Genomic DNA, 72089 nt, shown 5'->3' on the forward strand with positions numbered 1-72089 from the left:
TCTCTCTCTCTCTCTCTCTCTCGCTCTCTCGCTCTCTCTCTCTCTCTCTCTCTCTCCGCCCTCCGCGAGTTCATCATTTCCTTGTTCGGTGTGGCGCAGATTATCTTCTCCAGGTAAAGGTAGGCTATTGTAACAGTACTTTACTGACACTTTTACTCTAACTTGACTCTTTAATGAGACTGTCAACACTGTTAAAACTGTTAGCCTATTTGCTTATTTAGACTAAAAAGAGGAACTATCAGCTGTCAAAGTTTTCTCCGTGTAAAAAACTCTGATTCAAAACTAGACTTGTTTACCCTGAAGTTATGAGGCCGCCGCGCGCGCACCGTCATATCAAATGAACACACCTAGAACTGACAGAGGAGAATAAAGCAGTCTGTCTTCTCTCTCTCTCTCTCTCTCTCTCTCTCTCTCTCTCTCTCTCTCTCTAAAAGATAGACAACAAATGTTGGTTTTAGAATCAATCCTACTCTTGAGAAAAAAAAGTGTGGATGTATAAGAAACTCACATCTGATCATAGCATTACAGTGAACACATTAGAACAATGCGCGCGCGCTCACACTAAATTTTCAGCCAAATTCCCCCAAAATATAGGTATACAAAATTTCCAAAGGAAACTAGTTGATTGTGGTTCAAGCTCAGTCTGAAGTGACTGTTGATGGACTGTGAGTTTGCTGTCAGTTAGCCTCAATGCGTTGAGGCTATATCATCTCTGCTATAGTAAAATGGAAGAACTTCTTGTCACATGTCGCTCTTCAGTCAGACACCATTTTGATATTGCAGACTGTGACGTCAGACAGATTTTAGATGCACTCTCATAGACCCTTCTCACGGGGTCCATTTTGTGTGGAAAAGGCAGGGTAAACACAGGTGCAAGCAAAACACTAATGAGGGTTTCAAACTTCCATTGGAATTTGGAAACCCTCATTAGTGTTTTGCTTGCACCTGTGTTTATTCTGCCTTTTTCACACAAAATGGCCCACGTGAAAAGGGTCTATTCTCACTCGTCATTTAATTATATACTATATAATATAATGACCCCACAGTCTAAAAATTGGGGGCTTTAACAACATTTTGGGGGCACTTTAAAAATAGTAATTAATGCATAAAGTTGCTAAAGTGTAGTGAACAACAGCGCTGTTTGTGTGTGTGTTCTTCATCGTTGTCTTCTGGCATCCAGCTTACAGGTGCTGAGTGTCTGATACAGATGTGATTTAAATCTATTGAATGAAAATACAATTATCAAAATGTTGGGGGCAATTTTTGCCTCATGATCATGTTTTTTAGGGGAATTAATGTGAGATTTTGTGTGTGTGTGTGTGTGTGTGTGTGTGTGTGTGTGTGTGTGTGTGTGTGGCCCCTGGCTAAATTCCTACACTGGCAAACACTGGCCTTATAGGTTCTTTCACACACAGATCGCGCAAAAATTGCCGTTTAGGAGTCCCGTAAAGCCAGCCGCCTCGCCACAGAAATTGCTTTCACACGAGCCAAGCAGCACGGCCACATTACCGTGCTGCTGTGTACTTTCAGGTGAAATCCCCTGCTCCCGGATTGAAAGGCGAGCGGAGGGATTTCCTGCTCCTCCTAGCCCAAATGTATATTTTCATAGGTTAGTGTAGCCTAGGCTACTGTATGATGAACAAATTCATTCAACAAGACTTCCCTCCTAGTCCGCTGAGCAGGGAGGATAGTGCACTCGCATGGTGGGCGGGCAGATCGATATGGTGTCCTACTAAAATTGGAACGATACACGACCGCCCGCATATCAAACAGCTGCAGTCTGCATAACGTTCGTCGGGGGAATAGTATAGGCTATAAATGCACATGACTACTTCGTTAGTAGTTTTTGTAAGGGAATGCACAGAGCTGATTTCGAGAGGGAATAACCTCAGACCAACTCGCCACAGACAGCTATAGCCCTCTGAAGCTTATTATTATATCCGTTAATTGTAGCCTTCCTACTAATGTCAACATCGTTTGAGCATAAAGCCTAACCGCACGGAGCATTCCTCCTGGCGTCCCTGCAGTCATGATTGTATAGGCTACTTTTTTTTACTTTCACTCGTGCACTTTCTTGATACATGAGGTGATTTCCCCTGTAATTTTTTTTATGAATGAGCAGACCATTCACACCTTTTCCGGCTTGCTGTGACGACCTTTCAAGTGGAGGCGGGTTGCCAGGTAACCCGGCGCTGTTACTACCTCCCGTCACGGGACAAAAGGCGTAAAACAATTGTCCACCAAAGCGCGTTCACGACTTTCACATCGGAGGCGCTAATCCTATTTTCCCCGGCACCGACTACCCCAGTCCCCACTCCCCACTCCCACAAAGATATGAGAAGTGGAGCCCAGGCAGAGAAATACCCCCCCAACCCCACAACCCCCCAACCCCACAACCCCACAACCCCACGGCCACAAGAAAACCTTATAGCCCCTGGATTGCCTCACCTTAAAGGAGAGGAGGAACCTTGTGAGGGCCGATGCAGCTTAGAGGCCAAACATAGAGCCCAACTGGGGACCCTCCTCCAGGACAGGCTGAGATGTAATCGATGCTCGGCTAAACATTTGACTGTTGCAAATATGCAGATGAAATTGCCACAAAAAAGAGTTGGTTGGTAGTTGAAGGTAAATAAAAATAGTACAGTGGATAACCACAATAATTTTGCACTGTTTTTTTTTTAGAGAAGCATGACATTTCTCACATAGTTATTGAATACCATAATGCTTATTTTCAGATGTGGAGGGAAGGGAAGCAGGGCTCGACGTTAACTTTTAAAAGTGGTTGCCGGAGGGGCAACCTGGCAAGAGCTTTTGGTTGCCCGAATAAAAATATGGTTGCCCATTTTTAGTCGCTTTATATTTTGAGTAATTAAGATACTATGCAGTCATAAGCCGGCTTAATAATGACGATGTGACAGAAAAGTAAGTATAATAATCTATAGTATAGTATAATAGGCCTATTCAGTGTGCGCACCGGGTGTAGTAGTAGTAATAATGATAATAATAATAATAATAAATTTGTGTCATTTCGTTTTCTAAACAAATCTTATTTTTTGTTTTTATAATGCATTTGCACTAAAAGGATTTAACTAATATTTGTGAACTTTCATTTTCATATATTTTTCAACAGTTATTGTTCATATTGTGCTTAATTTATTAATTAAAAGCGTTATTGATAATTAAGTAGCCTACCCTCCTCCAGGCCCGGCTCCAGACCCAAGTTACAGAGGGGGCCTGCCCCTAGCTTGGGGGGGCCAAGCTACCCAAGGGGCATCCGGGGGGATTCTCCCCCGGAAGAAGATTTTGTACATTTTAAAGTAAAATTCGTCAACCTGGTGCATTTGAGAGCAAAATGAAGAGGCTAAATCTGTGAAGAACTACACACATCTCTAATGTGTTGTGACTTTACAAATAATTAGGCCTAAACAATCAATATTAAGTGTATTTACACATTGTGCACAAATTGCATTCATTGTGACAAATTTACAATAGTTAATATCCAGCCAGAATCATTGCAAATGGATGTTCAAAGTAACAGTTAGCAATAGCATTGAGTTAATCAATGCCTAATGACAGCCAGATTCCATGTTAAACTTTAAAACAGAAAAACGGAAAAACGTTTTTAGCAAAAAAAAAAAAAAAAAAAAAAAAAAAAATTGAATGGGGGGGCCAGTTTGTTAAATGGGGGGGCCCGGCCCGGTCAGGTCAGGCCCGCCCCTAACGCCGGGCCTGCCCTCCTCATGTTCATTCAGGGATACTATGATGACAGTGGTTTGGGGCCCCCACTCTGATGTTGCATAGGACCCCAAAAGGCCCAGAAGCGGCCCTGCAATCCCTCTCTCTCTCACCCCGTATGAGAGGCTGACAGGCCAGGGATGCAAATCATTTCTCAGCACATATACGCAGTGGTAAAACGTTTTTGAAGGATGTCCTGATCGAGGTGTATGTTGTAGGCTTGTTGTAGGCTACATGCTTTGCAGTATAGCGTTATGCTGGAATTATGCTTGAAGTTTGGGCTGTCGCACGGAAATGAGAGACACTGAATCTTGACGAGGAAACGTGTGGAGCGTTTATACACTGTGTGTGGGTTTCTGCTCGCGGAAGTGAGCTGGAGTCTTGAAAACTCCACTTTGTCCGCCCAGCCGCGTCCACGTAGTTACACAATTCGGGGTGTGCACAGCCAGGCGAAAACCGTCTGCACAGCAGCCTTGTGGAGGGGCGCGTCTGCTGATTTAACTCACTTTTCCGTGTGGACACTCGCCGATGCGGGAAGCATATGAGACCTAAGCGCTTGTTGTAGGCTACATGCTTTGCAGTATAGCATTCGTTTTCCGTCCCGTTCAAAGACCCACGGGTATTTCACCTCAATGACAATTTCCTCGTCCTTTGTTTCTGTGCGGGGCTGCGGGCGGACGAGGTTCTTCTTGCGTCTTGCAGCCGCTGTGATTGTGTGCGAGCAGCCCCACCTGTCCCAGTCAGTACTCGTTAAACATACCGCACGTGCAGCATGCATCACGTAGGTTCCGACTGGTAATTAGTAACATCGTTTCGATTGTAACAGCAATAAAATGTCACATATATGTCACTCACAACTAGGGATGGGCATTTCTAGCAAAAACACTATTCGAAATTCGCTGGCCAAATTCGAATTTAATTCGAATTTCGAAAATAAATAAAAAAATGTAAAAAAAAAAAAAAAAAAAAAAAAAAATTTTTTTTACATTTTTAATTTTTTTTACATTGACATTTTCGAAAATAAAAAACAGTTTTGACAATCATGAGTGGTTGTGGTTCATTAAATATTTAGTAGGCTCAGGTCTGAGTGCCAAAGGGGTGCCAAAGTCACCCCCTCTCCCTCTTCATGGGATTTCATCCGCCATTCATTTTTCCATAAACCTTGCTTAAAATGCTTATAGCGATTTGACTATACCGGTACTTAGAATCAGGGGAGACAATGCAACATTTCACTCAAAAAAAAAAAAAAAAAAAAAAAAAAAAAAAAAATTCGAATTTCGAATTTCAATAATAAAAGTCGACCTTGATAATAACAACGATTATTCGAAAATTCGAAGTTCGATGCCCATCCCTACTCACAACAAGTATTAAAACATTTATTTGGTGTATATTTTGCTGTTTGCTGCTGTACATATTTTGTTGCATGTTAAATCGTGGTTGCCCCTGGGGCAACCAAAGACCGAGAAATGGTTGCCCCATGTTTTTTTTGGTTGCCCGGGGCAACCGGGCAGCCGTTAATGTCGAGCCCTGGGGAAGTAAGATTTGACCTCAAATCCAAGATGGCCGCTGATCCCATGGGTCTAATGTTCAAATGTGCTCATAACAGTTGTGCAATTTTTGAGAAAAGCATGACATTTCTCACATAGTGAGTGAATATCCTACCATAAGGTTTATTTTCAGATGTGGAGGGAAGTCAGATTTGACCTCAAATCCAAGATGGCTGCCAATCCCCCGAGTCTAATACCGCATTCAAGACAACTTAGAACACTGGAAAAATTAGCTCTGACCTGAAATTCGGGTATCATTTCAGATCTCCAGTTTGTCTGAGTTGACATCATCAAAGCGTTTGTTGACCTAATTTGAGGTGCAATTATGCAATATGTGTTTATATTTCGCTCTGATTATAGCAATGTTGAATTCAACAGCTATTTTACCAATGAAATTAGCTAGATGAAGTTAGCTGTGTATGTTTTTGTAAATGTATCCTGTAATAAAAGCTTGTAGTAATGACTGAGTGCGGCTAACAGCATGTTGGTGTGTTTGTGTGAAGGTGTTGTTGGCTCCACTATGAGTCAGTGTGAGGAGAGAGAGGAGGGGCTCTCTCTGTCTGAGGAACATGACAGCCGGACCAAAGCTAAGAGGTAAGATGAGATAACTGTTCTCTATCTCACAGCTCAGCAGTGACATCATTACAGCACAGCAGTGACATCATTACAGCTCAGCAGTGACATCATTACAGCTCAGCAGTGACATCATTACAGCTTAGCAGTGACATCATTACAGCACAGCAGTGACATCATTACAGCTCAGCAGTGACATCATTACAGCTCAGCAGTGACATCATTATAGCTCAGCAGTGACATCATTACAGCTCAGCATTGACATCATTACAGCTCAGCAGTGACATCATTACAGCTCAGCAGTGACATCATTACAGCTCAGCAGTGACATCATTATAGCTCAGCAGTGACATCATTACAGCTCAGCATTGACATCATTACAGCTTAGCAGTGACATCATTACAACTCAGCAGTGACATCATTACAGCTCAGCAGTGACATCATTACATCTCAGCACTGACATTACATCTCAACAGTGACATCATTACAGATCAGCAGTGACATCATTACATCTCAGCAGTGACATCATTACAGCTCAGCAGTGACAGAATTACAGCTCAGCAGTGACTAGAGCTGGGTATTGGTTCAAATTTCAAGAATCGATTCGATTCCGATTCACAAGGTTGCGAATCGATTAATTTCGATTCGATTCGATTCGATTCCGATTCGATCAATTTCAATATTGATTTGGTCAGTGATACTAAAATGTGTTTTTTGAGCTGTACCCTGAATTACATGACTGTCCAGTTATGTAACACAGGGGTTCCCAAACAGCCAAGTAGATACATGGGAAAAAAAGTTGCAGACCTGTTGTCAATTTTAATGGTTTTAGTTACACATATATTTACTCACCAGGTGGTGACAAAGGGTAAATAACAGCCTTTTCATCTGTCAATAAAGACACTTTCACAATTATGCACAGTGATTTGATTTCAGCCTATATAATTTCTAAAAGTAGATATTAAGGATCAAACATTTCCATTCATGTAGCCTACAGTATTTATGTTTTTGTTTCAACTACAAACATAAATAAACGTCAACTTGAAACTATGTTTCAACTACCACACACAGCATAATATTTTAGCCTGTTTATTAATTTTTTTTTTTTTTTTTTACACGTTCACTGCCATTGACGAGATATCTCGTCTTAAAAAATCCAACGGTTGACTGCCAATGACGAGATATCTCGTCTTAAAAAAAAAAAAAAAATTTTTGACGGTGGGACGTGGATCAACGCCCCCAACGTCTCCTATAAAAATATTGGAGCCACCGAACGTGTACAACCCATTCCACCGACCCACTAAGTGGCGACAGTGCTCTCCAGACTAGAAAAAGCCGAGCCAAAACTGCAGGGGAACGCGCGAGGAAACCATTCTCTCATACTGTAAAATGGATTGGCGAAAACGCTTTCGCTTTCGCGCATTATCGCGCTGGGAGCTGGCGGTGGGGGATTGCAAATTTGCATAATAGATTATGCGTGCAACACACTTTGAAACACCGGCAGAAAGCCCACAATCGCACGCAGCTTCATTGCAGCTGAGCTCACAACCGAAACGACTCATGCAGACTCGCCCAAAGAGCAGCCGCCAGCAGCCAGGCAGCACAGACAGGCAGAGCCTCGCTTGTGACAAACGCTGCAAAGCCACCAGAGACACACCCACGGAGGGAGGAGTTTGAAGGAGAGGGGGGTTTCCTGCTGCTATGGAGGAAATTACTGTTCAAAACTATTGTTTAGATGTCTGACGTCTTACGCCAAAAATAAATAGTTAAAGTGACTGTTCTATCGAATTTCACAAAAAGCCATTTATCTCAGAATAAATTTTCAGACGCTGAAACCATGCTGTATTCTACTGCTAATGCCTACATAACTACTAACTCTACAAACTAACTCTTTTAGACAGAGAAAGCACACATTCTATTAGTTCTTTTGAGATCATTTGTGTTCACAAAATCTTAGCAGAAAAGAATCCTCGGCTCTTGAAAGATGAGCCAGAATCTAAAAAAAAAAACCTTGGCAGAACCTACCTACAGTATTGAAAAAACGGCTGGCAGTGAATGTGTTAATAAAAAAAAATCGATCTCTGGACATATGAATCGATAATCGAGGATTAAAATGAAAATCGATTAAAAATCGGAGAATCGATTTTTTGAACCCAGCCCTAGCAGTGACATCATTACAGATCAGCAGTGACATCATTACAGCTCAGCAGTGACATCATTACAGCTTAGCAGTGACATCATTACAGCTCAGCTGTGACATCATTACAGCTCAGCAGTGACATCATTAACCCTTCATTATCCAGAGTCAAAGCTCTGTCTGTCTCTGTTGTGTTGAAGGCCAGTCCAGCAGGAGAGAGCAGCCTCCCCTGTACCCAGCTGTGTGTCCATGAAGAGTGACTGGTCTATGGATCCTCCTCTTCAGTTCAAACATGGACAGCAGTCTACTGAGCAAAGGTAAGAATGGAAAGCAGATTAGTTTATTTGATTCTACTGAACAGAGGAAAGAAGTCATGATACTCTGTTGATTTAGTTTCTTCTTTTATTACAATTAACTATCCAGTTTCCAGAAGGGTTTTGCTGAACATATTTTCTTTTGCAGCATTGCTCTGCCTCACATCCATAGTTACATATATTCATACCAGAGCTCCTCAGTACAACAACAGCCTTCTGCTGTTGGTCACTGAGCAGCTACCAGAACAGTCTGGGGGTTGAGATCTTTGCTCAAGGTCTAATTGTTGGTAGTTTTTTAACAGGGTGGAGAAAGAGTTACATATTCAAAATTGACTTTCAAAGTTGGTACTGGGATTCAAACTGGCAACCTACTGGTCAAAACCCTGCTTCTCTAACATGTTCACTGCCACCACCCTGTTTTATCAATCCTTAGCAGCATCCAGCAGAAGAGAGCAGACTCCCCTGTACCCAGCTGTGTGTCCATGAAGAGTGACTGGTCTATGCATCATCCTCCTGATATCAAAGATGGACAGCAGCCTACTGAGCAAAGGTAAGAACTGAAAACAGACAAGTTTATTATTTTATTCTACTGAACAGACATAGTCTAGTCAAGTCAAGTTTATTTGTATAGCACATTTCATACACAGATGAAAATAGACATTTCACAACAGCTTTGTCTTTATACTGTAGTTTCTGTGTGCTTTATACTTGTGCAGAATCGTTTTATTTTGAAAATATCCGACTGGGCGTCGTATTGTTATTATCGCTAACTACCACAGGAGTGCAGCCGGTCAGTGCGGTCTGCGTCTCTGCTTCGTGAGCTGGATTAGCTCGCTGGCATAACCAGACGGACCAGACTCCAAAACAGATGGAATTAAAATGTGTCAGACAATGGTTTTGTATGCAGGAGACAAGGCTACAGCTGCAGGATCAAATGGACAAAAAGACTGCAACATCACAAACACGACCAGAGCTCAGACATCAACTAACCATAAAGCACTATCCAGTGGCAGTATGGCCACCTGTCACTCAACCGGGCCACGTCCTTAATTATGCATAACTTTAAACCTTTATTAAATGTAAACGGCTGAGTTATGCAAAAATTGACCCCCCTACAGTTGTTATGAAAAGGTGAAATTAGCTATATAGACCAAAACTGTGTTTCGGTCCAGGCTGTAAAGATGTTTAATTACTGTTGGGGCATTTTAACAGGAACGACGGGACTTCTGAGTCCTGCCTCAAGTGGCCATTCGAGGAATTACAGCTTAAACAAAGACTTCCGCATCTTCAGGGGAAAGGTGGTGGGCTTGCCCCTTGGTCAAACCCTGAGCTAGCCCCCTGGTGGTCACTGAGCAGCTACCAGATCCGTCTGGGGGTTGAGATCTTTGCTCAAGGTCGAGTGGTGGTAGTTGAACAGAGTGGAGAAAGAATCATTCACTCTGACTTTGAAAGTTGGTACTGGGATTCAAACCTGCAACCTACTGGTCAAAACCCTGCTTCTCTAACATGTTTACTGCCACCACCCTGTTTTATCAATCCTTAGCAGGATCCAGCAGAAGAGAGCAGACTCCCCTGTACCCAGCTGTGTGTCCATGAAGAGTGACTGGTCTATGGATCATCCTAATCATTTCAAAGATGGACAGCAGTCTACTGAGCAAAGGTAAGAACTGAAAACAGATGAGTTTATTTTATTCTACTGAACAGAGGAAAGAAGTCATGATACTCTGTTGATTTAGTTTCTTCTCTCAAAACATCACATCCAATAATCATAGCAGCATTTACAGTAGGAATGCACGATATTTAACGGACAGATACATTATCATCCAATATGGCCCTTTTGCATGAGCTCGTGACGTCACAGCTGCACCTGGTGCCAGGCGCACTAGAGCCAAACATGGCTGCCAGCAGTGTGGCTGTTCCACAGTTTCAGATGATAACAACTAGGGCTGTCAAACGATTAATTTTCTTAATCGCGATTAATCTTGCGATTAACTATAGTTAATCGCGATTAATCGCATGTTTAAAATGCCATTATTTTGCATTTCAAAGCATTTTTAATTAGATATTAATCATTCTTACCAGTGTGTCGTGATTGGGAATCAAATGAATGCAAATAAATGTACTTCGTGATCTTGAATTTTAGATTTATTTTCAATTCAATAGAAGTGCATTGTAGACAGGAGGTAACAACGTCTACAAAATATATATTGAATAGAAAATAAATTCACAATTGTAAACAGTGCAGTACACGCTCCAGAACCGATACCTCCGGCGACGGCGCTGTGGAGCAGTCGAAACCCAAAATGACACAGCCGAAGAAGGGTGTGTCTGAGCTAAAAACTTTGGCACTTCCATGTGAATAATGGCTCGGTATTGGAAACTGTGTATTGATAACGTGTATATCGCGTGAAGCCATTGGAGCCGACCTCCCAGTGGTTAGAGGACCCGCGCATCCGAGACTCTGAAGAACGAATGAGTGATGAGTCTCGCGCTAGCTAAGCTAAACTCGATGTACTTCGGTGATATTTTAATTCCGTTTTACACAAGTTGCAAACTACTGTTGACTTGTCCACTGTGCCATTTGGGAGTTTTTCAAAGTAAAACGAGCCATTTAGAAGCATATTGCTGTCTTTATCCTCCATGCCTGCACAGGCAGGAGACAGGAAATGGCTGCGACCAGCTTGACTACAAGTATGGGTGCGACGAAGGGACAAAATAGTGGCAGGCGATTAACGCAATTAAAAAAAGATAACGCGTTATGGTCGGCCCTTAATCGCATCGCGATTAACGCATTAACGCCGACAGCCCTAATAACAACACTATTGCACTATTGAGGGGAAACATCTGAGCTGGCATTACGTTAAACCAAAAAGTATTGGAGGCACATCCAAAAAACGTAAAGCAGGTGCAGGAACCAAAAAACAGTACAAAGTGAAACACTGGAGCTCCAATTACCTTTTTATTTAGCCATCCAACATTGACGTTTCAAGCTTCTGCTCTTCCTCAGACATAAAGATTGTTACAAAGACGCCATGTTTAAATACACCCGTCATGTGATAGTCACATGACTCCAGAAAAGATACATAAAAGTTACATAAAAGCCACAGATGCACAACAACAGACACACAGTAGACAAATATGTTTACATAACCATCAAGTATATATACAGGGTAAAAATACATATAGATCAGACACTTAGGTCCCTATCGTTGTACGGCGCTATCGTTTGCGCTGCCTTTACGCTGCGTTTGCGCGCCTCTTATTGCTATCTTCCCAGCGTCTGAAGCTATTGTCTGCCTCCACCGTCCAGTTTTGCGATGTGATGACACAGGTGTAGGCGTGGCCCAGGCGTGTCGGTGGGCCTCTAGCCTATCATGTGTCTCGCGCAAGTGTCATTTAGCGCTGTGGGGAAGATACCGTCGGTATGTGCCGAGCGCAAAAAGAGGTTTGGGAGTTGCCCGTTCCAAAATAGGCGTTACAGCGCAATGTGTTAGAAAGAAATCGCATTACATTACATTACATTACGTCATTTGGCAGACGCTTTTATCCAAAGCGACTTACAATAACACCTATAAGAAATAAGAAATCGCCTTGGGTGCTCTCAATTTTAACGCCAGGAAATAGCTGGTCTTAGCGCAAACGCAGACGTACGCCTGAGCGCAGACAGTCTCTACATCTCCGTGCAGTGCAGGAAGTCCTTGCTTGGATACATTTACTCACAGCATGGATGTCACTCTCCTCGCGCCTGCACACACTCTTCTCTCCTCGGAATGCCACGTTGAGTTTCAACTATAGCCTGCATTCCAGAAAAAACACACCTTGATTTAAAAATGAGAATTTGTTTGTCATGGTTTTATTAGGCTACATAATTCCCGACCATACAGGTCTGTGGTGTAACATTAGATTACTTTAGGTAGGAGACCACATGCCACAGGCATTACCACACCTCCACAATACTTTTGGGCATAAACACGCCTAATACTCATCCTCATCAAGCAAGCTGACAATGATGGAATCATCAGCGTACTTGATGATGAATCTGTCGGCATGACGACTAAAACAGTAATTTGTATACAGAATATACAAGAAGGCAGACAAGACACAACCCTGTGGTGAGCCGGTCGAGGATGTTAAGAAGCTGGACAGAGTTCCGTTTACTCTTACTTGTTGTGATCTATTTGTAAGAAAGTCTAGAATCCATCCAACAAGACCCGCGTCTAAACAAAAAAGGCGTACAAGTTTCTCAACCAAAATGTGAGGCTGGATCGTATTGAACGCTGAAGAAAAGTCTACAAAGAGCAGCCTGGCGTGGTTCCCACTGCCTTCTAAGTGCTTACAGACAAGGTTAAGTAGGGTAGCTGTATGCAGAACTGGACAGAGTCATCATCTGTTTGGAGACCAATAATAAGGAAAACAAACACACACATTACATTAAAAAAATCTGTCAACATCACATAGTGTAGATAAATAATCCTGTTCATTACTACTCCAGGAAGATAGAGGGCGCTGTGAACTGCAGACACAGTGTCTGGGCGGAGCCTAGACCAGAGGTTATAAAGAAGTAAGACATCCTTTGTTCTGGGTCATTTGCCATCTTAAGGAAGTAGTGTGAGCAGGCAGTGATCCGGATCCGTGTGTGGACTTTTGTTTTGTAAATAAACTATGTTACAATTTACTCTCTAGTAAATGGACTTATTTAAAGGTTAAAACGAAATATCTCACCACAGTTTGGTTGCCGAAACCCGTGTCGAGGGGGGAAGTATAGTGGTTAGTTGGGCAGGCTTTGGGCCTGTGTTTTGGGCCTTTGTTTCACGTCGGACTGGGACCTGTGTAGCGCGCAATTCAACAACAACACAGTCAGAGCAGGCCGGCGAGGAGCAAACGGGAAGCCAAGGTGAGTTGTAATTTGATTATTTAGAAATGCAAAAGTCTAAGTGTGTTGTGTGTTAATTGTGCCCAATAGATGATTGGTTACCGAATGATTAAAAGAGCATAAAGAATAGCGTGGAAGAAAGATCGCTATGTTGCTATTGGGAAATTTGATTAAGAGGCAAGTTGGAGCCTCAAGGATCCACTAGGTGGAAATCATTTAAACATTATAAGGTAACTGAGTTCGGTAACTAACCATATTATTGATGTAACAGATATTCTGCTGCGGATTGTGTAGGCCTACCATTGAGAGAGAATTAAGAACCTAGGTAAATAAATAAAATCCTTAGAGGCTGTGCGGGGGGGGACGATCCTTTGTTCAGTAGTCTCTTAAAACAGACTGTTTCATCTACTTCTGGCGAATGCAGCTATACACATATGGTGGAAGCATTTGACCGTTAGATGGTTTTTTTTATCAGAAGCAGAATCGTTCACAATGTGTGTGAATGAGACCTTAGAGGCCTGTAAAGTATATGCTCTAGATGGAGACCCAACTAGTCTGTTCTGGGAGACTATATGTTTAGTACAATAGTTAGCAGTGGCTAATGTGCTAACAAAGAAAGGGGAAGTCGCATTGGCGACCCATGAAAAGAGACCACAGTAAATCCTTAGAGGAAGCGGAGCATTAAGCTTTGAAGTCGCCGGATTTCCCCCGGTTGGAATATAATTAGCGCTATATAAATAAATAAGGAATAAAACGTACGTTAGTCATCCAGTGACTGAATTAGCTAGCAAATCTAAGTGTATGGTAAGGAATGTTGAAGGGAGTTTTATGTGAGAAACGGTAAGCTTAAAAGCTGGCCGCTCTGAGATAGTGGCGCTCAGAAGATTTTGCATATTACTGAAATGAAAGGAGACGCTTTACCAGTTGTGGTTGCACAAATTTAATAGGAAGATGCTTCTAAATGTAAGAGCTATTCAGTTGCTGGGATGAACAATGGCAGTAGAATCTGTTACAAATGAGGCTGTGTTGTTTACCGCGGTTGTTTGTTAAATCGGCTTGTATGAAAGAAAATCATTGACTATCACATCAATAGTTTCTATCCTCAGCTGGGGCTTAATAATTAGGGAATTAATTTATAAGCCAGCAGCTGATTTACGCCGGTTCGTTTATTGTGGGAGTTGGGAAGCACATGGCTGTCGGCCATTTTGAGTGTTGTTCACAAGGACAAAGGGACTTGTAGTCTTTGTGTGTGAATGAATGTACTGCATGTGTAAAACTACAAATATTTTACTCAAACGTGATTAGAAGTAAAGCACATGATTGTATAGTAAATAAGCAACTTGGTAAAATAAAGTAGAATTAGAGGAAACTTTGCTGTGTAATAACCTATTTGTGTAAATTTCAGAAATGGACGATCAAATCCTGCCAATCCAGAGGATGAGGACTCTTTATGGGCTCATGGCAGTAGAAAAGACAACTGAGTGGTCTTATTGGACGAAGGGGTTATGGCCAGCTATGGGAACTTTTGAGAAAGCTAAATTGAATGCAGTGTTAGAACAATTATCTCTTAAACAATTGGATGACCAGGCCCGAAGGGAACATGAAATAGTATACAATTTATGGGCTGCTCAGATCGCCAAAAGACAAGCAGAGGAATTCTTAGTACAAGCTATGCGTCAATTACAGATAGTTAAACAGGAGAGTGTAGAATTATTGACAGGAGAGGAGAAAATAAGTATAACTGAGGCATTTGTGAGTACAAAACAAGCAGGAATCGAACAAAAGGCAGAGCAGCAGCCATTTCGACCCAAAGGAAGGAGAGAAGGACTTCACAGGAACCACCCCCGCTCCAATTATGGCAGAAGAGGGGGGTGGGGTGTGACAGCAGGGCAGCCTGAGCCAAGACAACAGAAGCGGACAGGATGCTTTTGTTGTAAAGCGGAAGATCACTGGATAAGGGAATGTCCTTACAATGTGCCTAGAGTGCAAGAAAAGAGTACAGAATGACTCCAGTTGGGTAAAAGGACTTAGTTATTTAACATAGTGACAATGCATCTCATCCCTTCTTCCTAAACAGAGATAAGAAGAGTTGAAGTAGGGAGAGGGGGGGTAGGGAACAATAACATTGAGTGAGACTTTGAGATGGTAAGATTTCAGGTGGAGAGAGGAGAGCAAAATGAAAATTTGGTTGGGAATAAATAACACAGAATTGTCTAATTATGGTAATATTAATATCCATATTTTGAGTTGAATTTCAGATTCTTCCAATTTATGTTGCCAATTAGAATTAGAGACAAGGTGGAGGCTATAAATTTAAACAACAAGATGAACCTCATGTCTGATGAAGTCATTTTGGGTTAGAATTCCTTTGTTAGTATGTTATTGTGTTACACTGCTTTATGATGATCCATATTTAACTTTGCTGTAAGTTTGAGAAGAAGAGAAAATGAATTGTCTACCGTGATTAAGTCACAACTAATTAAAATACTATGCTCTTTTATTTCAGAAGGAGTCCAGCTGAACTGGAGAAAATGAGAGCACAGAAAATTAAGAAAAATTGTACATTATGGAAGGTTGCTAATGATGGTTTTAACATTTCAGACGGAGTCCGAGATGAGCTGCTGGAAAAAACCCACAGTAGTGAAGAAATGATAAGTTTCAAGCAATTGTAGTCAGGAATTATATTTACACAATGTTGTCTTGTCATGTCATGTGAATTTCTGAGACTTAACAGGGCAATGGGAGGGGAATTTAATAATCTAATCTAAATGCTAATTTTCTTACAGGGGATGACGTCCTGTAGCCTGGGGAGCCGGTTATGTCATGTAAATCTCTTAGGGGGAACCACAACATTACTTTACTTGCAGGAAGGAAGAAAAGCTGTTATTCCAGTTGGAATTGTACCTAATTTAATATTTTCCTTTAGGTCTGACATGTGGTGATTAACAAATCTATTAGTGGGGAAATTAAACATCTGAATTAAATTTTAATTTCACAGAATGAGCAAGAGCGCTCACTACAGGATGTGAAAGCGATTGTTCCCCAGTAGGTGTGAGTATGCAAAAGGGAGTCAACACTAACCAAGCATTTGGCTAAAAAGAGGAGAGTGGGCTTTGTTTCAAAGAAAAACCTGCAGTGCAAGCTTTTGGTTACAGGAGAAGAACAACAGCAAGGCCAGTTCATGTTAATCTGTTATATCAATGAGTGTCATTTAAGAATGATGTGCAGGGACAATTAACTCTTATCTTTCAGATAAAAAGAAGGAGGGGAAGCAGTGCTTATGTGGAGAGCTTTTAGTCAGTGCTTCAGCATAATAAAGCGTGGACAGCGGGTGATCATTCAAAACAGCAGAATTTGGTACTAGTATTTTCCTTTCACAGGAAACAGTTGATAAAAGAATCGGAAGTCGTATTTAAAAGTGTTTATTGCAGCAAGCGTGATTTAAATGATAATTTGAGGACAGAGAACAGCAATCTGTCATTGTAAATAGCGAAGATAACATTCTTTCCAGGTTTGAGGAAAAATGTGACGATGAACTCCACATTGGTGAGACCTAACTAAAGTGTATTGGTTAAGTAATATTCAGTCTAATTTTATTTCGTTATAAGGAAGTGTGGAGGTTTGCAGATGGAGAAAATAATCTTGCTTTTTAAAAGTGTAAATTGTCATTAATCTGTATGCTTGTCTGTTATGCAGAGATGGACAATGGAGTGAAAATCTGGGAGCGATTTTCAGAGGGGGGAAGGAAGCGATGAGAATAAAGAAGAGTCGGAGTTAAGACTTGAGACTTGTGTGTATGAGAGAGAGTGAAAGGGGCGGACTTGACATTTTCGGACTGACTAGGAGAGAATTTTATTTGTTATAGAATCTAAGTGAGCTCAATAGCTAGAGAATGTTTAATTGTGTTATTGGTTGCGTGATTAATTGTTTACAGGATCAAAAAGTAAGGTAAGTATGACGTCGAACTATGGGAACAGCTGAAATACTGGATGAATTAATACACTAACCAAACTAACTAATTCATAACTAATTATGAAAGTTGGGTGTTACAATAACCAAAATGTATTGGGAATCGCCATGGAGAGGAATCGAGAGCAGGTAATCTTGAAAAGGAATCAATTTAAGAGGTGAGATGAATCATTCTTTATACAAATTATGCTGTTAATGTCAATTGAACTGAAATGAGAATCCTGAAGATCCATGTTTGTGTGGTGCCATGTAAATAATTTAAGTTATGTTTGTGTCTTTACAGAGAAGGAAGTGGAGACGGAGGATACAAAGAGCCAAAGAGGAGGGTTCAAGGCAACAGATAGGAAATGACTCATTGATGGGACACTGGACAATTAATATTTGAAAATGTGTGATACAATCAATGAATATAGCAATTAATAATATGAAAATATAGGAAAGTAGTTTGGTGAGTATGAAAATGCATGCAGTACAAATTTAAAGTGTAAATAATGCGGAATAAATGAGGGAAATTGTCCAGTGTTGCAGAAAGAGTCGCCAATGATAAGTTGAGTACAAAGTGACACATTTGTATAATGTTTCTTGTTGAATAATTTTCAGCTATTTGCAATTGTAGTAGTGTTATTGTTTTAGTTTAATGCTGAGATACTGTGTGATTTTAAGCGAAAATGTGCAATCTGGATTGTGCAGTATTTTTGAGATGAATTGGCAAGTTGAAAATTCAATACAGGTTTCTAAAGCACGGCCCTGAGGCCAAATGAGGTTTGTGGACAGATTTTGAGTGGTCCTTGGTTTGTCTCTCAAAATATACTAAATGTGGCCTCACATTGATTAATAAGCCAGTTTACTTTGCAATTTTCCCTCACCTAATGCTAACCCTATCATCATACAGGTTGTCTAAGCCAAGTAGAAACAGCGTATGCAAAACAGAAACAAATAATGTGGAACGTGAGGAAAGAGGGGGTTTGATCTGATCACACAGAAGTTAAGCTTTTGTGTTGTTAGACCAATAAATTATCAAATACCCAATAAAATAAATTGTAAAATTGATGACTTTTGAGCCAAACTTACATCTGCCATGAAGTCTTGGTTATGTGAAATCCTTGACAATGAAAATAGTATTACGGAAAGTACTGGAAAATCCTTGAATTTCATTTTGTAATGTCTGCATGAACGCTGGTTATACTAAATATGATTAACAATCTTATCCCCTAGGGTTAGATCAACAGAGGAGGGAGCAGTTAATTCGGAATAGAAGATAATTAGAATTATAGCAAATAATAAAATAAATATAAGAAGGAAACCATGCATAGAACATACAATACGATTATTGAGTTTATCTGGATGAAAAATGCAATCAAAATTAAACAATAGTAGGACTGTTGAGATAAACTGATGTATGTAAAAGAGAACTAAGATTAGATTTTCTGTTTCAGGAAAACCAGGAACAGTGAGGGAGACATCGAGTTCAAGACAAAGGAACATTTCAATAAAACAGACAGTTTAGCAGTGAGAAAGGATATTGATTTAATGAATGAAGTTGGAATGGATGGAGTGTGTGTGAAGAGCAAGTAGGTGGAGCCAATGAAGACGACCCAACGCGAGGACGAAGAAGAAATAAAACTGCCACAAGAATCCTGCACTCCCTAATTGAATTCAGAAACATATGCCAAATAATTGGTAGTGAGCTATAGACCTTGAAAGCTGTTAAGTGTAATAATATGTACTGTAAATGATTGAATTGAATGTATGTTGGTGTCTAGTACTAGAGTATGTAACTAATTAATGCTAGAAGTATTGTATAAAAGGCCTATTATAATATAGTATAAACATTATCATTATATAATAAGCATCATCATAGACTTTTGGTATCGCTGGTAGGCTGGGTTATGCACAGGCTTTTTAAGTGAGTGGTTCTATAAGAGTAGAAGCTCGCAGAGGCCTTTCCCTACTTCGAAGGAAAGCAAATGGAAAAAGTAGGTTTACCTCTGAATGTGAATAAGCTGTTAAAAGTCACCGCACTCTGTGCAGAGCTGTGTGCAGGGTGGTTCATGACATGGTTCCCGGGTCATTTGATTCATAGAAGTGTTTTGGAATTTGTGGATTATGTGATCTGGGAAAGGGCTGCGTTGTGGACCTGCTTGTGCGTATCTCTGGATGGGGTGAGATGTCAAAATGCTGATGATGTATGCTGATAGACAAAAGTTGCAAAACCAAAAAGCAACTTTATAATAAATCCCTCAGTTAAGTTTTTCCTTATAAGGAAAAAAAGGAGGGAATTGTAGATAAATAATCCTGTTCATTACTACTCCAGGAAGATAGAGGGCGCTGTGAACTGCAGACACAGTGTCTGGGCGGAGCCTAGACCAGAGGTTATAAAGAAGTAAGACATCCTTTGTTCTGGGTCATTTGCCATCTTAAGGAAGTAGTGTGAGCAGGCAGTGATCCGGATCCGTGTGTGGACTTTTGTTTTGTAAATAAACTATGTTACAATTTACTCTCTAGTAAATGGACTTATTTAAAGGTTAAAACGAAATATCTCACCACAATAGTGTCTTTTCTTTCATCTTTCATCTTTCCATGTCTTCCCCATTCACTTCAATAGAACTGACCCCAATGCAAAATTCAAACAGATCAGTAACATGACAATAAAAGTCTAAATTACTAGGCTGCCTTTTGTCATTGTGTTTTATCTGTAGACTAAGCGGTTCAGTTCAATAAAAGCCTTTATTTTTTGTATTGTTTAATTGAGTGATACTTTATTAAAACAATCATATATATTATATCAGAAGTGCTCTTTGTTTTGTGTTCACAGTAGTGATGTCAGTTAGATTTGGTTAGGTCAGAGCTATGGAATAGTCTTTTAAATCATCCATCTTTGCTCAACACATCTGTCTTTTGTCACCCCAGTTTTGCATAAAATACAGGTTAAGAACGTATTTCTTTAAATACAAAGATGTTAAATAATTATCGATTATTGTATCCGTTATCGGCCAGGAAAAGCAGATATTTATCGGTTATCGTATCGGCTGTGTGTGTGTGTGTGTGTGTGTGTGTGTGTGTGTGTGTGTGTGTGTGTGCGTGCGTGCGTGCGTGTGCGTGCATCTGTGTGTGTGTGTGTGTGGGTGTGTGTGCGTGTGTGTGTGTGTGCGTGTGTGACATTATATGACCTAATACTTCATGTGTTCTCCAGAGTCCACCAGGAGAGGTCAGAGGTTCCCAGTGGTCAGTCTGTCCAGGAGCTTCAAACAGACCTAGACTCCATATTTATGGTGTGTAAATGTACAACACATTTTACTGCAGCTACTGAATTACAAAACAACTACTCTGGTCTTATAACAGTCTGTTGTTGTTGTTGTTGTTGTTGTTGTTGTTTCTCCTCTAGTCTCTCCCAAGACTCAAATATTACGTTGAATCGCTGCGCTCCGCATACTACACAAATGAGTCTGTGCCACTTCACAGCCACTGCTGGGGTTTGAGGGCGGGTCTAGGCGGGTTGAAATTGAATGAGTGACAGGTCATAGGACCAATGAGAGAGCGGTTCGAAAAATGGGCTGCGTCTCCCGTGCAGAGCCATGTAGATAGAAGAGTCCCGACATCTCCATTCACTCCAATGGACCAGTTTTTTACTCTCAATGGTTCCAGGAATTAAGGTCCTGGATTAAGCAGCACTGCCGAGTTGCAGCAAAATAGACAGTTTGTGTTGTACTCTGAAAGGGTTTTCCCCCCCTTGAATCAAATTGTACATTATCAGCTTTATTTTAGCATGCAAAAGTAGCGCGAGACCCATTCCTGGCTGTTCATTGGCTACTGAGTCTCACATTTTGTTCCTCCGCTGAGGCCACTCTATCTCTAGAGGACACTACTACCGTGTCGTCTGATCGCAGATTGCAAAGTCGTTACTCAGTGGTGGAGACTGAATCCACCACTGGCCAATCACTGGCCATGTGAATGGTTCACTTCTGTCCCCAGCTGGCTGAAGAGAGTGTCCCAGACCCAGAGAGAGATCTGCAGCATGCAGTAACATAGTGTATCAGCGTAACAACTCTCATGGGTCTGGCGTTGAGACTATTTCTCCCCAAACCCTGTTCCATCCTGTCTTTTGCCTACTTCCTGGTCATTATTGTAGAATTTGTTCTTAACTAACTTCTTGCCTGCTAAAATAAAGATTGTTGGTTGATGAGGTCTTCAAGCTGCACTCTTTAGACCAGTGGATCTGATGTTATTACAGTATTATTATTTTTCAGAATGTTTAATTCAAATGTTATTCTGTTGCAGCTGCTTGAGGAGAACATTGTCACTTTTGTGAAGAAGGAGCTGAAGAGAGTCCAGCTGGTTCTGAGCCAAGATTACCCAGAATGCTTAGAGAGTCCGAGGGAGGAGGAGGAGGCTTTTCTAAACATCACACTGCTCTTCCTGAGGAGAATGAAGCAGGAGGAGCTGGCTGACTCTCTGCAGAGCAGTAAGAGGCTTTAACAGCTTTAACATGATGGAGGGAGGAAGTGGTGGGAAAATGGGAGATATATGATTAGTTAAATATAGACATTTCTCAAGAAAGATTGATTCAATTCCAGATTGCAAAATAATATTCACAATCCTCATGAATCATCAGCTAAAATCATTGATTTATTCATGTGGGTGTATAATGCTGAACACAGTATTATTTAAGAACAAATGCCACCACAGATGCATTTCACATTGGGTAGCACACACAGTCAGGACCTGTTTGTCCACCAGTGATGAGCAGAATAGATGCCATGTGGTTAGGAAAAGTATGCATTCACAGATTAATATTTACACTTCTCATATTTACAGCAACATCCACTGATTGATGTAATTTGTACTTTCAGAAACTCTTGCTGGAGTGTGCCAACGTAATCACAAATCCAGTCTGAAGGAGAAGTTCCAGTGTCTGTTTGAGGGGATTGCTAAAGCAGGAAACCCAACACTTCTGAATCAGACCTACAGTCTTTTAAATCATCCATCTTTGCTCAACACATCTGTCTTTTGTCACCCCAGGTGTGCATAAAATACAGGTTAAGGACTTATTTCTTTAAATACAAAGATGTGAAATAATTATCGGTTATTGTATCCTTTATCGGCCAGGAGAAGCAGATATTTATCGGTTATCGTATGAAAAAAATCCATATCGTGCATCCCTAATTTACAGTGGATTTCACTGTGTGTGTGTGTGTGTGTGTGTGTGTTTGCGTGCGTACGTGCGTGTGCGTGCATCTGTGTGTGTGTGGGTGTGTGTGTGTGTGCGTGCGTGTGTGACATTATATGACCTAATACTTCATGTGTTCTCCAGAGTCCACCAGGAGAGGTCAGAGGTTCCCAGTGGTCAGTCTGTCCAGGAGCTTCAAACAGACCTAGACTCCATATTTATGGTGTGTAAATGTACAACACATTTTACTGCAGCTACTGAATTACAAAACAACTACTCTGGTCTTATAACAGTCTGTTGTTGTTGTTGTTGTTGTTGTTGTTGTTTCTCCTCTAGTCTCTCCCAAGACTCAAATATTACGTTGAATTGCTGTGCTCCGCATACTACACAAATGAGTCTGTGCCACTTCACAGCCACTGCTGGGGTTTGAGGGCGGGTCTAGGCGGGTTGAAATTGAATGAGTGACAGGTCATAGGACCAATGAGAGAGCGGTTCGAAAAATGGGCTGCGCCTCCCGTGCAGAGCCATGTAGATAGAAGAGTCCCGACATCTCCATTCACTCCAATGGACCAGTTTTTTACTCTCAAGAGTTCCAGGAAGTAAGGTCCTGGATTAAGCAGCACTGTCGAGTTGCAGCAAAATAGACAGTTTGTGTTGTACTCTGAAAGGGTTTTCCCCCCCTTGAATCAAATTGTACATTATCAGCTTTATTTTAGCATGCAAAAGTAGCGCGAGACCCATTCCTGGCTGTTCATCGGCTAATGAGTCTCACATTTTGGTCCTCCGTTGACGCCACTCTCTCTCTAGTCTAGAGGACACTACTCCCGTGTCGTCTGATCGCAGATTGCAAAGTCGTTACTCAGTGGGAGACTGAATCCACCACTGGCCAATCACTGGCCAAGTGAACGGTTCACTTCCGTCCCCAGCTGGCTGAGGGGAGTGTCCCAGACCCAGAGAGAGATCTGCAGCATGCAGTAACATAGTGTATCAGCGTAACAACTCTCATGGGTCTGGCGTTGAGACTATTTCTCCCCAAACCCTGTTCTATCAGGAGGTCTTTTGCCTACTTCCTGGTCATTATTGTAGATAAGAATTTGTTCTTAACTAACTTCTTGCCTGGTAAAATAAAGAGTGTTGGTTGATGAGGTCTTCAAGCTGCACTCTTTAGACCAGTGGATCTGATGTTAATATTACAGTATTATTATTTTTCAGAATGTTTAATTCAAATGTTATTCTGTTGCAGCTGCTTGAGGAGAACATTGTCACTTTTGTGAAGAAGGAGCTGAAGAGAGTCCAGCTGGTTCTGAGTCCAGATTACCCAGAATGCTTAGAGAGTCCGAGGGAGGAGGAGGAGGCTTTTCTAAACATCACACTGCTCTTCCTGAGGAGAATGAAGCAGGAGGAGCTGGCTGACTCTCTGCAGAGAGGAAGTGGTGGGAAAATGGGAGATATATGATTAGTAGGGATGCACGATAATTATCGGACCGATAAATTATCGGCCGATATGGCCATTGTGCGTTATTATTTATTATTCCGATAATGGCCTTTTTCCTATAAATTATCCGATAATAATCCTGTTTATTTTTTGCCTCGGAAGCGGAGCTTTTTGTTGTCGCACATTCGTGACATCACAGCTGCGACGCAAACATGGCTGCTGCCAGTGTGTAGTGTGTTGCTGTTTTTCAGTTTCACAATGATCAGAAAGCTACTATAATTTGCAATCCATGTCCCACACAGGTTCCCAGGGGAGGGGAAACCTCTAAGCTGGCATTACGTTAAACCAAAGTTGGCGATGATGCAGCGGATATGTTTGTTGTCTTTGTTAGCGAGTGTTAACGTTAGCATTAGCTCAGTCGTAGCGGGCCTACCCTGCAGGCTCGTCCACTTGGCAAACTGTGACATTTACAGTCTGTGGCTTGTAATCAAACAGCCCCACAAAAGCACTTAATACACAGAGCTTGCGTAAACTTATAGAAACTAATGGAAACCCCTTTACCCGGAATGAAACATCCAGGGATTGTGTATTTAACTCCAAAAAACCATTCGCTAACGTTAAGCTAACCGCGCTAGTTAGCGTTAGCTGCGGGACAGAGCCAATAATGAAAACAAAGGAGCAGTCGCGCACATTAGGCTACATAAAAAGCATCAGTCAGTCAACATTACATAGTGCATTTTATTTAATCTGGTGGCAGCATTCTTCAGTAAAAAGTGAAATGACACAGATGGTTTTATTGGTTTATAGTGCCTGCCCATGGACTGTACTGTATATATGCCTGCCCCATTCATTGGGCCCAGGCTACAATTCACTGAGAACTGGAACCAATGCAACATTTGAACAGATCAGTATGACAATAAGAGTCTAAACTACTATGCCTTTTGTCATTGTGTTTTATCTGCAGACTAAGCAGCTTGGCTTTCCGTTCTATAAAAGCCTTTATTTTTGTATTGACTATAATTGAGTGATACACTTTATTAAACAATCATATTATATCAGAAGTTTTCTTTGTTTTGCGTTCACAGTGATGTTAGTTAGATTTGGTTAGGTCAGAGCTATGCTCACTACATCCATACATCTACCCTAACCCTTTTTTAACCCCAGGTGTGCATAAAATACAGGTTAAAAACAAAACAAAAAAATTATATCTAATTTTATTATAATAATTATCGGTTATATCGTATCGGTTATCGGCCAAGACGAATATATTTATCGGTTATCGTATTGGCTCTAAAAATCCATATCGTGCATCCCTAATGATTAGTTAAATATAGACGTTTCTCAAGAAAGATTGATTCAATTCCAGATTGCAAAATAATATTCACAATCCTCATGAATCATCAGCTAAAATCATTGATTTATTCATGTGGGTGTATAATGCTGAACACAGTATTATTTAAGAACAAATGCCACCACAGATGCATTTCACATTGGGTAGCACACACAGTCAGGACCTGTTTGTCCACCAGTGATGAGCAGAATAGATGCCATGTCGTTAGGAAAAGTATGCATTCACATATTAATATTTACACTTCTCATATTTACAGCAACATCCACTGATTGATGTAATTTGTCCTTTCAGAAACTCTTGCTGGAGTGTGCCAACGTAATCACAAATCCAGTCTGAAGGAGAAGTTCCAGTGTCTGTTTGAGGGGATTGCTAAAGCAGGAAACCCAACACTTCTGAATCAGACCTACACAGAGCATTACCTCACAGAGGGAGGGAGTGGAGATGTCAATGATGAACATGAGGTGAGACAGATTGAAGCAGCATCCAGGAAACCAGTGAGACCGGAAACAATAATCAAAAGTGAAGACATCTTTAAACCCTTACCTGGAAGAGATGAACCAACCAGAACATTGATGACAAAGGGAGTGGCTGGCATTGGGAAAACAGTCTTAACACAGAAGTTCACTCTGGACTGGGCTGAAGACAAAGCCAACCAGGATATACAGTTCACATTTCCATTCACTTTCCGAGAGCTGAATCTGCTGAAAGGGAAAAAGTACAGTTTGGTGGAACTTCTTCATCACTTCTTTCCTGAGACCAAAGGAATCTTCAGATTTGACAAGTTCCAAGTTGTGTTCATCTTTGACGGTGTGGATGAGTGTCGACTTCCTCTGGACTTCCAGAACAACAGGATTGTGACTGATGTTACAGAGTCAACCTCGGTTGACGTGCTGCTGACAAACCTTATCAAGGGGAAACTGCTTCCCGCTGCTCGCCTCTGGATGACCACACGACCGGCAGCAGCCAAGCAGATCCCTCCTGAGTGCATTGACATGGTGACAGAGGTGAGAGGCTTCACTGACTCACAGAAGGATGAGTACTTCAGGAAGAGATTCATAGATAAGGAGCAGGCCAGCAGAATCATTTCCCACATCAAGACTTCACGAACCCTCCACATCATGTGCCACATACCAGTGTTTTGTTGGATCACTGCTACAGTTCTGGAGCTTGTGTTGAAAACCAGAGAGAGAAGAGACATGCCCAAGACCCTGACTGAGATGTACATCCACTTCCTGCTGGTTCAGTCCAAACAGGCGGATGTCAAGTATCATGGGAGTGCTGAAACAGATCCAATCTGGAATACAGAGAGCAGCAAGATGATTCTCTCTCTGGGAAAACTGGCTTTTGAGCAGCTAGAGAGAGGCAACCTAATCTTCTATGAAGCCGACCTGAGAAAGTGTGACATTGATATCAGAGCAGCCTCAGTGTACTCAGGAGTGTTCACACAGATCTTTAAAGAGGAGCGTGGGCTGAACGAGGACACTGTGTTCTGCTTTGTCCATCTGAGCTTTCAGGAGTTTCTGGCTGCAGTTTATGTCTTTCTGTCCTTCATCAACACTGGTGTCAATCTCCTGTCAGAAAGTCAATCAACATCCTGGTGGTCAACACTATCAAGAGACAAATCTAAACTAACCAAATCGCTCTACCAGAGTGCTGTGGACAAGGCCTTACAGAGTCCAAATGGACACCTGGACTTGTTCCTCCGCTTCCTCCTGGGTCTTTCACTAGAGACCAATCAGACTCTCCTAAGAGGCCTGCTGACACAGAGAGGAAGTAGTTTGGAGACCAATCAGAAAACGGTCCAGTACATCCAGGAGAAGATCAAGGTGAATCCCTCTTCAGAGAAAAGCATCAATCTGTTCCACTGTCTGAATGAGCTGAATGACCGTTCTCTAGTGAAGGAGATCCAACAGCACCTGAGTTCAGGAAGTCTCTCCACAGCCAGACTCTCCCCTGCTCAGTGGTCAGCTCTGGTCTTCATCTTACTGTCATCAGAAAAAGAGCTCGATGTGTTTGACCTGAAGAAATACTCTGCTTCAGAGGAGGCTCTCCTGGGGCTGCTGCCGCTGGTCAAAGCCTCCAATAAATCTCTGTACGTGCATGCATAACTTGATGTCTTCAATATGAAATGCAATATACAGAAAAAACTATTTTCAAATTTCTTGTTCATGGCTAATTCTTCCCCAGGTTGAGTGGCTGTGAGCTGTCAAAGAGAAGCTGTGAAGCTCTGGCCTCAGTTCTCAGCTCCCAGTCCTCTAGTCTGCGAGAGCTGGACCTGAGTAACAACGACTTGCAAGATCCAGGTGTGAAGCTGCTCTCTGCTGGACTGGAGAGTCCACACTGTAGACTGGAGAGTCTCAGGTCAGTATCCCTTAAGCCCATGGTACACCAATCAAACCATCTCCAACAAACACAGACACAAACAGATGTTTGTTTGGTGCCCCGTTGCTGGCTGTCGTTGTTTGGAATTGTTTGGAGATGTTTGGTCAGATTCAACATGTTCAATCCTTCATAGAGGTCTTCACAGGTCTACTCGGGTATTACACATGAAGATAGAATAGATAGTGATAGAATCGGACCCGACCCGGACCCTAATTGATCATAATAAATATGGACCCGGACCCATACGGGTCTCGGGTCGGGTCCCAGGTCCTACGATCCGAGTACCCCGTAAAGACCTCTATAATGGTTTGAACATGTTGATCAGCGCTGATCATATGAACGTATGAAAACACACAGCGCTGCACGTGAGGCTTTGTTGTCACAAACTGCATGTAAATCCATAGCGAGAAGAACTAGCAAGAGGGTTCCCTCTGCAACGCAAATTACCTCCTCATTTGCCTGAGGCGCATTTGTGCGCATGCACACACATACTTTGCACATACTTACTAATTTACTTTGAAAATGACCGTTTCCAGTAACTTGTGAGTGATTTATATTCAGTGTTGGGCAAGTTACTCTGGAAAAGTAATTCGTTACTGATTACTGATTACTCCTTAAAAAAGTAATAAAAGTTACTTTACTTATTACTTTTTCAAAAGGTAATTAGTTACATTACTAGTTACTCTCTTCTCTTTTTTTACCCCAAACACCTTACACTTAAGTGTACACTTACCCAAAGTGGATCTGTTAATCCAGTGAACTGTTACACCCATAGCTCCTGTTGTTAGCTGTCCAGATGTCAGCTGTAGTGGAAACAAAGTCTACCTCACCCAACATCGCCTTCAACTTAGCCTCCATCTCCGCATATTCTCTCTCGAAGTAGCCAGCAAACGTCTTCCTCTGTGCCAGCTTGACATTGTTCTTCGTGGGTATTTTCTCTATGAGTGCGGGCGAGTCAACAGTGGAAATAGGTAGCATCTCCTCCATGATATACCCAGCATGAGTTGGTGAGCTGAGATGTCTTATGTTGTTTTGGTTTAGTCCCCATCCCCCCAATCCCCCTCCCTATGCCCCCCTCACTATAGTTTTTGTCTGTGAGTTGTTACTTTCTTTTAATTTAAAATCCAATAAATATATTGTAAAAAAAAAAGAGATATACCCAGCGATGAGCTTCTTAAGTCCTTCTCCACTTAGGGCTGGTTTTCCTCGGCTGAAATCCAGTTTTTGTGGTTTTTCTGGAGGAGTATCACTGCCACTGGCAGTAGAGGCTGCCAGTGGATTTTTCTGGGATTTTTTCAACCAGTTTCACAGTGTCTGAATTGACATTTTGGGCTCATGATTACAGTGAAAACAGGCCCCCAGGGTATAAATATGGAGGAGAAGGTGGCATTTTATGAATGGGCGTGTGACATAACAACAGGAGTGACATCACAAGAGGAGAATGTTCTGCTGGGGCTGACACAGGGGTGCAAAGTCATGGAGAGTAAAAAAAGGTGACAGATACCAGGCCAGACATAAAACCACTCAGAAACCCTCATATTTTGGGCTAGAAAATGTGACTGTCACCTAAAGGTGACTATTTTGCATCCCTGTGACATCACAAAAGGTAGTTCCATGAAATGGACCAGTGCCACCTGCTGGTTACAAAAACTAGTCTAAACGCAGCTATGTGTGATTGAAAAAAAGTTTTTTCCCCTAAATCCCATTGCTTCCACATACCCCTTCCACATATGAATGCAATGTGGTCTCCAACCTGCACCATGCCCTTTAAGATGCTTCATCAAGTTAGACGTAGTATTTTTCGCAGTTGAAAACGTTTTGCTGCTCGCACATAGTTTACAACGGACAGTAATGTTCTTTGCATCTTTGACCAAGACAAACTCAAAATAATGGCATGAATACCTCCAACTTTTGAACGAGTATTTCTCTTCTCCTTGTTTGTTTTGAAGTAGCCGGCGTCCCGTGTTGTGCACAACCACGCTCTGACGTATGTGTACGCGTCTGTGTGACAGGTCTACCTGAGTTCGTGAGGATTACTTTTTCTTTTCTTCTCTTTTTACATAGAAAACACTGCATTCTGGCGGGCAATGATCTAACTCAGTAACGCAGCCTTTCTTGGATTAGTAACTGTAATATAATTACTGTTTTGGAAATTCTAACGTCTTATATTACTTTGTTACTGAAAAAGTAAGTAATTACAGTAACACGCCCAACACTGTTTATATTTCATAGTGTGGTAAGTACACAAGTCACAACATGTACATTTGAGTGTTTCTGGCGCTGTTTGAATTTGTATTTTGGGTGACTGAACGGCGATACCATAAGCCGCTTTCAGAAATGCCTTGGAATTCAGGAGTTATCTAGAGGGCATCCGGATGGCGGTGTATGTATGTATGTATGTATGTATGAACACATTTTGGTGAGCTATGTGAGCTCCTGCGACCCTCCTACTATCCGGAGGTAAGACAACCTCGAGCCCTTGTATCAGGGACAGATTCGCCCCCCCCGTCCCCCCCCAAGAGCTACGTGAAGTAGCCAGCTCAGTGAGTGCATGAGGAGAGGGAGGGAGACAGAAAGCCAGCGTGGCAGATTATTATTATACTGTATGTGAATGAGCGAGCAAAAATAACATCATGTCATTTCAGTTTTTCCAAATGAAGCTCGAACCTGCTCTGTGTGTGTCAGCCAACGAGCTACATGTTGCTGGATTGAAATGCTCATGGCTTTGATCTTATTTCATTTCTGCATAGCTTCGCACAGCACACACATTTAATTAGCATTTTTGGACGCGAGGGTCGTCCTGCTTCCCAGTATTGGACATTGCTAGGTATGGTATCTGGATCTCGTTGCGTTCATGCCTTTGATTTAATGTTTACACAGCATTTGTGAAGATTCACGTGTAGAACCGCAAATTCCAAGTAGCGCCAAGTCAGGCAGTATAAACGGAAACTTCAGGGTATAACCTTCGCAATAATAGCAATTAAATGAAGTAAATGCACATGTAATGTTTTTTTGTGTGTGTTATCTGAAAGATACAGAACAGAGATAAACTGGAAGAATATCTGCTCCCTTCGAAAAGTCAATTTTAACCCGTAGTGAGTCGACCGTTCTGATTTCTTGTTACTAAGCAATACAACATTGATTTTATTTTTGAAGGTAAAAACGTCTAGCTTCCTGTATTCTGTATAATTCTAGTGGGGTGGACGCATTTTAGGACTGAACATGGCAAAGACCTGTTTTATTTTTAGCGCTTGAGACTCGAGGAAATCGATGCATCTGGGCGTGAGTTGTAGGGTTGTTTAATTAATTACTAATGTTATGCGCAAACGATTATATGCCGTGAACGTTAGCAGTTATCGCCCATTATCTATTTTTAGCAACTTGTTTTCAGACTTTGCATGTCATGATAGTTTGTTGAATGTCAATGCGATTCACTTAAAGCAGCTACGAGCAATATTTTCGATTGTTATTAAACAGTCTGAATGTAATATTGATGTATCACATCTTACCTATAATAGTAGCTGAGACCAAAGCCTTGTGAATCGGAGATTGCTCTCTTGATGATTATAGAGTCTGTAGCTGTGTCCCAATTCAGCGGCCACGGCCTTCGTCGGCCGCGGCCTACAGAGGTCTGTCCTCCGCGGACCAGTCAGGGGAGTGCGCAGCCTTCAGTCGTTGAGCGAAACGAGACGGTCTAGCCTACTACTAACCTCGCGTCACCAGGCTCTTCTCGGCGAGAAAGAGCTGCTGTGTCACTAGCTGTTCACGCCCCCAGAATGGTTTCCTTAGCAACCAGTTGACAGTGCGAGCGAATCTGGGAATCCCATCTCACGCACCGGCCTGTCTCAAAAGTTTAAGGCACGAACAGACAGCCTAATAACATGGAGCCAGAGCAAATTGTTTTGCTGATCATTTTGTTTTATTTTATGGAAGAGTTGGAGCTTCACCGCCGCCGCATGTTTCTCAGGCTGGGAGAGGATGAGCAGGTAAATTATTGGATAAGCTGTGTCACTTACTTTTAACTATTCTAAATGTTAACGTGGTTTATATGGCTAATGTCAGTTAACTTTTAATTTCATATAGCCTAAGCCTAACCTTACAGGTTTTTTTTGCTATATATAGCCTAGATAGCTAGATAGCCTCCCTCTCAAAGCCCATGGGAGAAAGTGACATGGCATATCATATCTAGCTATTGTTTAACATGCTTTTCTTCTCCTTTCCCCCCAGATCAGACCCCTATATGCACCCCAAACACTCTGGAGACCACCCAAGATGATGCCCCACTAGAAGACATTTTATGCCACATTTATTTATTTATATGTAGCCTACATATTTAATAAATTGGTTCACTTTTTCAGTATTCCCCTCCATTACATGTGATGCATTATTTATTTATTTCTACATGTTTGAATAACTATTTAGAGGACAAAATAAATTATTACTACCACTGTTGTCATGCTCTGTCTAGTGAAGTCTCAGTTTGTGTTTCCCAAGTTCAGGTTATAATCATCATCTGTAACTACTCATAAGGACTTCTGTAGAGGTTAAATATAGCACATCTCTGTGATCCTGCGGTGCTGCAGACTACACACATGTGTAAAGTAGGGTTAATGTGATCTCACCTTATGGTTAAAGTTAGCTGAGCTATAGACAGTTTGAACTTAACATAAACATTCTAAATGGAACCCCAGCTCACCTGTTGCAGTGTTTGCTAGTACAACTATCAGGACTCCTAGGACAGGATTGACAATTCTGTGAAAACAGTCTATAAAAACACTCTTATCTGCAAGACTCAAATTGAAAGAGAAAACTGTATACATATTCTGGAGCCAAAGCTTTTTCCAATGCACGTTTGCATACATATGCAGTGAAGATCAACTATGACAGTATATTCAGATCTATAAACCATACATTTCCCACAGGCCTGCTATTGACAGTAAATATGAATGTGTTTTCTGTTAAATGATCTCTTTGCACCATAACATTGTTGTGCCGTGTAAAAAGAAAGAGAAAAAAGTTTTTCTTAAACAAAATATTTATTAAATAACAAACTGTACATGTACGAAATAATCTATACATGGATAAAAAAAAAACATTCATGAAAACAACAAAACCTGAATGTGCAAAACCTCATATGTTTTAAACCCCCCCCCCCCCCCCCCCCCCATGCATCAGTGTCATGAATCAGTGCAAAAGGTAAACAAGCAGACATTCATGTGCTATGATGATCCGGCAGAATAATAACAAAAAGAACAATACGAACAATAATACTAACATAAATATATATATATTATTTTACTTTTCAATTAGTCTTTCTAAGAGACCAAAGAAGCAGCCGGCTCGCTCCTTCTGGAGTCTCTTCCTTAAGCAGCTCGTCCTTTGCTTTCTTTGGTAGTGGTGGGGCCCTGGCTCACACGCTCCTGTCTCTCCTTCCTCCTCCTCCACTGCTCCACAATCCTTACACTCTGGAGAGAAGAGAGAGAGGAGAGAGGACCATTAGAAGCTGTGTTTCCATTAGTTTTTCGCAAAATAATTGCGATATTTCTACAACTTCGACAATGTACAATTGCGACTTGTAGGCGTTTTCCATTGAGTTGAGTTTGGTCTGAAGGCGCGCACACCTGAACGATATTAGCCGTTACCAGCAGCTGCCACAGTGATTACGCACGGGGATCTGCCCGTCCCCAGCATGCTCAAATCCAACCAATGGTCAATGCAAATTACCACATGAAGTTACAACGATATAACGAGCCTGATTATCAATTCAAAATAAAATGTAGAGTGGCTTCATGTTGCTGGCTGCGGTGAATGCAGTGAGCGCGACAGAGGAAAAAAGGTAGCCTAATACAACTGGTCCGATGAGATGGAGGGGGGAAAAGGCTGAAGCGAAATTGAATCACCAACATCAGCCAACGCAGCCCCCCCCCCGCTACTTATATGTTCTCAAATTAATCTACAGAATGACCGTGGTATGAAATTAAATGGGGCTTTCCAGTTGCAGTGAGCAGACCGGGCGGCGCTGGATAGCCAGCTAGGGCTGTGTTACATGGAACCAGGCAACCCGGGAGACAAGCCTCTTTGACACGGCCGTCAGCAGCGGTAGCTCCCGCTGCACGGAGTGACATGGCAGTCTAGTGGAATGCTCACGAGCCAATTAAGCCCTTGAGCTCTTTACAAAAGAAACACGTCACATTTTTTCACAATACTGACAAATATGAGATCTACAATAATCTAAGCCTCGGTTAATCACCTCTAAAGTTGACAGAAGTGCATTTAGTAAGGAATTTGCAAACGAGAATTGTAAGATCTTACCTGTTGCCTGTATGAAAAGATGGTGGCGATTTCAGAATTTTCAGCCTTGCAAACCTCTCGCGGATTCTCGCGAGATCTTGAATGCCACAAAGGCCACGAAGGACAGAACACTTGCATCCTCAAGTTTTGAGAAAAGGAGGATGCATTTCTCGGCTGCATTTGAAGGAGCCTACGAAATGGGACAGCCTAGGTCGCGCGCAATGACGCAATCGGTCTTCAAATCTAGCCTTGGTGGACTGCAGCCCCTGAATTGGGACACAGCTTGTGTCTGTCTTCCGGCGGGCCGGATAGACCAGGAAGTGAAATGAAACGTTTTACGGCAGCTGCCTGCCTTCAACCGTTTCGCTCTTCCTAGCAACATACCATAAACAAGGAGAACGCCATGCTCGCTACATCCAGGGGCTTGCTACTCTCGCGAACATCTCTCATTAGATTCTAACAGTTTGTTTGGAAGTTATTTTGTTATTTTGTGGTTATGGCCGAAGTGGCTGCCGCAAACCGTTTCATTTCACTTCCTGATCTGCCCCGGCCGCAGACAGACTAATCATCAAGACAACACTGGCCGATTGGTGTTCAAGCGAGACTACTCTGCGTTGGTCTCGTCTACTATTAGAGGTAAGATGTGAGGCATCGATATTAAAATTAGACTGTTTAATAACAATCGAAAACCTTGCTCGTAGCTGCTTTAAGGCTATGCTCAGACAGTGAAGTACAGCTGTGTGGTCAGTTTTCACAACTCCCCATTGTGTGGTCATGTCCAAATTCCCCCCACCCCCGCCCCCTCTCTACTTTACACCCTACTTTACATGCTCCACATGTATGAAAGCAACATGCCTCATGTCTGAAAGGGTACACTTCACATATCCCCCGGGTCAGGCTCAGGGCAAGGGAATTGGAGGAATAACACTCCAACCTGACAGGAGGAACTAAATACAGTACCAGCAACAATTGTGCAGCCTACACATTTGAGGCCATAGAGACCTCCCAGGAAGCTACAGGATGAGGAACCAAATACATTTAACTGAGCAAAATATCTCAATAACAAAAAACAATGTCTGACTCAGAGAAATGGAGAGAAATCAATATCATCATTCAAACCAGGGAAGGTGGTTTATTTTAGGGTTACAATCCAAAAAGTTTCTCTTTGGAGGAGATGTTTGAGTCTATCCCCTCCTCTGGCAGATTTGGGGATGACTTCTATTGTCATGAAATGCCATGCATTTCAGTGTTGGGCCTCTACCCTGATGAAGGCTCTCTGTAGCTGAAACACGTTGGTCTGTTTAATTGTGTAAGATTTAGCCATGCCACAATAAAGGCTTTTTAACTGTTTTGCCTGAAACAGAGTGGCCTTGGATTTTTCAAGTTTTTCCTGTACTCTACTCCATTTTTTAACTTTTACAAGGATCCAACTTGAGCTTTTTCTCATGCTTCTCTCCACCCTCACCAAAGAGCACCTGTTTCAGTGATTTTACTAAGGACCCACGCAGCGCTTCCTCATCCCTTCTGTTAAATAAAGTTTGACTGAGCTCCAGCTAAATTGTCAAGTGTTGCAGCCTGCTTGCCACCCAGGCACTTACTATATCTAGCCTACTTAATTTATATGATATAAATGTAACCAAACAGGTTGGCTTTGTGCACACAGGATACGTAGGTTAATTTTCTTTTGGAGGGAGATCCTTTCTTGATTTGTTTGGGAAGAGGGTTTACTCTGAACAAATTTGAGAACTGAACTGAATTGAAGAAACTGAATTTCTACCTTTTGCTGTACAGTACCTCCAATACACTGGATATTGGGTTTGCATTCTCACTCTGATTATGTAAGGGTTAATGCACGACGAGGTGTCCATTATCAGAAATTATTGGACGACATGGAGGCGTAATCCGTCCGAGGCGAAGCCGCGAAGTCCAATAATTTCTGGATAATGGACACCTTGAAGTGCATTAACCCGCTTATACCATGTCCATGGTCACTTGCCAAAGAAACAAAACAAGACCATTCATTTATATTTCCATGCATTTTGCAATCAAAATCTAGTTTTCATAACCTTGAATATGAGTTGAGAACTGGCGAGACAAAATAGTCCCCTCGGCTGCTCAAGATTAGGCTATCATTGGATAAAATGGCCGCTTAGTGCCTGCACCTGGCACAATTCTAGAGTCAAGCTAACTTTGACCGACTAATGTTTTTTCTAAACTTATAAAAGTGCCATATTAAGCGTTAACGGTGGTATAGAGCTCAAACGGCTCTGTCGTGGTCGTAATCCTGCCGCATTGATATGAACGGTGAACAGACCATTTAGCTAGGTGTACATTATCACTGTACATTATCACAAATGAATGGACACCTTGCAGCCAATCAGAATCGAGTATTCACCCAGACCATGGTATAATGCTTGTTAACATTCTGCTTGGTGGTTCAAAAAGTGGCCCCTGGGCAAAGCCAGTTGAGTATCCCTGCTTTAGCCCATAGCACACCAATCAAACATTCCCAAACAACTGCCAGCATTGTTGTTGTTCTTTAACCTGATCAACAGATGGCCATTTACATCCTGCTTTACATACAGATTACTATCAGCAGACAAACACCTGTGGGTGATTTTCTCTGTCCATGTATTTTTTAAACCAGGCCGTGATACCAACATTTAGCCCTTCATAGCCCCTCTGAATGACTTTCCATGAGGGCATTTCATTCTTTCCTCTCTGAGCTGCCTCAGTTGTTGAAACCTGAAAAAGTAGAAAGAACTTATAATATTCTGTCAGACAGTGAGTAGAGAACTCTCAAACTGCAGCACATAACCACAGAGCTGACCAGCCAACTGTATGAGGCAGTAACCGTTTTGCTAGAATTTGACGGCATTATCACAACTAATTTCACAGTAGGCTACTAATCAAATCTGACATGGATTCATTTGTGTGTGTGTGTGTGTGTGTGTGTGTGTGTGTGTGTGTGTGTGTGTGTGTGTGTGTGTGTGTGTGTGTGTGTGCAGTTTGTCAGGCTGTCTGCTTACAAAGGAAGGCTGTGCTTCTCTGGCCTCAGCTCTGAGCTCCAACCCCTCCCATCTGAGAGAGCTGGACCTGAGCTACAATCATCCAGGAGGCCCAGGAGTGGAGCTGATCTCTGCTGGACTGGAGGATCCACACTGGAGACTGGACTCTCTCAGGTATATATTTAAAAAGCATCACCCTCCCCTATTTCCTCCAGTGACCCCTTCCATAAATAACGAACGGTCCCTATTATATGGAAAACCCTTCATAGGGAAGGTTTTGTTTCTGTCCTCAAATAGAATACTCTGGTCTGACTTTGTTTGCCCCACAGTGTGGACCATGGTGGAGTCCAGTGGTTGAAACCAGGCCTGAGGAAGTGTAAGTGTTTATCTCCTTAATAAATGCACGACCGTCTGTCTGTATGTTCTCTGTTTATCACACATCTCCAGAGCCGTTCGTCCGATCGACTTCAAACTTGCCGAGTGTGTTTCTGAGACACTGAGAAAATGCAGTGTTGAATAGTGCAAATTAGACACATGACATGTTCAATATTAATACTTTTAGACAAGATTTTTACTATAAGCACCGCCCCACTGGGATGTGCTGGCGAGCAACCAGCGAGCTGGAAGCTGTGTGGCGCTGGCGGAGCTTAATAATATATGTGAAATTTGTGGACCTATAGGAGGTAAATCTGTGCATGGATTTTATTTTCTCCAGCGGATATCTTAAGGCTGCAACACACCACCAAAACTTCAAAAGACAAAGAATGCCGACTGTTGCATCACCTCACGTCTCCTGTGTCGCGGCCAAAAATGTGCACTTGAACACACTGCAAAGACAACAGTCAACTAGTATAGCACATACGTTACTGTGACTGCATGAGACCATAGTCAAGTCAAGTTTATTTGTATAGCCCTAATTCACAAGCATGTCTCAGAGGACTTCACAGAAAATATGTCTAGCTAATTCTAGCTGACACAACAGTAGCAATTACAGTAGTAAGGAAAACACATTGAACAATCATATGATAGAGAGATATAGAAAATATAGAAATATAGAATAGAAAGGGTGCCATGCTTTAGGGTAGAATGGGTGCCATGCTTTAGAATAGTGGGGGAGGAGAGATCAGGAGAGGGAAGAGGTGGTGCAGGGGAGGGAGAGCAGGAGGAATGTGAGAGAGAGCAGGAAAGTGATCAGGTGGGGAGGGAATGGGAAATATGGGGGAGGAGAGAGCAGGGAAGGGGAGGAGGTGGGGGAGGAGCAGGGGAAGGGGAAAGAGAGAGCAGGAGAGGGGAGGAGGGAGGGAGAGCGGGGGATGTGGGGGAGGAGAGTGCAGGGAAAGGGAGAAGGTGGGGAGGGAATGGGAAATGTGGGGGAGGAGAGAGGAGGGAAGGAGCAGGGGAAGGGGGAAAGATAAAGATAATGGGTGCCATGCTTTAGAATAGTGGGGGAGGATAGTTCAGGAAAGGGAGGAGGTGGGGAGGGAGAGCAGGGGGAGTAAGAGAGAGTATGAGGAGAGAACAGGGAAAGGAGGGGATGCCATGCTTTAGCATACGGCCCGCGGGCCGTATGTTACGGGCCGTATGCGGGCCGTATGTTGCCCATGTATGAGCTAATCTATCTCCTAACCTAAGCTATTCTAACCTACCGGCATCCCTCTACCAGTGATGGAGGGCACCGATGCCCCCCACCCCGGCCCCCGCCCCCACACACATAAGGCGTGGGAGAGAAGGCCAGGCCGGGAGACAGCGGCACCCCCCTCACCCCCAGTGCACACCACATGGATTGCCTCAGTGACTTGTTGGCTGAGGAGGAACCTTGTGAGGGCCGATGTGCTGTAGGGGCCCAACTATGGACCCCCCTCCGGGACAGGCCGAGAAGATGCCGGGCTAACCATTTACAGAGTTTCACATTATAGAAATACAATTTACAAAACAGAAAATTGAAAATGTAAATAGGAGTCCAACAAAAGCAATACGAAAATGTAGTCTTTAACTCATTGAGTGCAAGCCACTTTTGGAGAACGGACGCTCCCAGTGCCAGAGTTTCAGAGCGTTTTCAGTGATTTCTCGAGGCCCACAGAATATTGTGTGATATTACTATGTAAACACCGAACATGCACAAAGAACGAGCTGACTCTATTGTATCATCAGCAAAAAAAAGTTTATTGATGCCATTTTCCGTTCTTTAGTTATGAGCCGGAGAAGATACGTTGTTTTGAGCAAATACAGGCGTTTCAAATTAGAAGCTGAGTTATTCCGCCTTTTGTGAAATGAAGCATTTCAAGCACATTCACTGACTCTGAAGATAATATTTTCTGATGTAGTGACGTGGTGTAGTTGTGTGGTGCCCTGCGTGCCCCACCCCCCTCTCCCCCCCTCAGCTGCAAACTCCTCCCCACACTAACACACAGCCTAACACGCACCCAGTCTATTTTCGGAGTGCTCCGTTTTTGTGCGCCGGCTCCCAGCGCGACACGGAAACGCCAAATGGTTTGGCCCTTCGGCGTCGGGTGCTGCTTTTCTGGCGGCTAATCGTGTGGAGAAACTATGCAGACAGACAGACAGAGGCAGAGGGGCTCAGTTGTGGGGGCGGATTGACTGCTGTTTGCAACCAACGTCAGCTCCAGACAGAGCAATCTATATGGCTCTGGCTGCAGCATGAGCGGTTTCTCTTTCATCACGGGGCTTTTTCCTGCTGTTTTCCGGACCTTTCTCTAATCTGGAGAGCACTGTCGCCACCTAATGAGTCCGTAAAATAGGTTATACACCTTCAATAGCTACAATATTTGTACAGGAGATGCCTGAGGCTTTGATCCACGTCCCACCGTCAAAAAACGCAATTGACGAACATACTCGTCCTTGGCACTCTACGTTAGTATCTGAATTGACGAACATACTCGTCCTTGGCACTCAATGAGTTAAATGATCCTAAGATCAGGGAAGAAAGTTGAAAGTGTAAAAAGGTAGATTCCAAAAAGAAATAGAAAATTGAGTCTTTAAGTGTTAGTAAGTTCAGGGTATACTAGCTAATTAGCTAGCTGAAAAGGGGGAAAATGATCAGGAGTTCCACGAGGGTGATCTGAGAGATCCATGAGTCTGCATTGGTGGCATCGACCGAGATGAGAGGAGGGGAGGATAGGGGTCGGTGGTGATGATGAGGCCGGGGAAGGTGGGAGGCGAAGGAGTAGTGGGTAGATGGGCCAGAGTGATGACAGGTGGCCAGGACGATGATGATCGGATCGAGGGCTGCGGTGGCGCTCGACGGGCGGGCGGGGGTGCAAGTCAGGCCAGTGAAGGACACCTGAGGAGGAGAGAGAGAAGAGGGGAGAGCCAGTATGAAGGAATCTGCACAGAGGTGGAACTAAGTTTGGCAGCTAATAATTTCCTGCCTATACTCCTGGGACAACTGATACTATACTACAAAATCAAGTCTAGATTTATACTGATACTGCTGGCTTGAGACAGCCCGCTCAGCAGTTCAGGACTGAGTTTATTCAGCGGATATTAGATATTCTGTCCATACTACTAGGATGACTAATACTATACTGCTAATTCAGGTCTAGGTAGTCTAGGTCTAAGTTTAGACTGATACTGCTGGCTTGAGATAGCCCGCTCAGCAGTTCAGGACTACGTTTGTTCTATTGTGCTATTAGATTTTCTATCTAAGCTACTGGGTCGACTGATGCCATATTATTAAATTAGGTCTAAATCTAAGTTTATACTGATATTGCTGGCTTGAGACAGCCCGCTCAGCAATTCAGGATTATATTCATATACTCAACCGCTAATAAATGTTTCCAGAGAATGACACCATCAAACACAACCATATGATTGGGAAAATAAATGGGTTTTGAGTGTAGTTTTGAAGATTTCAATAGAGCCAGCTTCCCTAACTGACCATAGGACTGTGCATATAAACCAGATACATAAAACAAAGCAGTGTTTGCCAATATCTGATAAAAAATAGTTGCAAATGGCCCTGCTGTTGTCAGGCCTTGCCTGGTCTTTTGCTTGTGAAAGAAGAAAGGAAGAAGTAGATGGGTAAATATAAGGAGAAACTGAACTAAATGTGTCCTATCACAGGCTCAAAGGGCTTTCCTGAAGCCCATGCTGTTGTGAAGATTTTGAGTGACATCACTGATGATATTACTCAGGCCCACCTACTTAGCCATCACCACTGAGTGACATCACTGATGATATTACTCAGGCCCACCTACTTAGCCATCACCACTGAGTGACATCACTGATGACATTACTCAGGCCCACCTACTTAGCCATCACCACTGAGTGACATCATAGTTGTCATAACCAGCTTTTGTCCTATATCACTTGAAAGTTGCTCATTAAATAGACTCCTCGGACATAATAAACTTAACGACCTGATCTGTCAGAGGACCTATCGAGGACTGTTCTGCTTCTTTTACAACAGCGCCTCCAGTCATTATGTTGCAGTGGAACAAACTGTTAGGCTTTGCTTCTTATCAATGTAAGCTCTTTGGCACAAATGGTGATGTGTGTTGTTACAGCGTGTGCACATGTACGTTTTCATAGAACATAAAAGGTGAAACAGGGAGGAGAAACTGACAGGAGGGGAGCTTTAAAACCCCCATCAGTAACTTTTTCACATTAATATAACAGCTTTTTAGTCATTGAAGATGGTCCTGTGTATTCTAAGAGGCAGAATGTCGCCTCTATTGGTCACACAGCGCCCTCCAAAGGCCTCTCCTGGCACTAAGCATTTTGTGCCTGCGTCCCGTAGACAGCATGAGCGGCATACCGCGCATGCGCTGTACAGCGGAAGCGCTGTGTTCAGTAAAACAAGGAAGTAACTCGGTGCGGATTTGATACGAAAATGACGTTTGGATTATTATTTCATCATGTGGTGAGGGGGGCAACCTCCATTCCGACATACCCCTATTACGACAATCCTCTATTACGACATCCCCCTATTACGACATGCCTCTATTACGACATGCCCGACGTGCCCCTATTACGACACATTTTAGTACCGCCATTCCGACAGTTTAGGTTCGCCAACATAGCCTACATGCCCGCAACGGGGTCATGCCTATGTTCCCCGGGTCCTATGTTCCCCGCTCCCGAAAAAGGGTCCTATGTTCCCCGCTCATGGGGCGAGTCGGCGAGTGCAAACAGCAAAATCTCGAGGTTGTGAGACTTCATTGAAAGACTGCATGAGGGAAAGCTCGAGTCTAATAGGCTCAGATATATGCACACATTCGAGTCTGACAGTAAAAATAAATTATAAGTTGGTGACTGCGCAGCGGCAGCAGCAGCAGCAACATATTAGCCTACATTTTTCAGAGAGGGAGAGAGAGAGAGAGAGAGAGAGAGTGAGATCAATATTTGCAACATTCATGCAGCACAAATCGCCTCTGCCTATATAACCCACAGCCATGCACAAGTTCTGTAAAGCCATTCAAATATATTGTTTAATTTCGCTTGATATAGCCTAGCCGCAGGGAAAGTATAGACTAAGTAAGAACTGGTGAGAAACTGCTGGCCGCCACCTATTAGCTGTCGGTGGAGGTGATTTCTCCGCTAAAGAAAGCCATTCATTAATTATTAATTATTAAAGCAGGCCTATTTGTTTTCGTTTCCTATATATTTTCGTTGTCATGTTAGGGTATCCGTTCCGTTCATTTTATGAAGTTAGAATTTAGCCTACAGTTAATGTGTTTTTGAGTTTGGTATTAGGCTATTGTATTTGATAAATAAGAGCCGCAAGCTAAAACAGACAGCCGGTGTAAAACAGTTTGACCTTTTTTTCTATCACAATCCAGTCATATAAATGGAAAAATAACACATACAAATATATAGTTAATTTCCTCTGCACCTGTCGGATGCGACTTGGATGTGTGTGTTTTTAACTGTTTTAGATCAAAACAGAACATGCGGAGGAACACTCATATGAATAGTTAGTGATCGCCCTAATCAAAATTACCTGACAGCTCCATGGTGCTGAAACAGTGCACCGCAAGCATAATGGGCGAAGAAAAAATAAAACGAAATAATAAGTGTTATATCACTACGTGGCCGACAGATGCTTCTCTAGCCTGTATAAATGTTACAAATTGCTATAGGGAAAACTTTCGTATTGTGGCTGTGCCAGGAAAACGTGATCCTCCCGTCTCAAATCAAAACGAGCCTGGATTGACTGGCTGCCCCTGTAAAATAAACAAATAGCCTATAGCCTATGGAAATCAGTGGTTATCAATTCAAGTCGCAGGCGAAAACTCGCAATGCAACTTGTGATGATAATAGCCTAGTAATGACATTTATATTAATTACCTCATGTCGGAATGGGGGAATGTTTGAAAAAAAAGTAAGGTGCCGCTACTGCGACAATGGAAAAAAAATTGTCGTAGTAGTGGCACGTTTGAAAAAAAATGGAAATGCCACCACTCCGACAATTAGACGTCAATGTCTAAGTAGAGGCATGTCGGAATAGCAGCATGTAACCATGTGGTGAGTACCCAATGTCACATGTACATAGAGCTTTCTGGCGCTGTGTTTTGTTGACTTTGAATGGCGATACTGATACAGACTATTGCACCCAGAGGGCGCAGTTTCCCCAATAGCAAAACTTGGAAAAGTTGCTGAATGGCTTTAAAGTCGAGCTGAACCCAAAAATGAATTTTCTTTTCTTTTAGTTCAAATACCTGGGTATGCAGTGCACCTATGTATACCAAAAAAAATCACAAAAATCTAATTTCTTTAGTTTTTCACACTTTTTCACATCAAAAGTTAATTTTTCAAGATTTCATTCATAACCGTAAACTAAAGTTTGCTGAAGTCACATAGTACTATAACATTTCTACCCCATTTCATCCAATCATATCACGACATGGCAGCTGTCAATCAAATCTTCATTTCAGCATAATTTTCTCTTCTAAATGAAGGAGAAAATGGCGCCTAGTGCCTGTCATCTGGCAGAATTCCTATCCCATAAACTAACTACTAACTTGGCCATTTGTATGTTGATATACACAATAAAGAAAACGGTTATGCCTAAGAATGCAAAGAAATGTAACTGGCTCGTTAAAACTCGCATTCCAGGAATATTGTATTTACCACAATAGCGTTAATGGCGCGTGCCTGAGAGCCTGGTTGTCAGGGGTCGCACCTCGGATATTCCAGGCCGACGGGCTGCACTCTCCACTCCGGCAGCTGGCTGCCTGCGGCTTGCTGAGCTCCACTCAGCCACTAAACCTCGCGTCACCAGTCTCTTCCCGAGGAGAGCGCCGCAACACCCTGAATCCCACTCGATTTGGGGGTGGAACACGCCAGGATTGGCCAAAGCCCAATCCAGTCCCCAGAATTGTCAAATAAAATCATCGACATGCTACTATGACCCGCCTCTCAACCTGTCATCTCAGACAAGTTATGTTTTCAGTCTGAAACGGACTCTGACCCACGCGCCACTTGGGCTCCGAACGGGTTTGGGTTTAAGCACCACAGACACACTGTCAACCCCTATAGGAATATTATAGAGATATTAACACCCTCAGATCACAGACACACTGTCAACCCCTATAGGAATATTATATGGATATTAACACCCTCAGGTCACAGACACACTGTCAACCCCTATAGGAATATTATATGGATATTAACACCCTCAGGTCACAGACACACTGTCAACCCCTATAGGAATATTATAGATATTAACACCCTCAGGTCACAGACACACTGTCAACCCCTATAGGAATATTATAGATATTAACACCCTCAGGTCACAGACACACTGTCAACCCCTATAGGAATATTATAGAGATATTAACACCCTCAGGTCACAGACACACTGTCAACCCCTATAGGAATATTATAGGGATATTAACACCCTCAGGTCACAGACACACTGTCAACCCCTATAGGAATATTATAGGGATATTAACACCCTCAGGTCACAGACACACTGTCAACCCCTATAGGAATATTATAGGGATATTAACACCCTCGGTCACAGACACACTGTCAACCCCTATAGGAATATTATAGAGATATTAACACCCTCAGATCACAGACACACTGTCAACCCCTATAGGAAAATTATAGGGATATTAACACCCTCAGGTCACAGACACACTGTCAACCCCTATAGGAATATTATAGATATTAACACCCTCAGGTCACAGACACACTGTCAACCCCTATAGGAATATTATAGGGATATTAACACCCTCAGGTCACAGACACACTGTCAACCCCTATAGGAATATTATAGATATTAACACCCTCAGGTCACAGACACACTGTCAACCCCTATAGGAATATTATAGATATTAACACCCTCAGGTCACAGACACACTGTCAACCCCTATAGGAATATTATAGGGATATTAACACCCTCAGGTCACAGACACACTGTCAACCCCTATATGAATATTATAGGGATATTAACACCCTCAGGTCACAGACACACTGTCAACCCCTATATGAATATTATAGGGATATTAACACCCTCAGGTCACAGACACACTGTCAACCCCTATAGGAATATTATAGGGATATTAACACCCTCAGGTCACAGACACACTGTCAACCCCTATAGGAATATTATAGATATTAACACCCTCAGGTCACAGACACACTGTCAACCCCTATAGGAATATTATAGGGATATTACACCCTGAGGTCACAGACACACTGTCAACCCCTATAGGAATATTATAGAGATATTAACACCCTCAGGTCACAGACACACTGTCAACCCCTATAGGAATATTATAGAGATATTAACACCCTCAGGTCACAGACACACTGTCAACCCCTATAGGAATATTATAGGGATATTAACACCCTCAGGTCACAGACACACTGTCAACCCCTATAGGAATATTATAGAGATATTAACACCCTCAGGTCACAGACACACTGTCAACCCCTATAGGAATATTATAGGGATATTAACACCCTCAGGTCACAGACACACTGTCAACCCCTATAGGAATATTATAGGGATATTAACACCCTCAGATCACAGACACACTGTCAACCCCTATAGGAATATTATAGGGATATTAACACCCTCAGGTCACAGACACACTGTCAACCCCTATAGGAATATTATAGATATTAACACCCTCAGGTCACAGACACACTGTCAACCCCTATATGAATATTATAGGGATATTAACACCCTCAGGTCACAGACACACTGTCAACCCCTATAGGAATATTATAGGGATATTAACACCCTCAGGTCACAGACACACTGTCAACCCCTATATGAATATTATAGGGATATTAACACCCTCAGGTCACAGACACACTGTCAACCCATATAGGAATATTATAGATATTAACACCCTCAGGTCACAGACACACTGTCAACCCCTATATGAATATTATAGGGATATAAACACCCTCAGGTCACAGACACACTGTCAACCCCTATATGAATATTATAGGGATATTAACACCCTCAGGTCACAGACACACTGTCAACCCCTATAGGAATATTATAGATATTAACACCCTCAGGTCACAGACACACTGTCAACCCCTATAGGAATATTATAGAGATATTAACACCCTCAGGTCACAGACACACTGTCAACCCCTATAGGAATATTATAGAGATATTAACACCCTCAGGTCACAGACACACTGTCAACCCCTATATGAATATTATAGGGATATTAACACCCTCAGGTCACAGACACACTGTCAACCCCTATAGGAATATTATAGAGATATTAACACCCTCAGGTCACAGACACACTGTCAACCCCTATAGGAATATTATATGGATATTAACACCCTCAGGTCACAGACACACTGTCAACCCCTATAGGAATATTATAGATATTAACACCCTCAGGTCACAGACACACTGTCAACCCCTATAGGAATATTATATGGATATTAACACCCTCAGGTCACAGACACACTGTCAACCCCTATAGGAATATTATAGATATTAACACCCTCAGGTCACAGACACACTGTCAACCCCTATAGGAATATTATAGAGATATTAACACCCTCAGGTCACAGACACACTGTCAACCCCTATAGGAATATTATAGAGATATTAACACCCTCAGGTCACAGACACACTGTCAACCCCTATATGAATATTATAGGGATATTAACACCCTCAGGTCACAGACACACTGTCAACCCCTATAGGAATATTATAGAGATATTAACACCCTCAGGTCACAGACACACTGTCAACCCCTATATGAATATTATAGGGATATTAACACCCTCAGGTCACAGACACACTGTCAACCCCTATAGGAATATTATAGGGATATTAACACCCTCAGGTCACAGACACACTGTCAACCCCTATAGGAATATTATAGGGATATTAACACCCTCAGGTCACAGACACACTGTCAACCCCTATATGAATATTATAGGGATATTAACACCCTCAGGTCACAGACACACTGTCAACCCATATAGGAATATTATAGATATTAACACCCTCAGGTCACAGACACACTGTCAACCCCTATATGAATATTATAGGGATATTAACACCCTCAGGTCACAGACACACTGTCAACCCCTATATGAATATTATAGGGATATTAACACCCTCAGGTCACAGACACACTGTCAACCCCTATAGGAATATTATAGAGATATTAACACCCTCAGGTCACAGACACACTGTCAACCCCTATAGGAATATTATAGAGATATTAACACCCTCAGGTCACAGACACACTGTCAACCCCTATAGGAATATTATAGGGATATAAACACCCTCAGGTCACAGACACACTGTCAACCCCTATAGGAATATTATAGAGATATTAACACCCTCAGGTCACAGACACACTGTCAACCCCTATAGGAATATTATATGGATATTAACACCCTCAGATCACAGACACACTGTCAACCCCTATAGGAATATTATAGGGATATTAACACCCTCAGGTCACAGACACACTGTCAACCCCTATAGGAATATTATAGGGATATTAACACCCTGGGGCCAGTTGCACCAACTGGTCTTACACTGGTCTTAAGCTAAGTTGGTCGTAACTTTACGACCTAACAGCTACGCCGGTTGCACCAAGACGGCTTAAGCCTTCTTTTCACTACGACCAGGCGTAACTCTTACGCCTGGTCAGGAGGAGGCGTAGCGCCTGCCTGTAACAGAGATCTCTTATCAGCGGAGATCTTTTTGAGTCTTTACCGTCATCGTCGTAACACAGCCAGTTCTCCGTCTTTGAAGCATGATGTTAGATTACAACAAACTAGTTGTGTGGCTTAGCCTTCCCAAATGTTGCCGTTAATTTTTTAGAATTTAATACATAGAATTGGGAATGTTACATTCAATTTCATTCAGACTGTCTGTCTGGCTCAATCGCCGCCATTTTTCCCCCGGAGCGAGGGAGGGTGGGAGGAGTGTAGTGTAGTGATGCACTTACAGTAGTGGCTGAGAGAGCGTAGTGGCACAGTGACGCTACGACCAGCATAGTTAAGACCAGACGTAAGCCCTGTTGGTGCAACAGGCGTAAATCCACTCTAAAGACTGGTCTTAACTAAGACCGACGTAGGAGTTACGACCAGGCATAGTTAAGACCAGTTGGTGCAACCGGCCCCTGAGGTCTAAGGGTATTTTTTTGGAACTGAACGTCACCAAAGTGACATCGGGCGATGTCACTTTCGTGACACAAAACTAAATCAAATTGTGACTGACAGACACCACACGCCCGCCCATCCATCTAGGCAATTTTATTATAGGATATATAACATACTTGATTATCAGGCTGCTATGCGGCCTGATAATCTAGTTTGCTGGTATTATGCTGTGTGTGTGTGTGTGTGTGTGTGTGTGTGTGTGTGTGTGTGTGTGTGTGTGTGTGTGTGTGTGTGTAAGGTATCGGTAGGTGGCACTATGCCGAATTGCATGAAATCCGGCACTGAAATCCGTGATGTCCCCCTCAGCGCATTCCCCGAGTGTGAAGTTGATCCGCCGAATGGTTCTCGAGATAAACAAAATTTGTGTTGCCAGTAGGTGGCGCTATGCCAATTGCACAAATTCAGCACTGCACTCTATCAGGTCCCCCTAAGCCACACATGGGCAAAATACAGCCCACGCATGCGGTGTGGCCCACGATGGAATTGCATTTTTTTTTCTTTTTTTCTTTTTTTCTTTTTTTCTTTTTTTTTACACTGCACCTGAACACAACATACAAGATACCTGCTGAATAAGTGTCCAAATGTTCATGTCATTCTGGCCAATACTCCACTTCTATTATAACAGTTCATTTCTAGCGGGCCTGGGGCCACATTTGGCCCCAGGCCCGGACTCAAAGAAAAACAAAACGACCCCCAAAAACTCAATAAAAGGCAGAATTATGTTAATAAAACTCATCTGCTACAGCCATTGGATTTGTATCACTATTATATCAGGAGATTAACAAGAAATTACCAATCACAACAGGAGAGAGGGTTAAAAATAGGGTGACTCCCGTGAAAATCAGGAGTGTTGGCAGGTATGGTCTCCAATGTGTGGCCCTTCACTTACTTGATGTAAGCCAGTATGGCCCTCAGGAAAAACATGTTGCCCACACCTGCCCTAAGCGCTTTCCCCAAGTTTGAAGTTGATCGGACTAACGGTTATCGAGATAAAGCGCTTTCTGTGTTTGCCAGTAGGTGGTGCTATGCCGAATAGCATGAAACTTGACGTAAGGTGTGTGTGTGTGGGGGGGTGAGGTGTGTGTGGGGGGGGTGAGGTGTCTGTGTGTGTTGGGGGGGGGGGGGTGAGCTGTCTGTGTGTGGGGGGTGAGGTGTGTGGGGTGAGGTGAGGTGTCTGTGTGTGGGGGGGGGGGGTGAGCTGTCTGTGTGTGTGTGTGGGGGGGGGGGGTGAGGTGTGTGTGTGGGTGGGTGGGGTGAGGTGTCTGTGTGTGGGGGGGGTGAGCTGTCTGTGTGTGTGGGGGGGGTGAGGTGTGTGGGGGGGTGAGCTGTCTGTGTGTGTGTGTGGGGGGGGGTGAGGTGTGTGTGTGTGTGTGTGTGTGTGTGTGTGTGTGGGGGGTGAGGTGAGGTGTCTGTGTGCGTGTGTGGGGGGGGGTGAGGTGTGTGTGTGTGTGGGGGGGGGGTGAGCTGTCTGTGTGTGTGTGTGGGGGGGGGTGATGTGTGTGTGTGGGGTGAGGTGTCTGTGTGAGGTGAGGGGGTGAGGTGTCTGTGTATGTGGGGGGGGGGGGGTGAGGTGTCTGTGTGTGTGGGGTGGGTGAGGTGAGGTGTCTGTGTATGTGGGGGGGGGTGAGGTGTGTGTGTGTGTGGGGGGGGGGGGTGAGGTGAGGTGTCTGTGTATGTGGGGGGGGGGTGAGGTGTGTGTGTGGGGGGGGTGAGGTGAGGTGTCTGTGTATGTGGGGGGGGGGGTGAGGTGTCTGTGTGTGTGTGGGGGGGTGAGGTGTCTGTGTGTGTGTGTGTGGGGGGGGTGAGGTGAGGTGTCTGTATGTGGGGGGGGTGAGGTGTGTGTGTGGGGGGGGGAGGTGAGGTGTCTGTGTGTGGGGGGGTGAGGTGTCTGTGTGTGTGGGGGGGTGAGGTGAGGTGTCTGTGTATGTGGGGGGGGTGAGGTGTCTGTGTATGGGGGGGGGGTGAGGTGTCTGTGTGTGTGGGGGGGGTGAGGTGTCTGTGTGTGTGTGGGGGTGAGGTGTCTGTGTGTGTGTGGGGGGGTGAGGTGTCTGTGTGTGTGGGGGGGGGTGAGGTGTCTGTGTGTATGTGGTGGGGTGAGGTGTCTGTGTGTGTGTGGGGGGGGTGAGGTGTCTGTGTGTGTGGGGGGGTGAGGTGTCTGTGTGTGTGGGGGGGGGTGAGGTGTCTGTGTGTGTGGGGGGGGTGAGGTGTCTGTGTGTATGTGGTGGGGTGAGGTGTCTGTGTGTGTGTGGGGGGGTGAGGTGTCTGTGTATGTGGTGGGGTGAGGTGTGTGTGTGGGGAGGTGAGGTGTCTGTGTGTGGGGGGGGTGAGGTGAGGTGTCTGTGTATGTGGGGGGGGTGAGGTGTCTGTGTGGGGGGGGGGTGAGGTGTCTGTGTGTGGGGGGGGGGTGAGGTGTCTGTGTGTGTGTGGGGGGGGGGTGAGGTGTCTGTGTGTGTGTGGGGGGGTGAGGTGTCTGTGTGTATGTGGTGGGGTGAGGTGTCTGTGTGTATGTGGTGGGGTGAGGTGTCTGTGTGTGTGTGGGGAGGTGAGGTGTCTGTGTGTGGGGGGGGTGAGGTGAGGTGTCTGTGTATGTGGGGGGGGTGAGGTGTCTGTGTGGGGGGGGGGTGAGGTGTCTGTGTGTGGGGGGGGGTGAGGTGTCTGTGTGTGTGTGGGGGGGGGGTGAGGTGTCTGTGTGTGTGTGGGGGGGTGAGGTGTCTGTGTGTGTGTGTGGGGGGGTGAGGTGTCTGTGTGTGTGGGGGGGTGAGGTGTCTGTGTGTATGTGGTGGGGTGAGGTGTCTGTGTGTGTGTGGGGGGGTGAGGTGTGTGTGTGGGGGGGGGGGTGAGGTGTCTGTGTATGTGGGGGGGTGAGGTGTCTGTGTGTATGTGGTGGGGTGAGGTGTCTGTGTGTATGTGGTGGGGTGAGGTGTCTGTGTGTATGTGGTGGGGTGAGGTGTCTGTGTGTGTGTGGGGGGGGTGAGGTGTCTGTGTATGTGGGGGGGGTGAGGTGTGTGTGTATGTGGGGGGGTGAGGTGTGTGTGTGTGGGGGGGGTGAGGTGTCTGTGTATGTGGGGGGTGAGGTGAGGTGTGTGTGTGTGTGTGTATGTGGGGGGGGGGGTGAGGTGTCTGTGTGTGTGGGGGGTGAGGTGAGGTGTGTGTGTGTATGTGGGGGGGGCTGAGGTGTGTGTGTGTGTGGGGGGTGAGGTGAGGTGTCTGTGTATGTGGGGGGTGATGTGAGGTGTGTGTGTGTATGTGGGGTGGGGGGGGGGTGAGGTGTCTGTGTGTGTGGGGGGTGAGGTGAGGTGTGTGTGTGTGTGTGTGTGTGTGTGTGGTGTGTGTGTGTGTGTGTGTGTGTGTGGTGTGTGTGTGTGTGTGTGTGTGTGTGTGTGTGTGTGGTGTGTGTGTGTGTGTGTGTGTGTGTGTGTGTGTGTGTGTGTGTGGTGTGTGTGTGTGTGTGTGTGTGTGTGTGTGTGTGTGTGTGTGTGTCCTACTCTGGTATGAACATGAGAAAAGGCAGATTGAAGTAGAGTTTGGACTTGAACATGTTTGACTATATAAATGATATCAATGGTGTTAAAAGCAGTGTTATGCTTTGACAGAGACATCAGAATAGCCTCCTTTGTTTCAGCTAAATAAAGTATTAAACAGTCAACTGCTGACATGGAAAGTCCCTCACAGCAGCTTGTGACATCTCTTCATTCAGTCCTGCTGTGAATGAAGATGATGGCTGATAGAATGTGTCACCATGAAAGTGTTCATAAATCAACAGATAATAAACAGCTCTATTAGAATCAAAAGAGATTCTGTATTGAGTCTTGTTGTCTCATCAGATGCCTGTGAACTCACACTGGACCCAAACACAGCAGAGAGACACCTCCTCCTGTCTGAAGACAACAGAAAGGTGATGAGGGTGACAGAGGTGCAGCCATATCCTGATCACCCAGAGAGATTTGACTACTATCCTCAGCTGCTGTGTAGAGATGGTTTGACTGGTCGCTGTTACTGGGAGGTGAAGAGGAAAGGAGTGGTTCATATAGGAGTGACCAGCAGGAGAGAAGGGGGTTATGACAACATGATTGGAGGGAATGAAAAGTCCTGGTTTCTGTGCTGCTATGATGCTGGTTACAGAGCCTATCACAATAACAGATACACAGAAATACCTCTCTCCTCCTCCTCTCACTCTAACAGAGTCGCAGTGTATCTTGACTGGCCTGCTGGCTCTCTGTCCTTCTACACAGTTTCCTCTGACAAACTGATTCATCTCCACACGTTTAACTGCACCTTCACTGAACCTCTGTACCCTGGGTTTGTGTTAGCCAGGCCTTATGATTCCTCAGTGTCTCTGTGTTAGTTAGAGGAGTGAGAGAGAAACACACTGTTACCAAACACAGCTGCTGACATGATGCTTCACTCTGTACAGGATCTCACACACACACACACACACACACACACACACACACACACACACACTCACACTCACACACACACACACACACACACACACACAGTCTGTTGTTGATGATTGACAGGTTAAAATCTCTTTATTTTGGACCTTTGTTATGTTTGTATTTTATTCATGTCACCAAACTAAACATCTCTCATGTTTCCAACAATTTAAGGTTAAATTCACATTGTTTGATCGTGTTGCTTTCAAACATTTGATTCTATACTTTTTATATAGCCTAACTTTTACTTTTTAATAACTTTGACTTAACATGTGATTACAATGTTCCTCAAATCAAATCATATCTTGTTGATATGAGGTCATGAAGAGGTAACACTTTACAATAAGGGTACATTAATTAAGGGTTAATTAATGCTTAGTTAATGCTTAATAAGCATGAATTAACATGAATTAACAGGGTTAGTAAAGCTTAGTAAGCCTTAATTAACCCTTAATTAACATTAACTAATGTGCATTAAGTAAGGGTTGGTTAATGCTTAATAAGCATTAATTAACACACCGTAATTAACATGACTAGTAGTGCTTAATAAGCATCCATTAACCCTTAATTAACATTAATTTGAGGTTTGCTGGTTCCGTTTCTTCATGTGGCCCTAATTTATATGCATGTTCTATAAGCATTACTTAACTGTAATTAACCATATATTAATGCTGTTTGCGACCCTTATTGTAAAGTTGCAAACATATATCCCTTAAGTAACACTTAATAAAAGCTTGAGTGTGCCTAATAAGCATTACTTACCTGTAATAAACCATGTATTAATGCTCTTTGTGACCCTTATTGTAAAGTTGAAAACATGTATGCCTTAACTAACACTTCATTAATGCATTAATGTGCTGAATAAACATTACTTATCTGTAATTAACCATTTATTAATGCTCTTTGTGACCCTTATTGTAAAGTTGAAAACATGTATGCCTTAACTAACACTTCATTAATGCATTAAAGTGCTGAATAAACATTACTTATCTGTAATTAACCATTTATTAATGCTCTTTGTGACCCTTATTGTAAAGTTGAAAACATGTATGCCTTAACTAACACTTCATTAACACATTAAAGTGCTGAAAAAACATTACTTATCTGTAATTAACCATTTACTAATGCTCTTTGTGACCCTTATTGTAAAGTTGAAAACATGTCTGCCTTAACTAACACTTCATTAACAGATTAAAGTGCTGAAAAAACATTACTTATCCGTAATTAAGCATTTATTAATGTTCTTTCCATCCAGGAGTTGCTGTAAAAATTCCAGAACCGTGGGCACCGAGCAGTGCACTGGATCCTGATTCTGGCGTGCACACCAGTCAGAAAATATCTTCCACTTGTTCTCGTACTGCGAACGAGTGGACGGTGCTCTGGCATTCAGAATGGTCTTCCTGACGCCCCCGCTACAATCTCTCAGTAGTGGGAGGGGCCCTGCAGAGGCCAAGCCCACAGCTGAAGTCGACGAGGGTCGGGATGCCAAATCCGACCCCCCAACTGTGACAGGAGATCCTCCCTGTTGGGGAGGCGCCATGGCGCGCTGCAACAGAGGCTGTGCAGCAGAGGGAACCAAATCCTCCCCGGCCAGAAGGGGGCCACCAGAAGCACCCTGTGGCCCATCTGAAGGACCCTCTGAAGCATTGGCAAAATCAGAGGCAGTGGTGGGAAGGCATACAGCAGAATGTCTGGCCAATCGTGCGCCAGGGCATCCTGTCCCAGGGGACTGGTCTTCTCCCTCCAGGAGAACCATAGGGGGCAATGGGTCGACCCCTCTGAAGCAAAGAGGTCCACCTCCGCCCTGCCAAAGAGGCCCCAGATGGTTTCCACCACCTCTGGGTGAAGCCGCCATTCCCCTGGCGGAGGCTTCTGTCGGGAGAGGAAATCTGCAACTTGGTTCCGCTCTCCCGGTAAATACATCGCCCGCAGGCTGGCCAGGCGGGGAGCCGCCCATGTTAACAGACCCTGAGATACCCTCAGCAACCTTGCGGACCTGGTGCCGCCTTGATGGTTTATCTGAGAAACGGTCGACATGTTGTCCGACCGAACAAGTACATGTTTCCCTCTCAGGAAAGGTAAAAAGTGCCGGAGTGCTAGCTCTACGGCCCGAAGCTCCAGCACATTGATGTGCTGTGTGCCATCTTGAACAGACCACTGCCCCTGAGCGGTCCTGCTCTGCCAGACTGCCCCCCACCCTGAGAGGCAGGCGTCCGCTGTGACAGTCTCTCGGCGTGATGGAATGGAGCCCATGGGCACGCCCTTCATCAGAAATGACCTCTCCCTCCATGGGGACAGGGGAGAGAGGCACCGCCCTGTCACCCTGACCTTCCTGTGCCTGTGCCACGTGGCATCCAAGTGGAGGCTGTTCATCCACCTCTGCAGGGGGCGCAGCGACAGCAAGCCCAAGGGGATAACGCCTGAGGCAGCTGTCAACTTGCCCAAGAGACGCTGGAACTGGATGTAGGGCAACACCCTGCCCCCTCTGAAGAGGGAAAGGAAGTGGAGAATGTCATCCACACGCTGAGGTGACAGGTAGGCCCTCATGGTTACCGTGTTGAGGACCACACCCAAGAAGGTGACGTGCTGGGCAGGTTCGAGGCAGCTTTTCTCGAAGTTGACCCTGAAGCCCAGCCGGTTCATATGAAATAATAGGCGCTCTGTAATCTGTGCTGCCTGAGCCTGGGACGGTGCACAGATGAGCCAATCGTCCAGATAAGGCAGGATCTTCGCACCCTCTGCCTGCAGAGGTGCAAGAGCTGCCGCTACGCACCTGGTAAACACCCTTGGGGAGAGGGAGAGACCGAAGGGAAGCACCCTGAACTGAAAATGACGGCCCTGAAAGGCGAATCTCAGGAACTGCCGATGGTGCGCCACAATGGGCACATGAAAATAAGCGTCCTTTAAATCTATGGACGTGAACCACTCCCCCCGGGCAACCACTCGCAGAACCTCTGCTGTGGTCAGCATATGGAATGGCATAACTTTTAAAAACCTGTTGAGACCCCTCAAGTCGAGGATTGGTCGAAGTCCGCCTCCCTTCTTTTTTACCAGAAAGTAAGTTGAGTAGAGCCCCCCGGGCTGTAGCAGAGGGTCTACTGGCTCGATGGCTCCCTTGGCCAGGAGGGCAGACAGCTCCTGGTTCAGAGCCAGAGATTTTGCCGGGTCGTTGATGGTGGTCATTCTGACCCGGCCGGAGGCTGGGGGCCGGCGCCGGAACTGCAGTTTGTATCCCTGAGCTAAGGTGGAAACCACCCAGGGATCCAAGGTGTGAGCAGTCCAGTAACTGATCTGCTGCTGGGAAAAGCAGCCGACGGCCGGCCCCAATGCCTCAGTACCTAGCCCCCCTGCCTCTGAAGGTTCTGGGGGGGCGACGGTCAGGCGCAGGGACTCGAGACTGCCCAGGCGCCGGGCGCCCGGGAACGCGAAAGTCCTGAGCAGGTTGCTGAGCAGGTCGCTGAGCCGGCCGCTGAGCCCTCTGCCGACCTCTAGGGTAAGCTGGTGGCTGCGAGCGGTACTGCGGGGCACCCAAAGAACCCCCAGCCCTGCTGGGAGCGGGCCCTCTCCTTTGGAGACCAGCGAGCTGCTGCCTGGTCTGCCCAGCTTGGACCGTGCGCTGCAGCGCCTCTATCGCTGCTCACTTTTTACAGTTAAACACAGCAGTTAGTGTTAGTGTTAGGCCGTGTCTCCGACAGACACAGTAACAACGTAGCCTATTTTGGTCTTCATGTCTTGTAGTAGTCTAGTTAGTAGTTGTTAGGTAGTAGGAAGCGTTGTTGTCTGGTCCGGAGCTGGCCTGAGAGGCTAATAAAAGCTACATGTTAAGCTGACTATCAGTACGTTATTGCACGCATAGACCTATCTTTACATTAAAACACTTTATAATTTTTTAGAAGTAGGCTATGTCAGTGTTTCCGCCTGAATAGCTGAGAAAGTGAACACTGTAAATAGTTAGCACTGTGAAGCAGAAAAAGTGAAGTGCTGTGGGGTTGCAGCTGTTGAAAACCGTCTATATGCACTAGTCTATATCTAATTCTGTAAGATGATTCAGCCTTACTTGCGTTTCCAAAGTTGTCCTTGCTTGTGCGCATGTAGGTTAGTCGTAGACTGGATCGGAGCACAAATAAACCTTGATCAGAGGCCTAGTCCTCCTGGTCTATTGTACGGGAAGCGATATTTGTTTCCAATGATGGCGAAGGCGTGATCCTTCTTCTTTAGTGTTTTATGGCGGTTGGCAACCAACTTAAAGGTGCATTACCGCCACCAACTGGACTGGAAGGCGTGATCCGCCCCTCTCTGCCTCTGATTAGCTGACTGCACCTGGCCAAGCGGATGTGATTGGATGGACGTTTGACGCTAGGCCAATCAGAGGCAGAGAAAGGCGGGTCATGCCTTCGCCATCATGGGGAAGAATTATCGTGTTCTTCTTCTTCTTCTGTTTGGGTTTACGGCGGTTGGCATCCAAGATGTTGCATTACCGCCTCCTTCTGGACTAATCCATCCAATGTTTCCCTACTGCTCCCACACATCCCATTATATCCTTCACACTGGCCTCTATTCAAGGGCATAGCTAAACACTAAAAACTCTCTTCCCTCTAATTGAGACTTGCCAACGCTACAAGCATACAAGCTGTATGTAGAAAGAGAAACACAATGAAGATATCCAGCTGAAGAACTATATGACATGGTTTCCTGTAGTAGTGAGGTGGCATTGCATATAGGATATAATAAAGGTGATGTACAGATGCACTGACTTGATCTTTTCTTAACTGGAGTTTGAACCAGATAAACCTTGTTTATTTTATTAATACATTGATTTAATTAATACAATAAGCACAACCCTACAGATGGCTTCATAACAATATTAGATTAGATGAAAGTTTACGTGTCACATATTCCATCATACAAGCACAATGTGCTTAAAAAATATATTAAAAATAATACAAAACTGTATAAATACGATGGATGAGCTGTCAAATTAGTTGTACAGGGGAAAGGAAAATATAGGCTATATAGAAATTAGTATGGATATTCATGTGTATTCACAGAATGTGGATGATGTATACAGTATTCCTAATGAGTAATAAATTGGCTATAAAATGCTATAATGTTGTTTTGGCAAAGAGCTCCACTTCCAGTAACTGAATGATGATGCATAAAACAACACTTACTTGCGTTTATTTGAAACACTTATATTTGCGTTTTATTTTGAAGGCAGAGACATTCTAACGGAAGTGAGTTTCCTCATTGCAGCTGGCTTCATCAATGGAGCCCCCAATGGCAAACTCTACAACCAAATCACAATCAAGTTTAATAGTGAAACTTGATTTTCAATTAAACATTAGATGAAGACATTATTCAAATATGCTGCCACAGATCATTCATGTAGGCTATAGGCAATGCTTGTTGTGACTTAAGTTACTTTAGTTAATTACCAGGCTAGAAGTAATACACTGAAGAGATGGGGTTTAAATTCATTGTGCCTTTAATATGAACTCGCCTTTGTTGATGTCACTGTTCTTGTTTCATTCATGTTAGTACACTTTTTTTGTGACCACATTTTTATAGTTTTTTTTTTACATAAACATTTACAAATGATACATACAAATACTAAAGAGAGACAAAACAAGAACAAAAAAAGACAGGACCAAGACAAGACACCCTACCCTCCCCCCTTGCCATATCAACAAAAACATTTCTCATCTACAGCCATAGGGTATCATTATTCACACATATATTATAACTCATATCATCGTAACATATCTCCATCATGAAACAGTCTTAAGCCACATCAGAAAAAGTAGAGAAAGTAAACAACATCCAACAGTCGCCAACCCCACAGATCTCATGTTAGTAAACCTTAGGGACAATATATCTTCAATATATGTCAATACAAAATATGATGCTCTGTATGGTGGGTCAGAAAAAATAATGGTGATATTAGCTGCATGTTATTCTGCTGTAGTAATCACAAATCAGACAGTTTCACAAGCTCTCCATTTACTTTGTAATGACATTCTTACATTGTTGTTTACATTCTAGCAGTGCAATGTCAGAAACAAACATAATTATTCATAATCAGACTGTCACTGAACTTTGATTCATTGATTACATGTGTGGTTGGACAGAGTTTGTTCCGTCTGCAGACAGTGGAGGGCGCTCTTCAGGTTAGATGCAGCGGTGTTTCTTCAGACTAGATGACTGAGCGAACATTTTCTTACAGCAGTCACACCAGTAGCCCGTTCCAGTGTGAATGCGTTCGTGTGTTGTTAGGTTACTTGACTGACTGAACCTGCTCCCACATTGGTCACAGTGGTAGGGCTTATCTCCAGTGTGAATGCGTTTGTGTGTTTTTAGGCCATCTAACCGACTGAAACTGCTTCCACATTGGTCACAGTGGTAGGGCTTATCTCCAGTGTGAATGCGTTTGTGTTTTGTTAGGTGACCTAACTCACTGAAACTGCTTGCACATTGGTCACAATGGTAGGGCTTATCTCCAGTGTGAATGCGTTTGTGTGTTTTTAGGTGACCTAACTGACTGAAACTGCTTCCACATTGGTCACAGTGGTAGGGCTTATCTCCAGTGTGAATGCGTTTGTGTGTTTTTAGGTGACCTAACCGACTGAAACTGCTTCCACATTGGTCACAGTGGTAGGGCTTATCTCCAGTGTGAATGCGTTTGTGTCTTGTTAGGTCACTTGAGTGACTGAAACTGCTTCCACATTGGTCACAGTGGTAGGGCTTATCTCCAGTGTGAATGCGTTTGTGTCTTTTTAGGCTACCTAACTCACTGAAACTGTTTCCACATTGGTCACAGTGGTAGGGCTTCTCTCCAGTGTGAATGCGTTTGTGTGTTTTTAGGCTACCTAACTGACTGAAACTGTTTCCACATTGGTCACAGTGGTAGGGCTTATCTCCAGTGTGAATGCGTTTGTGTGTTTTTAGGCTACCTAACTCACTGAAACTGTTTCCACATTGGTCACATTGGTAGGGCTTATCTCCAGTGTGAATGCGTTTGTGTGTTTTTAGGCTACCTAACTGACTGAAACTGTTTCCACATTGGTCACAGTGGTAGGGCTTATCTCCAGTGTGAATGCGTTTGTGTGTTTTTAGGCTACCTAACTCACTGAAACTGTTTCCACATTGGTCACATTTGTAGGGCTTCTCTCCAGTGTGAATGCGTTTGTGTATTTTTAGGTGACCTAACCGACTGAAACTGTTTCCACATTGGTCACAGTGGTAGGGCTTCTCTCCAGTGTGAATGCGTTTGGGTCTCTTGTTGGTCTCTCTCCGTTTCTAAAAAAGACACAAAGAAAGAATTAGGGCATGGGGACTGTGTGTGTGTGTGTGTGTGTGTGTGTGTGTGTGTGTGTGTGTGTGTGTGTGTGTGTGTAGGTGTGTGTGTGCTGCAACATCAGTGATACATCAGTGATATTTTTCTCACCTCTTCTGAAGAATTCATTTGGACAATGCTCCTCCCCTCCTACGCCAGATGTCTGTCCTCCCACCAAGCAGCTCTGTAGATACAGCAGGGGTTAAATTAAATCAGTCATATACAATTTAATTACGAATTGGGGTCTCAAACTCTTTAGGAAATTGTTCAAAATTGAATGGTATGTTGCTTAAAATGTATTGAGATAATCATAGGTTTGAAGGTATACAAATATTACAATCTAAAGGTTGAAGATTTCTGAGTTTTTAAATAGCAGAGGATGATTTCAATGAATAAATTAAGACAGATTCCTATATCAGATCTCTTGGCCATGTGATCTCATCTCATGGCTTTTGCCTCAAAGACATCGATGACTGGATGTCTGCCCACCACCTCAAGCTCAACCTTGGTAAGACAGAGCTACTCTTCCTCCCAGGGAAAGACTGCCCTCTCACAGACCTCTCCATCTCCATTGACAATACCACTGTACTGTGCTTCCCTACCAAACAGCTAAGAACCTTGGGGTGATCCTTGACAACACAAGAAGAGCACTTAACAATTCTACAGTAAGGCACTCTACCAGTGTTTCCAGATGGAAGACATGTATCTCGTGTCACTGAGACTGGGTTGAGACAGCAACATAATGAGCATATTCTGAGACATATTCAGACCACAGATAAACCTATACATCAGGTTTCTCAACAGGGCATGAAAGGTGTTAACTCCTGCTCCACAAAACATTTCACTGGCACTGCTACACCTTGGCTTCCTAAGAAGGATCCTCAGGCAGTCATTATAAGCAACCTGGAGCTTTTGAATGCTAGTCTGCTTAAACTTGACCCACAGGGGGGCAGTATACAGAGGAGCACAGTAGGCTCTAAACAGGTTTACCTTTACATCATCTGAGCAAAAATAAAACTTCTTCCTCAGCATGTTAGCTTGAGCATACAGTACACACCTCTGTCTGTACATGTCATCATCATCACTCATTTGATCAGTTATAATATGACCCAAATATTTAGTTCGACAGCAAACTGCCAGCACCTGCCCAGACAGATAAAAAGAAGGAAAGGAGAGATCCTTATCACCTCTTGTTCTGCGGATCATAGTGACACTCTTTTTAGCATTGTATTTCACATCAAAACGACCTCCATAGTCAGAACAGATATTCAGCAACTGTTGGAAACCAGTACTGCTTGGAGACAGGATAACCAAATCATCGGCATACATAAAGTGATTTACAGTGGTGTTACCAATCACATATCCCGTTCAGCAGCTGCTGAGCTGTACAGAGAGTTCATTCATATATAGATTGAACAGGGCGGGAGGGGGAAAGAAGCCCCCCCTGACGGACACCATTCCCGACACCAAAAGGAGCAGAGACCGTATTACCCCATCTTACCTGCATGGTCTGGTTAGCATACCAGAATGCCAGGATTCTAATAATGCTAACAGGCACGCCCCTCTCCCTCAGTTTAAAAAAAAAATCTGGTGGTTGGTTGACTCGGTCGAATGCCTTAGAGGCATCAATAAACCCCACTAAAACAGAGGAATGCTTACCTTTATACATATTATCAATAACCTCTTTCAATGCATAAATACAGAGGTCAGTACCATGCTTGGCTTTGAATCCAAATTGATTGTCAGACGTGACTAAAAAGGAACTTAAATGATCTAATCAAATTCTGTCTAAAACTTTAGAAAGTACACTGGCTAACGCAATAGGTGGGTAGTTGTCCACACTCCCCACCTTACCTGCCTTGTCCTTGATGACTGGCACCAAAGTGACCGACAACAAGGAGTCCGGCAGCAGCCCATGTGTCATGAGGCCTGTAAAACAGATGGAGAGCAGGACAGCCACCCTGGGGCTCGATGTTTAAGATGCTCTGCAGAGATATTATCCAGGCCGCTGGCTTTGTTATCGGCCAGCTGAGTTATAGCTTGAAGCACCAAACAGCCTCACTGTTAGGGATGCTGCTCACTTTTTACACAGTTAAACACAGCAGTTAGTGTTAGTGTTAGTGTTAGGCCGTGTCTCCGACAGACACAGTAACAACGTAGCCTATTTTGGTCTTCATGTCTTAGTAGCCTAGTTAGTAGTTGTTTAGGTAGTAGGAAGGATTGTTGTCTGGTCCGGAGCTAGCCTGAGAGGCTAATAAAAGCTACATCCCAGCTAGCAATCTGCCGCTGCCTCTGGTGGCCCGCAATCGCATTTTGAGCGGCAGAGCGGCGGTGGCATTCCTTCAGCGGCCATCCAGCGGCCCACTGGAGGAACGCCGCTACCTTCACTCTGGCGGAATGCCGCTGGAGGGCTAGCAGCGGCAGGCCATCGGCAAGCCGCCAAGAATTTTCCCTCTCTGAGTACCACATCAGCGCTGGAGGGGCGCTGGTGTCTGGCCGTCGGCAGATAGGCCCACCCCATCCATTAAACTGCATTCATAAGCATTATGAAACTATAGCTCTAATTTGAAACGATGGGCTAAGTTCTGTTCTATTTAGTTTGAAAGAGACTATTTAATGGATTTCTGTTTTTATTATGCTAGACAAAGGCAAAAATACCTTCACAGCATTCAAAAATGAACTTAGCAAGATTTTCCAAATCACTAAATGGATGAAAAACACAAATTCCCAAAGATTATACATTGTATTTGAGAAGTTTATTGTAGCCTATTTAACCTCTGTAGTAGCCTAATTGTTTTGTCCCTGCAATACTCTGTCTCTTTTTCTCTCATTTACTTTTTATTTCTGTTGTTCTCTCGAATTTTTATATTTACAGTCTTTGAATTAAAAAACATTTATTTATTTATTTATTTATTTATTTATTTATTTATTTATTTATTTATTCATGTCCGAGTGAAATGTTATTTGCTCTCTCTTGTGATTATGAATGGACTAAAGACACCTCACATTAGGATAGTGGACAAACATTTCTAATCACCTGTGTTGGAATGTTCTTTGAATACCAGAAATCAAGTCAATAGCTTATAAATTCACCTCCTTGAATAGTTCATGCCTGAGTCGTAAACCAGAGCAAATTAAAATACAACTGGATGGATGTTGGACTTTGAATGGTTTTGCAATCAGGGTGCGAACTACGGGGGAGCTGGGGGGGGCTTTGGCTCCCCTTAAAGAAATAGTAGACCCCCTGAAAACATGACTTGTGAAATTTGGGGGGGTCTCTAAATTATTGACTAATATATATTACCCCATGTATTTTCTATTTCTTTTTCTGTACCTTCATAGTGAATAATGCCTAAAATTACGCTATTTCAATCGTATGATTCAGAGTGTGCTCAATCACTGTCAAATTCACTGTAAGCCCCTATACCGACATGCATGTTATTCTTATCATCACCACATCGAAGCGTGGCGGCGCAGGTGCAAATCAAACGTCACTCACGCGGGCAGGTCAGATTTAAAACAACAGCAAGATGTCAAAAAGAAAACAAGGCAGATTGACAAACTTTACATTCACGAAGAAATGGAAGCAGCCGTCAGTTGAACAGCAACAAGTCGCTTCTACTTCAAACGCAGATGTGGAAAAAGTGACGACGACGTGAAGCTGGAATACCTCCGAGTCCTCCCGCATATGGAGGACTGTTTGTGAGATGGAATGCGTCAGGAACTTCACAGTGAGTGGGACATGTGCGTTATGGAGGGGATAAAAGTGTTGGGCAGAGATATCATGTTCTTGTGGATGCAGTGTAGCCTATATGGAGAGCAGTGCGCCCGTTTCGCCTTTCTGTGCTCTCTCACCCTCCCTCCCTCTCTGTGTGCGCAGCGCGCTTTTCTCTCTTGGAGAGAAAAGTGGAACACGACAAGAGCTGTATCCGTGTCTTTGAGCGTGCTGATAAACTATAGAATAGAGATCTTACTGTGGTTTTTGCTTTTTAGAGCGTGGAGGATGTGGTCTGGTCATTGGGCTACCCGGCTACTGCTTATGTGATACTGTAGCTGTATCGGATGTGCTGCTGCCTGAATCAGACTGTGAACATTGAAGGGAGGCAGTCCTTTCTGAGGCACGCACAAGCAGCTGTCCGCACCGGGTCGCGCGCACGTCCGGTTGCAAAACCGGTGTCCCGGTGAAAAAGTGGGCTCCCCCGAAAGTCACAGTATAGTTCGCACACTGTTTGCAATAACCAAGCAAAGTGGTGTATAGCTTATAAGTGCAGTGGTTCTCAAACTTTTTCAGGTCAAGGACCCCTAAACTGACACAAATTAGACGGAGCCTCATTTGATAAGATTTTGTCCCAGGGTCTCAGCTTTTGTGACAACCCTCCCACTGTGTGGTCGTCACACGTTTCACTGTTTTATTACATAAAGTGTATGAAATTCATGATCAAAATACATTCAAGATTCAAGATTTTTATTGTCACTCCGTAGTACAAGTATCACGTGTGAAATTCTTGTGCTGTGAACTCCGTTTACAACATAGTACAAATATAACGGGGCATATGAGTGCAAAAACAACAAAAGACACAACAAGCAATAAGGCAGTAGAGTGATAAGACAAGTCAGAGACAGTGGCATATTCACTGCACATAGGTGCACATGTCATGTGCATACTTGGACGTACATGCATTCTGTCATTGTGTTACTTATCATTGGAATTATTGTAAAAATTATTTTTTTGCTGGGGGCCCCTGGAAGCCCCTCAAGGACCCCTGGGGGTCCCTGGACCCCACTTTGAGAACCTCTGCTTATAGTGCATACCATACATTTGGTCAGCTCTAACCTACACTTCTCCTGTGAGCCCACAGCTCAATGTTAATGTCTTGCATAGATAAACCCTCCCCCACCCCCACAGCCATTGTTTCCGTTCCGCCCCTGGCCGGCACTTTGGCTGGAAACCTGCCCAGGGCACAGACACAGTTGAAACTTAACTTGCTCACCCAGAATCCAGAGTTTGGCTGCGTGATCCTAGTGCGAGGAAGGATCTATCAAATTAAAAGGTTTGTGTACACTTTTAGACCTACATTGTTTAGTCCCATACGGGCGAACTATCATTGTCTGTGTAACGTTAGCTAATACCTAATATCAAGTAGCCTTTATTGTCCCTCCTTTTTATCCCTTCCCTCCTAAGGCAAGTTAGCTAGCGTTAGCTGGTTTGGTTAACGTAGCTATTATTTCAGCTAAGGGCTTGTGCGGGCTTAACGTTAGTTTTAAAGACACATTAAAGTCTCTTATAGCATATGAAACTAACGTTAGATGTGTTGGCTGTTTTGCGAGGGAGCTCTGCGTTATGTTATTATTTTGTTACCAGTAAGTAGTCAAACCATTGTTTCTCTGTTAGCTAACGCTAGTTAGCCTGGCTATGCCAGGCCTACTGCTGCTTATACGGCTAGCCAATATTTGCTTGGCATAGCTGTAGGGCTTGTGCGGGCTTAACGTTAGTTTTAAAGACACATTAAAGTCTCTTATCCACCTTATTTTTGAATGCCCCACTGTAAAAAAGAATCGTGGGTACAAGGTCCGGTTTAACGTGACTCATTGTTGTCGCTTGCCATTTCCTTTGTTATACTCTGGCTGCAGACCCGAATTATAAACCGGAAGCTGGAGTCCGTTATAAAAGTTATAAATATAGTCACGTTATAAACAACTAACCAATGCTGGAGGTCCGTATGGAAACTCGAAATGTGTGTTACTCGAAATGGTTAAAAGTTAAATCAATTTGGTGGCGTTTTACTGCCATGTAACATAGCTAGCTAGCCGCTAACATGCCTGACATATACGGCTAGCCAATATTTGCTTGGCATAGCTGTAAGCTAACGTTAGTTAGCCTGGGTGGCAGGGCATACACTTTGTAATTTATAATATGGGAGAACGGTTTGCGGGCCGGTGTTTATTATGTTGAAACCGACGGTGCGGAATCAACGTTGTGGTCGCACACAGTACATGGCGGACTGTTAGCTGTTGCGTTAGCTCAGCCAGCGGTGTTAAGCTTGTTGTGACATCACCGCATTCAAAGCACTTTATCCTCCAAGAGCTGGCGTAGTCCATATAAAAACCCATGCTTTACCCAAATTAAAACGTCCAGGTTTTGTTTTGGTCGGTGGCTCCAAAAAACAATGTTAAATTGTTAAATATTGACCACAAGTGCACTAGTTGTTATTTTAGGGCTGATCATTCATGATATTTGATGATTCTTCATCTTTTCTGTTTTTGTTTGTTTGTAGGTTGAATCAGCGGTACAGGCGATTCACCAGGGCCGACGCGAGCTGTCAGAGGAGGCCTGCCGCTCCTACACCCGCAAACGCCGAGTCCTCATCCCAGAGGACCTGAAGCACGTCATCGTGGACGACCAGCATGGCACGCTGTACTGCTACGTGCCCATGGTGGCCTGCACCAACTGGAAGAGAGTGCTCATGGTCCTGACGGGCGTCCGGGATCCGCTGGCCATTCCCGCCAACGAGACGCTGGAGCAGGACTCCCGCTACGTACTGCAGCTGGCCGGGGTGGAGGGGCAAGTCGCCATCCCGGCCTCCTCCAAGAGCACCAGGACTACGGGCGACATGGCAGCCCAGTTCTTCCACAACATCAGCCCCTTCTACCAGAAGAAGCTGTTCAACCTCTACCGCATGGACTTCATGCTCTTCAACTACTCCATGCCAGCCTGAGCCTACCTCAAGTTTAGTTGAGGCTGGGACTTCACTCATCCACAGACTCATGCTTGAACTCTCTGATCCTGATCTTTACATGGACTCCATTATGTCACTTTCAAGGTCTGTTACTTTGCACTTTAATGCAAATTAATTTGAAAATTACCCACCTATAATAACACACAATTTTATATAAAATTTACTTTTTGGAACACGGTGGAAAAGTAGGAATATCTATGATGTGCTGCTGTGCGTGACTTTATGCTTGTTTTCTATTTGTATCTTTATGACTGTTTTATTTGACTATTGCACTATTTAAGGCAGATTTTGTGATTCAAAATGGCAGTTTTTTTTATAGCCTACATTATTTTTGGCTTGATGTATTTATTTTTTTATATATAGCCTACATAATATGCAACATATACAGAGTTGTCAAGTTTTTTGCTATTTGCAATGCACAGTTGTCAAATCCTCATCCTTTGAGTCATTTCTTATGTCCATAAATAAAATAACAAAAAGTTCACGGATCTGTTCTCCTTTAAATTATTATTGTTGTATTAATAATCACATGTTATCATTTAAATCATTGTAATTATGTGCATTATTGAAGTGGTTCTCAACCTTTTTTAACCAAGTAGGCTACCTCAGAAATTACCACCATATTTAAGTATGAGAGGAAGGGAGCCCTGCCAGTGGAGAAGCACTGCATGCATGCATTAGCATAACAATGTATATGGGGGCTGGGAGGTGCAATACCAGCGGCATGCCATCAGCGTGCCGTGCAAGGGCCGCTGGCTGTGTACGCTGGTGCCGCCAGCGGACCGCCAGCGAGCCACCCCGGCGGACCGCTGTTTCACCGACTAGCATGACCGCAGCGGAGCCGCTGCGGCTGCCGACGGTGGCCCGCCGAATTGGTCTCCGGCTTGCCGGCGGCGGCCCGCCCATGATCTGCTAGCTGGGATGTTACAGAGTAAGCTGACTATCAGTACGTTATTGCACGCATAGGCCTATCTTTACATTATTATTATTATTTTTAAGTAGGCTATGTCACTGTTTCCCCCTGAATAGCAGAGAAAGTGGACACTGTAAATAGTTAGCACTGTGAAGCTGATACAATTCAGGTGGCGGTAATGCAACATGTAAGGATGCCAACCGCCATAAAACACAGAAGAAGAAGCTGAGAAAAAGTGAAGTGCTGTGGGGTTGCAGCTGTTGAAAACCGTCTATATGCACTAGTCTATATCTAATTCTGTAAGATGATTCAGCCTTACTTGCGTTTCCAAAGTTCTCCTTGCTTGTGCGCATGTAGGTTAGTCGTAGACTGGATCGGAGCACAAATAAACCTTGATCAGAGGCCTAGTCCTCCTGGTCTATTGTCCGGGAAGCGATATTTGTTTCCAATGATGGCGAAGGCGTGATCCGCCCCTCTCTGCCTCTGATTGGCTGACTGCACTCGGCCAAGCGGATGTGATTGGATGAACGTTTGACGCTAGGCTAATCAGAGGCTGAGAGGGGCGGGTCATGCCTTCGCCATCATGGGAAACAAAATTTCGCAGCGTGCGTATGCATTGCAAATGTTGCTGAAAGGAGCAGTATCGTATTATTTCCTATATCCTTTCATAAGTTTAATTTACAAACAGAAGACTCGTGTGTGCGGATGATATCACGAATCACGATATCACGAATATATAAACTGCCACAGGAGCTCCGTTTAACTCTGAGAGGAAGAAGAAGCTCTTCTCTTCAGTGGTTTAGCTGTGAAGCTAACGTTAGCTGTATTAGCTGTGAACTCCATGGCTGTGAAGCATTAGCTGTGAAGCTAACGTTAGCTGTGAAGCTATTGGAGCTTTGAAGGATACAGTTTGACAGTAAATAGTTCAGGAGGAAAAGTTCCTGTCACTGTGTGAAAGTTAACATGTCTAAAGTCCAGAAGCTGAGAGTTGTGGTGGACCAGCGCCTAACTGCGGTTCCCGCTGAGCAGCAGCAGTGGAGCCCCAGTCTGCACCGGGAGGACCCAGAGCCTCCACACATTAAAGAGGAACATGAGGAACTCTGCATCAGTCAGGAGGGAGACCAGCTTCAGGAGGACCCAGAGCCTCCACACATTAAAGAGGAACAGGAGGACCCAGAGCCTCCACACATTAAAGAGGAACAGGAGGCCCCAGAGCCTCCACACATTAAAGAGGAACAGGAGGACCCAGAGCCCCCACACATGAAAGAGGAACAGGAGGACCCAGAGCCCCCACACATTAAAGAGGAACAGGAGGACCCAGAGCCTCCACACATTAAAGAGGAACAGGAGGAACTCTGGATCAGTCAGGAGGGAGAGCAGCTTCAAGGGCTGGAGGAGGCTGATATCACCAACTTCCCATTCATTGTTGTCACTGTGAATAGTGAATATGAGGAAGAGAAACCTCAGTGCTCACAGCTTCATCAAAGCCAAACTGAGGAGAACAGAGAGGCAGAGCCTCTAGCCAGCAGCTCAACTGAACAGATGAAAACAGAAGCTGATGGAGAGGACTGTGCAGCATCAAAACCAGCCAGGAACTCATATCCGGATAGTAATTTACAACCAACTAGTGATGACAAGACTTCAGACTCTTCTGAAGCTGAGACTGACCACAGTGATGAAGAATGGATGGAAACTAGTGAACCTCATTCAGGTTTAGACTCACAGAAAAACAGTGAAGTTCTTAGGAAGAAACACAGCTGCTCAGACTGTGGTAAAGGTTTTCATCATAAAGGACACTTGAAGAGACACATGATAATCCACACAGGAGAGAAACATTTTATTTGCTCAGTCTGTGGTAAAGGTTTTGGTCGTAAAGAACAGTTGAAGTCACACATGCTAATCCACACAGGTGACAAACAATTTATTTGCTCAGTCTGTGGTAAAGGTTTTGGTTGTAAAGGACACTTGAAGACACACATGATAGTCCACACAGGAGAGAAACAATTTATTTGCTCAGTCTGTGGTAAAGGTTTTGGTCGTAAAGGAGACTTGAATTCACACATGATAATCCACACAGGAGAGAAACAATTTATTTGCTCAGTCTGTGGTAAAGGTTTTCATCATAAAGGACACTTGAAGAGACACATGATAATCCACACAGGAGAGAAACATTTTATTTGCTCAGTCTGGTAAAGGTTTTGGTCGTATAGGACACTTGAAGTCACACATGATAATCCACACAGGTGACAAACAATTTATTTGCTCAGTCTGTGGTAAAGGTTTTGGTCATGAAGGACTCTTGAAGTCACACATGATAGTCCACACAGGTGAGAAACAATTTACTTGCTCAGTCTGTGGTAAAGGTTTTGGTCGTAAAGGAGCCTTGAAGAGACACATGATAATCCACACAGGAGAGTAAACATTGTTATCTGGTGGAGGGGCATTTGAGTGTTTATGTATGCAAGTATGTAGTGTGCGTGTGTGCACACGTTGTGTTATCCTGTGAGTGTGTGACAGTATTTCAGGCTCACCCACTTCCTTTAGGATGGGGATGCTGAAGGAGATAGCTCTGATGTTTCAGCTTTAGTCTTCTGCACACTCGTCTTAGCTTGTGTCTTGCTTTCCTCTGGAAGCAAATCATCAAGCAGGTCAGCCAAGGGCTCGTCTAGATCTGTGGAGAGGAGAGGAGATTTTACTCACACCAACACTGGATGTTTTGTTTACACTGATGTTTGTCAAATATATGAGTAATGATGTTAAAAATGTGGCCGCCTGTGCATGCATGTTTATTCAAAGGTTGGATAGTTATTTTGTGGTCGGTCCATCCATGGTAGCCTAAAGCCTCTTGCATGGCACCGTAACCCCGGCGTTACGTTTCTGATTTTTTGCTGTTCATCTGTCATTTATGTGATTAATTAGATAGTTAATTCTGAACAATGCTGTTCATGCTACATAGCAAATTAACCGGCTGAATCTTGCGCATCGAACCACGTCTTCCTTTTTCAGATCAGATCAACACAGCAGAAGTTATAGCTGTCTTTGTACAAAGACAAAGACAACGTTTCAGATTATTTGGCTTTTTCAAATGGCTTTTTGGAAATCTGCCTAGGTATCTCCCTACAAAAACCACTGCCAAATACTCATGTTTTGGTATTTTTTCATCTTCTTTGAGTTGGGATGTGGTAAGGCCTGTGGCTATGTCTCCATTGGGTTTCTAGCCATAAATACAACAACCACAGGTAACTGTTTACACTCTAAAAGTGTTTTTTATTCTAGGCGAGAATCAACCACTGTGTTTGAGCTGGTGTTACTCAGGGTCAGTAACACATAGAGTCATTCTGACACTTGGAACAGAAACTTCAAAGTCTTACCTTTCAGAAAAGGTCTGGCAGTTGTCTGTAACCCTGGCGGTTCAGCCACAGTAAGCATTTTAGTTTGGGTATGTCGGTTCAGCCACAGTAAGCATTTTAGTTTGGGTATGTCGGTTCAGCCACAGTAAGCATTTTAGTTTGGATATGTCGTTTTCACCATTTTCTTCAGAAATAGGTGGCTTTAGAAGAGGCTAATTTGGAGAGGGACAAACTGGCAGGGCCTTTTTTCAAAGGGGTCCCTTGACCTCTCACCTCAAGATATCTGAATGAGAATGGCTTCTATGGGTACCCACAACTCTCCCCATTACAGACACGCCCACTTCCTGCTAATCACATTCAGTTATTTGGCTAAATCCATGCCGTGTTTTGCATGTAGTGCATGCAGTATAAATGTGTTATTTTCACTTATTCTATGTGAATATTTCTGCATACACTCGGGTCCCTAAACAGTCTTGGAATTGCATAAATTGGGTATCTGGAATGCTGAGACTCTTGTGGATTTACTGAGCTCAATTGTCTTCATGTGTGATGATGTTAGTCTCCATAGTACAGTAGCCATTTCATTGTAGTGAGACCATTTTTCAAAACTTGTCCTGACTGAATAAAATGACCTAATGTGACCCCTAGGATAATCACAGCCTCATGAAACTTTACTTCCACTAACTAGAGACATAGGGGCTCTATGGCTTTCCTACCTATATTGTCAATTCTAAGCCATTTCAAGAACAGAAGAAAAAAAGAAAAATGCTAATCTTACAGAAATCTCCAAATGTCAAATGTTTTGATACCAAATCACAGCATGGGTTTTTCTATGGGGTTCCTCAAGGTCTTGCTGTCATAATGTGGTATTTTGGTGGGATTTTGTGACCATTTTTTATCC

The 72089-nt window shown here is 43.6% G+C and overlaps 1 protein-coding gene across 1 annotated transcript; it reads left to right on the top strand.

Annotated features, from left to right (window-relative positions):
• Positions 1–8284: 8284 nt before the first annotated feature.
• Positions 8285–52954, top strand: LOC310794500 (NLR family CARD domain-containing protein 3-like; the record flags this gene model as incomplete). The annotated part of the gene is made up of 6 exons (XM_083656484.1): positions 8285–8309; positions 25393–27193; positions 27289–27462; positions 36783–36956; positions 37112–37158; positions 52241–52954. The coding sequence occupies 6 exons, from the start codon at positions 8285–8287 to the stop codon at positions 52759–52761; spliced, it is 2742 nt and encodes a 913-aa protein (XP_083512610.1). The 3' UTR covers positions 52762–52954.
• Positions 52955–72089: the final 19135 nt, after the last annotated feature.

This window comes from Poromitra crassiceps (assembly GCF_964638095.1).
Source record: "Poromitra crassiceps genome assembly, chromosome: 20".
Classification (NCBI taxonomy): domain Eukaryota; kingdom Metazoa; phylum Chordata; class Actinopteri; order Beryciformes; family Melamphaidae; genus Poromitra; species Poromitra crassiceps.